Source organism: Cetorhinus maximus, chromosome 20, assembly GCF_964194155.1.
Source record: "Cetorhinus maximus chromosome 20, sCetMax3.hap1.1, whole genome shotgun sequence".
NCBI classification, from domain to species: Eukaryota; Metazoa; Chordata; class Chondrichthyes; order Lamniformes; family Cetorhinidae; genus Cetorhinus; species Cetorhinus maximus.
Genome location: NC_135898.1, coordinates 44,826,192 through 44,898,280, shown reverse-complemented (window position 1 = coordinate 44,898,280; position 72,089 = coordinate 44,826,192). Strand labels below are relative to the sequence as shown.

Here is a 72,089-nt window from a genome sequence, read left to right as displayed (position 1 = left end):
CCTGAGGTTAAAAGCTCAAGCATTAGATGCCCCTTGTATCATTCATTGTCCTTCCAAGCTTGACTTCAAGGGAAGCTCAATGATCAGACTCCATGAGGAGATGCTAGGCAGCAGGTGAATCTCACACATGAGTGCTGGGTGTAAGGCATTCATCTGCACTGCAGTGTTATACGTTGGCTTAGGCGTAGGCATCACAGCTCGAGAGGCCATGTATCGTGCAGGTGATATTGGCTGTTTGTTGTGCCCACTGCTTTGGCTGCATTTGCATTTCAGGTGTCACAGGATGCGCTTTGTGCTGCAAGCAGAGATATATAGAACCTGGAATGTTGTATGTGGTGCCCACTTCAGAAACTGGACCATTGGCTGGAATGGATAGTGCCATGTTCTGTTGTTGGATGTCTGTGATCTCATCTTGCACGAGTTGCTTTATCTGCATGTATGCTGCAACATGCAATCCTATCAGCTTGTGTAGGGTTTTAAGTCTTAAGTTGTGTCACTCTCAGCATTGTGGGTGTGGTTTGATTTTGGACAATGCTGTGGGCCCCTCGTTTACGGTCATTGGTGTTCATGTGAGGGGCCAGGTTGTGAATGACTTTCAGCCATGTTTGTTTGCAGTATGATGAGACCATGGTTATGATGAGAGTTTCAGCAATATGAATGTGACTGAGTCCAACTTTTTGATGTTTAATGTCTCCCTTGTGGGAGATGGGCAGTCCCTTGAGTAATTGTGAAGTTAATGTACAAGGTACTTTAGGTGGAAGTATGTCACCAGGGCCTGGCTATGGCAGTTGTGACATTGGAGGACCTTATGCGAATCTATTTTGCACAAGGACCCATCTGGTAACCTGCACCGAGTCAACTCTGGCTACGTACCATGCCTCCCAGCTGGTCTGCCATTGGCGGTCTCCTCATCCTTATCTGTTTTGGAATTCTTGGAATGGACAGGGGCATTCTTTTCCCCCTCATTTTCCTCCGCCTCAGAGGTTTGCCCATGGCCTCGTTGCCATTGATTTCTAGGCTCCTGCATTGCACAATGTTGTGTTATTCTTGATACTCTTGCTGGGACATATTTCAGAGCTCCACCTGAGCAATTGACGTACATTGAAGTGCATCATAAAATGCCAACTGCCCACTCGATGGTACTCCTGGTGACAATGTGGCTGCTGGTGTGGTTATGCTCTCCTTCTGTTTGTGGATTTCTAAAGGGAGTTATTAACCAAGTTCTGAAGGGGCAGCCCTTATCTCCTAGAAGCCAGTTACAGATCTGCATTGGTGACTGAAATAGCTGAAAAAGTTGGGAACTCCTTAGTATGAAGGAGCTGTGGCAGCTGCCAGAGAACCTTGCACACACATGAAGGAAGACCTTGTTGTGGTCACAAACCACCTGTACATTGATCAAGTGGAAGGACTTCCAGTTGACAAAGTGCCCACATGTTGAGCTGGGGCCTTTATGGCAACATGGGTGCAATCAATAAGACCCTGCACCTGAGGGCAACCTGTTAATTGGGCAAATGTCATGGCTCTCTGTGTCTGAGACACCAAACCTACAGGCAAATTAATGTGATCCCCACATGAGCAAACACGGCATTAGTTACAGCCTTAATGCAGCTGTGTTCTGCTGACTGGGATGTATCGGACAGGTCTCCTGATCCTTGGAAAGATCCTGAGGCATAGAAGTTGAGAGCGACAGTTACCTTCACAGCCACTGGCAGGGCATCGGGGTCGATGGATTGTGGCTCGAGTTACTGCTGGACCATGTGATGTGTCTGTCAGTATCTCACGGCTTAACCTCAGTCGCCTTTGGCACTGGTCCTCTGTCGTGTTGAGGTAGGATGTCCTAGGTCTGAACACCCCTCCCACAGGGTAGTGCCTGGTTATCCTGCCTCTCCTCCTCCTCTTCCTCCCTGGTGCGCGGGCAGCAGCCTCTTCCTCCTGACTTTCTGTACCCCCTCTGGCCTCTGGTTGCTCACAGTGACTGGCTTCTACGGCCTCTATGTGTAAGGCTGCCATGCTCATCTTCCATATTCCTTCACACAAAGTGCTATGTGCCCTTCTCCAGCACAAAGCTCCTCCTGGTACATGGGTGCATGAGTCAGTAGGGGCAAAAATAATTGCCCTGTGCCACCAGGAGCCCCACACTCCTAATGCCTTGGGTGAAGGGCAGACAGTTGGAATTGATTTTGTGCCAATTATGGGGTAGCGAAGACGTGTTTAAAGCTAATTCCACAGGGTGTCCTACCTTTCCAAAGGGGTCCCCTAGCTATTCAAATAAATGCACCGAGATCAGACCTGCTCTTCAGTAGAGGCAGCTGATGATTTATATGGACAGCCGCCCCCGCGAGCTGTGCATGTGCGAATTGCAAACAGCCCCCATTCCCGCCCCGCCGAAATAGAACATGTTCGGGTGGTGGGACTTATGATTTTTGGGCACTTCCACCATTTTTGCCATGACGGGGAGGCCCTTTCCATTCTCATCCCGCCGCTTTTTAACTCTTAGCCACTCTGTTACTAAAATAAAAGCCAGAGGAATTTCATGCCCTTTTTCAGGAAACATTTGAAACACAGATCCTCTGTTTTCCACCACAAGGTTGCTGACAATCAGAGACAAGGTTAGCACTGCAGGTACACTAGCCTGAAGTTAGCAAGGCTTCTTATTATATAAGCGTCCTTAGTGAAGTCTCTGGAAAAATGAATTTCGGAACAAATATGAGATACTGTAATTTCAATGTACAGCTAACAAGTCCAATTATAGCTTACATTTATTTAAGCAATCAATTTCATACACCTTTCTGTATTCGATCTTTTTTAGAAGTCTTTTCTTTGACATTCCGTCAGCTGTGGCTCAGTTCATCAGAGTCAGAAGTCATGGATTTTAAACCCCACTCCAGAGACTTGAGTCCATAATCCAGACTGACACTTCAGTCTAGTGCTGACAGAGTGTTACGCTGTTGGAGGTGTTGTTTATCGGAAGAGTCGCTAACTGGATGCCCTGTTCTCGGGTGGATGGAAAGGATCCCATGGCACTATTTTGAAGAAACGCATGGGAACTCTTTGGTGTCCTGTCTGAGCGTTATCCCTAAGTCAACATCAATTAAATAGATTGCACGATCATTTAACTCATTGCTGTTTGTGAGACCTTGCTGCCTGAAAATTAGCTGCATTACAACAGTGGCTACACAAGCATTTCAGTAAAGTACTTTGAGAACATTGTAAATGTGCTATAAAATGCAAGTTTTTTTCTGCTTTGTTGGTTCGTCAAGCTTGGTAGCACAGATTGAAAATCAGTATCTTGTTAATGAGCTGGTCTTTAGCCAATTTATAGTCTCCATAAGGTCCCATTTACTCTGTCTGGATGGCTTCCTGTTTTTCTGTCATTCAGTATCACTGCAGTATGTTCCTTATTATAGAGCTGGGCCAAATTCAGTGCAATTGTAACAAGGAGCATATTGTCCATCTAGCTTTCAAATTGCCCTGGTCAAAAATCTGACCATGGCCTTGACACACTGTGCTAATGAGCTGTTGGCTAGACAGTCTGCAGTAGCTTGAGAAATATTTTGTCCCACTACACATTGACTGAGGTAGGCTAAGTAGCACTTTGAATAGGATGACTCTCCATTATAAATTCTGTGAACAAATATTAACAAGCAAGACACGTGCCAGCTCTATAGCAAGACTGGCCTATGTCCTTCTTATCTCCTATTTGTTCAAAGTTGCTTGCTCAAAGTCAAAAACAATCATCTCTTTACCATAGCAGCCGTCAATTCACCACACTGAATTGTTTACAACTCTTAATATGGAGTTTTGCTTTCCTAAATTGCACTGCGAAATGTTCAGGCATGCACTGTACATAAGGTTGCCAACTCTTGTTGGACTTATTCCTGGAGGTTTCATCAGCCGCCAACTGCCTCTATCTCGTCAAACAGCCTTTTTTCTCCATCCGCAATATTTTTACAACTAATAATAAGGAAAAGTGTCATAAAAATGAAAGAAAAAGCACAATTTATTTTCTCCCTGAGTTGCTTGCAGAGATGTCTAGGAGATTAATCTTAAATTTCTGGACACTCCCTGTCAACCCTGGAGGGTTAGTCACATTATGTGATTTTCTTATTGTTAAAGTTGGAAAATCACGCACAGGATGTACACTCCGCTTCCCAATATGCATTCATAACAGGCAAAGCTCCTCATCAGCCACTTCCAGTTAGAACAGTTCCACTATTTAAATACATGGAAAACAACCAAACTCATTCTACATTACTGTATTAATCTATTCTTTAAAGGTACATATTTAACATATAATTTAAAATAAAAAGAACCTCAGCTATGGCTCAGTGGCTAACACTCTCGTCTTTGATTTGAAGATTATGGGCCCAAATCTCCGTCCAAAGATGAGCCCATAATCCAGCCTGGCACCCTAGGGGAGGACTGAGGGAGTGCTGCACTGTCAGAGGTGCTGCATTGTGGATGAGACACTAAACAGAGGTCCCATTTGCCCTCTCAGATGGACATAATAAATCTTGTAGTTCTATTTGAAGAAGAGCAGGGGAATTCTCCCTGGTGCCCTAGCTAATATTGATCCCTCATCCTGCAGCAGTAAAAACAGATGATGTGATCATTGGCTCTGTGCTGTTGTGGGATCTTACTGTGTGAAAATTGGCTGCTGCATTTAAAAACACTTCATCATTAGTCATGAAATGCTTTAGAATATCCAGGATTTGTGATAAAAGCAAGTTCTTTGTTTAAAATGCAAGCTCCCTAGATTAATTTGAGCTGTATGGGGAGCTTTGCCTACTGTGAGTGCATATTGGGAAGTGGAGTGTACATTCTGTACGTGATTTTCCAACCTTAACAATAAGAAAATCACATACCATTAATGTGACCAACCCTCCAGGATTTATAAACGGATAGGCAAAGTTTACTCATAGCAGCAAGTCCTCTTCGATTCCCAAGCAAAGTTAAATGTAACAATGCTTTCAGGGATTAAGGTAACATTACAAACTGACTTCCAAGGGATGCTGTAAACTTATCTTTTTCCTCACCTTTTATTGTTGTTTTGAAAGAAGTAGACAACTTAGTGTTGTTGGCCCTGTCATATACCTATATCCCTTTTGTGTTTGACAAAGCTAGGTTGAAGAAAGCAATATGTTTGTGTGTCCACGGGGTGCAAAGCCTATTAAAGAAGTGGTGCTGAAATATTTCTGAGGAGATTTTAATCGATGATCAAGAGAGAGAGGGTGAGGGGAGAACACTCTGGGACACATCTGATTGTTGGTAAATCTGTTAGAGTTGTGCCTTCTCTTGCCCCCTCCACCCCCCCCACCCCCTCCACCCCTACCTGCGCAAATTAGTTTCTGGTGTGTAAATTTCCAGGAGTGACAAACGTGTAGATTTGGGAGTGGATTGAGTAGCCAAGTGCTGGCTCTGTAGCCAGCTATTGCAATTCAAGTATGTTCAGGCACACGTTGAGAAGGAGATTCGGTTCTTTGCTTGAGTTCTGTAGACATCTCATGGTGTACTGCTGAGGCAGAGCCACTACTTGGAGCTGCCACTGAAAGCAGTATAATGAAAAGAGTGCTGCTTTTTTGTTTTGGAAAGCACTGGGCTTGGAATGGGCAATGCTATCTGTGCCATCCAGAACATCAAAGAGCTACACTGGTTGGAAAATTGCAGGTGACAGTATACCCGTGGGGAACCCTCCATGCATGCTGCTGAAATAGTTTCAGCAGATAGAAATCTCACCCTCTTCCACTGATTTTAAACCAGGCAGCTTGACCTCTCCTGCCCAGTCAACTCCTCCTGCTCTGGTTCTGCTGCCAGGCTGCAGGCCTTGACCAATCAGGGTCAAGCTGCCTGGTTTAAACTTTAAACAATGCTTGGCAGTTAACTGTCAGTCACCACCACTGGTGCATTCTCCATGGCAATGCCTCTACCAATCAAAGCCTACTTGCCAACCAATCAGCGCTCTCTTCACAGACAGTATGAATTGTTGTTTTCCCCTTATATTCTTGTGAAGTTTCCTGATGAGTGCAAGACGAAAAGCTTCAACATGTCTCTTTTTTCAGCAATACTCATTGTTAAAATTGTGTGTGTAGGTATGTGTCTGTGAGTGTGTGCCTCACAAAATGTAAATGCATTAAGCTACAGGGAGAAACATGGATGTGATGTTTGCAGTTAGGCAGTAAATTTCAACACGATTATAAGATGTGGTGAAGAAGTAAGGGTGTGATGGTGCGTGAGAGGTTGTGCAATTTGTCCCCACTAGACTTAACTTATTTAATCTAATAACATTCTTTATTAAGATAAAGGGGAGAGAATTGAACTCATGGCCACTGTTGTAAAATCAATGATAGACCTCTCACTTTCACAGAGATTTGCTGCTTTTGAACTGGTGTTGCAAGTGTTTTGAAGACTACATTGAGTTAAGCGACTTTCAGTCATCCATGCGCTTACTTGAAAAAGGTGTTGGGTTACTTAAATATGCAGCTCGGTGGGCTTGGAGGACCCCAAAGGTGAATCTCAGGTGAATGGTGGGAGCTTTGCATTGCACAGGCTCAATCGAGTTGTTTAGACCAGCCTAACTGGCATTCCTTAAAGGCCCAACACTGTTGATTTAAAATGCTGCCTGTTTCGTCTTGAATCCAGGGTCTAGAATGGGTTTCTTTAGGGTTTGCCTGTTTCCTTAAGAATGTCACTATAGCCTGTTATTTGTAAAAACCATTCTTGTTTATTCACAGATCCATATACATCTCAGTAACTCTACGCGAGGTTATACTTCTGCTTCCCTTCAGATCTCAGTTACTTCATCATGGTGACATTGCATCATACTTACATCAGCAATTACTTCAATATCAGGTGCTCCTGATAACCCTTTCCTCCTACATCTCCCCCAAAGTCTTTATCCCGACTATGTACATCCTTTTACATGAACTGCACTCTCACTGTGCAATAAGATTGTCTTCCACCTGGATGGTTGTAGAGTTTCTACTTGTTTTTGGTTCCTTGTCACCATTTAGGTCTGAATAATAAGTCCAAGGTTCCATTAGTTTCCTTCCCAATGTTATCAAAGCTTTTTGATTCCTTCTTATATTTTCTTGGTCCCTTTCCATCCAAAGGATCTTAGCAATGGGGCTCTTTCTATTACTATGCCCTCTTTCCGTTAATCTCATATCCACACTTTCTTCCCAGGCTGTAGCACTTTCAAGTCTTGTGCTCTGTGTCTGAAGTTGAAACTATGAACTTGACTGTCTCTTTGTTGCTCCCTATGCTTCCTTACTCTCTTATGATCATCTGAGGTAATATTAATTGGAGTGTTTGTTGTAGAGCTGGAAGTTGTGTCCGCAGACATCTTCCCATCAATAATTTTGATGGTGAGAGCCCATTTCGTAGCAGTGGGGTTCTGCAGTTAAGAAGGGTTAAGTTCAAATCTTCATTCTTTTTCAACAATTCCTTGATTGTTTGAGCTCCTCTTTCTGCTTCTTCGTTTGACTGAGGATATCTAGGTGAACTAGTCACATGCATGAAACCATACTCCTTCGGCCCGCTTGCCAACGCGCAAAATGACATGGGATGACGTCAGGCAGAACTCCCGATGTCACCCCGCGTCATTTCAATTTTCAGGTTGGCGGGGGCACAGCCAAGTCAGCTGTGCGCCTGCTGAACTGTCAACGGCCAATTGAGGCCAATTAAAAAGTAATTGACTTAATTAATGGACCTGCCCATCCAACCTTAAGGTTGGCGGGCAGGCTGGGAGCCCTGGTGGGCTTCAGGAAAAGCCTGAAACCTCATCCACAGGCGGGATGAGGTTTCATGAGGGTTTTAAAAAATTTAATAAATGTTTGCTTTTAAGTGATGGACATGTCCCAACTCATGTGACAGTGTCACATGAGGGGACATGTCAGGGAAATTTTGTTTGTGCACCTTTACCATTTTTAAATTTGGTGCCGATCTCCCCGAGGCAGCACTTAGCCTCAGGGAGATGAGTGCCCTCTTTTGTGCACATGCGCGAAAGAGAGCACTCTTGGCTGAGGGAATCCCCCCACCGCCCGCACAGAGAGCGCATAGCGCTTCCTGGTGGACATCACACTGGGTGGGCCTTAATTGGCCTGCCCACATAAAATGGCGGCGCACCCCCAATCGGGAGCGCCGATCGGAGGCACGCCTTCCCGCACCTGCTCCTGCACTTCCCCCCCCCCCCGCACCGACGGGGGGATAATTCTTCCCCATGTGTTGCGAAGAGTCTTTTTTCAAGGTGTGATGACTGCCTCTGGCGTGATGCTGTGCAGTCTACTCACTTCAAGCCACTTGGAGTTGTAATCAATGACGATGATGAAAACCTTACCCTTTGCACACGGAGAGCGGATCTGTGTGAGAAGGGCATCAGCGGCGGGAAATAAAACTGGAGGCAGAGAGGAAAGCCCAGCATGTGGAGAGCGGACCTGTGTGAGAAGGGCAGCGGTGACGGGAGATAAAAAGTGGCGGCAGAGAGCCCCTTCAACCTGTCACAGCCGAAGTGTGACGTCAAAGTGTCATGACGATATTAATGTATATAATGTTATAGGAAATTATTTTAAATTGGACTTGTAGTAGGGTCTGTGTCTGTGGGTGTGTGTCTTAATTGGATTAAAGCCAGCTAGTCTGGGTGCTTTGATGTATAGTAGTTTTGAAATGTTAAACAGTAAGGTAGAGGGTACATTTGCATTTTGTTGAATAAACCATGCAAAGACTGGGGGTGAAATCTTCTACCTAGCTAGGAGACAACAAGCAATATGTTATATTACTAATAAAATTGGTACTATGAAAGGGGTTTTATTGTTAGAAGAGGTTGAGTTCAAAGGGCCTGGTGATACGATGAGAATTTGCATTCAAAGGGAAGGCTAGGTATATACGGAAAAGAGTTTTGTGTGTGTAGGTCAGAGGCATGTAAGATCAAAGCCGCCTGTAAGCCTACAATGGTGCAAAGGAACTAAATCGAAAGGAAATTAAATTTGTAAGATAAAATGTGCTTTGCCTGGTGTCTGTTCATGCCTATGGGTTATTGTTGCCCTAGGGAAGATTTACCTGGGAGAGATTAATTTGGAGATTTGTTTAATAGTTATTATGATAGTAATTTGTAGACATGTGTATGTGTTTATTTCCTTGTTCAATTAATAAATGTTTAATCTAATTTATATAAAAAGCTTCTTGAGGCTTGGTGGGTTTCATTTCTGAATTCCAGAGTTGCATCTCAAACATACCAATTGAAAATATAGGTTATGACAGTTGTTTAAAGATTCCCTCTGGGATTTTAAATAGCTCAGCCTTTAACAACTCCTGCGTCATAACAATAGGAAAACAGGTGGGTGATGGTGGGTATCTCTTCCGTGTCTCTTTTGATTGGCCAAGTGATTTAAACCAGGAGACGTTATTACAGCTGAAGAGTACAGTTAAGAAATTCACTTTTAAAATATTTAACATCCAAATTAATTAAATAAATAGGGATGGCTGGGCAGGCGATGTTTTGCAGCTGTAGTACGTGGGAGCTGCTGGATGCCAGTGCAATCCATGGTGACTACATCTGCAGTAGGTGTTGGCTGCTCGAGGAACTTCAGCTCAGAGTTGATGAGCTGGAGTCCGAGCTGCGGACACTGTGACACATCAGGGAGGGGGAGAGTTACCTGGACACTGTATTTCAGGAGACATTCACACCCGTTAGATTAATTACATCAAATTTGGACTGTGGTCAGGAACAGGAGGGTGTAACTGCGAGTGAAGCAGGATGAGGATCCAGAATTTGGCCTTGGAGGAGCGTCAGCCAGTGCCCTTGCCCAATAGGTATGAGGTTCTTGCTCCTGGTGTGGAGGAGGGCACAGACTGCAGGGAGGATGAGCGAATTGACTACAGCACCATGGTACAGAGCGCCATTCTAGTGTGGGGAGAAAGAGAAATGTAATAGTAATGGGGGATAGCACAGTTAGGGGAATAGATATTGTTCTCTGCAGCAAAAACAAGTGTAGTAGTAATGGGGGATAGCACAGTTAGGGGAATAGATATTGTTCTCTGCAGCAAAAACAGAGTCCCAAAGGCTGTGTTGCCTACCTGGTGCCAAGGTTAAGGACATCTCTTCTGGGTTGGAGAGGAACTTGGAGTGGGAGGGGAAGGATCCAGCTCCCATGGTCCACGTAGGTACCAACAACATAGGTAGAATGAGGAAAGAAGTTCTGCTGAGGGACCACGAGCAGCTCGGGGCTAAATTAAAAAGCAGAACCACAAAGGTAATAATCTCCGGATTACTTCCTGAGCCACGTGCAAATTGGCTTAGGGTAAATAAGATTAGAGAGGTAAATGCTTGGCTCCAAAGATTGATGTGGGAGAAATGAGTTGCGATTCATGGGGCACTGGCACCAGTACTGGGCAAGAAGAGTGCTGTTCCATTGGGACGGACTTCATTTGAACCATGCTGGGACCAGTGTCCTGATGAATCGTATAACTAGGGTTGTAGATGGGACTTTAAACTAATTAGTGGGGGAGAGGGTTCAATCAAAGGGAAGTTTAAAAAATCAAAAAGAAATGAGAGAGCAGAGGTGCAGTGTAGTGAAGAGGCGAGCGATAATCAAAGTGTGACAGGAAGGGGCAGAAAATATAAGCAGAAGAGTGCAGCAGAAATCAGAACCAGAATGAATAATAATGGTAAAAAGTCAAAGCTTAAGGCTCTTTATCTCAATGCACACAGCATTTGTAACAATATAGATGAGCTGATGGCACAAATATAAATAAATGAATATGACCTGATAGCTGTTACAGAGACTGGGTATTCAATAGAGCATTCGACATTCCGTAAAAAATAGGCAAAAAGGAAAAGGAGATGGGGTAGCTTTGTTAATAAAGGAAGGTATCAGTGCAGTGGTGAGTAGTGATATAGGTACAATAGGTCATGATGTGGAATCAGTTTGGGTGGAAATAAGGAATAGCAAGGGGACGAAGTCACGGGTGGGAGTCGTCTAGAGGCCTCCGAAGAGTTGCCTCACTGTAGGACAAAGTATAAATCCGGAAATAATGGAAGTGTGTAAGAAGGGCGCTACAATTGTTATGAGTGATTTTAATCTGCATGTTGACTGGACAAATCAGATTGGCAGGGGTAACATGGAAGATGAATTTGTAGAGATTTTTTATTCATTTAAGGGATGTGGGCTTCGCTGGCTGGGCCAGCATTTATTGCCCATCCCTAGTTGCCCTTGAGAAGGTGGTGGTGAGCTGCCTCCTTGAACTGCTGCAGTCCATGTGGTGTAAGTTCATCCACAGTGCTGTAGGGAAGGGAGTTCCAGGATTTTGATCCAGGTGGTGGTGTTCCCATCTATCTGCTGCCCTTGTCCTTCTAGGGGGGAGTGGTCGTGGGTTTGGAAGGTGCTGTCTAAGTAGCCTTGTTGAAGTCCTGCAATGCATCTTGTAGATGGTACACACTGCACTCATCCAGGCAAGTGGGGAGTATTCCTGACTTGTGCTTTGTAGATGGTGGACAGGCTTTAGGAAGTCAGGAGGTAGGTTACTCGTCGTACGATTCCTAGCCTCTGACCTGCTCTTGTAGCTACAGTATTTATATGCTAGCCCCGCTCAGTTTCTGGTCAATGGTAACCCCCAGCATGTTGATAGTGTGGGGATTCAGTAATGGTAATGCCATTGAACACCGAGGGGTGATGGTTGGATTCTCTCTTGTTAGAGATGGTCATTGCTTGACATTTGTGTGGCGCGAATGTTACTTGTCACTTGTCAGCCCAAGCCTGGATATTGTTCAGGTCTTGCTGCATTTCAACATGGACTGCTTCGGTATCTGAGGAATTGCGAATGGTGCTGAACATTGTGCAATCATCAGCGAACATCCCCATTTCTGACCTTATGATGGAAGGAAGGTCATTGATGAAGTAGCTGAAGATGGCTGGGTCTAGGACACTACCCTGAGGAACTCCTGCAGTGATGTCCTGGAGCTGAGATGCCTGACCTCCAACAACCACAACCATTTCCCTTTGTGCTAGGTATGACTCCCACCAGTGGAGACATTTCCCCTGAATTACCATTGACTCCAGATTTGCTAGGGCTCCTTGATGCCACACTTGGTCAAATGCTGCCTTGATGTCAAGGGCAGTCACTCTCACCTCACCTTGAGAGTTCAGCTCTTTTGTTCATGTTTGAACCAAGGCTGTAATGAGGTCAGGAGCTCTGTGGCCCTGGCGGAACCCAAACTGGCCATCAGTGAGCAGGTTATTGCTAAGCAAGTGCCGCTCGATAGCACTGTTGAAGACCCTTTCCATTACTTCATTGATGATGGAGAGTAGACTGATGGAGTGGTAATTGGCTGGGTTGGATTTGTCCTGCTTTTTATGTACGGGACATAACTGATCAATTTTCCACATGGCCAGGTAGATGCCACTGTTGTCGCTGTACCGAAACAGCTTGGCTAGGGTCCTGGTAAGTTCTGGAGCATAAGTCTTCAGTACTATTGCCGGAATATTGTCAGGGCCCATCGCCTTTGCAATATCCAGTGCCTTCAGTCATTTCTTGATATCATGTGGAGTGAATCGAATTGGCTGAAGACTGGCATCTGTGATGCTGGAGACCTCCAGAAGAGGCTGAGATGGATCATCCATTCGGCACTTCTGGCTGAAGATTGTTGCGAATGCTTCAGCCTTATCTTTTGCACTGCTGTGCTGGGCTCCTCCATCATTGAGGATGGGGATAGTTGTGGAGCCTCCTCCTCCAGTGAGTTGTTTAATTGTCCACCACCATTCATGACTGGCTGTAGCAGGACTGCAGAGCTTAGATCTGATCCGTTGGTTTGTGGGATTGCTTAGCTCTGTCTATCACTTGCTGCTTATGCTGTTTGGCACACAAGTAGTCCTGTGTTATAGCTTCACCAGGTTGATACTTCTTATTTAGGTATGCCTGGTGCTGCTTCTGGCATGCCCTCCTGCACTCTTCTTTGAACTAGGGTTGATCCCCTGGCTTGATGGTAATGGTAGAAGGGGGGATATGCCGGGCTATGAGGTTACAGATTGTGTTTGAGTACAATTCTGCTGCTGATGGCCCACAATTCCTCATGGATACCCAGTCTTGAGCTGCTAGATCTGTTGGAAATCTATCCCATTTAGCACGGTGGTAGTGCCACATAACATGATGGAGGGCATCCTCAATGTGAAGGCGGGACTTCGGCTCCACAATGACTGTTTGGTGGCCACTCCTGCCCACACTGCCATTGTGGCAGGCAGGTTGGTGAGGATGAGGTCAAGTATGTTTTTCATTCTTGTTGGTTCCCTCACCACTGCCGCAGATCCAGTTTAGCAGCTATGTCATTTAGGACTCGGAACTCGGTCAGTGGTGGTGCTACCGAGCCACTCTTGGTGGTGGACATTGAAGTCCCCCACCCAGAGCACATTCTGTATCATTGCCACCCTCAGTGCTTCCTCCAAGTGATGTTCAACATGGAGGAGCACTGATTCATCATCTGAGGGAGGGCGGTACATGGTAATCAGCAGGAGGTTTCCTTGCCCATGTTTGACCTGATGCCATGAGACATCATGGGGTCCGGATATTGAGGACTCCCAGGGCAACTCCCTTCCGACTGTATACCACTGTGCCGCCACCTCTGCTCGGTCTGTCCTGCCGGTGGGACAGGACATACCCAGGGATGGTGATGGTGGAGTCTGGGACATTATCTGTAAGGTATGATTCTGTGGGGATGATTATGTCAGGCTGTTGCTTGACTAGTCTGTGAGACAGCTCTCCCAATTTTGGTACTAGTCCCATATGTTAGTAAGGAGGACTTTGCAGGGTCGACAGGGCTGCAATTGCCGTGGTCAATGCCGGGTGGTCTGCCCGGTTTCATTCCTTTTTTGTGACTTTGTAGTGATTTGTTATAACTGAGTCGCTCGCTAGGTCATTTCAGAGGGCATTTAAGAGGCAACCACATCGCTGTGGGCCTGGAGTCACGTGTAGGCCAGACCAGGTAAGGATGACAGATTTCCTTCCCTAAAGGACATTAGTGAATCAGATGGGTTTTTACAACAATCGACAATAGTTTCATGGTCATCATCAGACTTTTAATTCCAGATTTTTTTATTGAATTCAAATTCCACCATCTGCCGTGGTGGGATTCGAACCTGGGTCCCCAGAGCTCTGAAGAAGAGCCATACAGACGCGAAACGTTAAATCTTTTTTTTTCTCCACATATGCTGTTAGACCTGCTGAATTTTTCCAGCATTTTCTGTTTTTTCCCCCCAGAGCATTACTCTGGGTCTCTGGATTACTAGTCCAGCGCCAATACCACTACGCCATCACCTCCCCCCATGGATTACCTCCCCTCAGGCATCAGGGATTTTTTCTTAGAGCAATACGTTGCAGAACCTACCTGGGAACAGGCTATTTTAGATCTAGTAATGTGTAATGAAGTAGGATTAATAAGAGATCTCGTAGTTAAGCGTCCTCTAGGTGGTAGCGATCACAACATGGTAGAATTTCAAATTCAGTTTGAGGGCGAGCAAGTTGGGTCTCAAACCAGTGTCCTCAACTTAAATAAGGGCAATTACAAAGGAATAAAGAAAGAGTTGTCTAAAGCAGGCTGGGAAAATAGACTAAGGGGAAGGTCAGTGGATGAGCAGTGGCAGACATTTAAGCAGATATTTCATAACGCTCAGCAAAAATTTATCCTGGTCAAAAAGAAGGACTCGATGAGAAGGATGAACCACCTGTGGTTAACAAAGGTGGTCAAGGAGAGTATCTAATCGAAAGTTAAGGCACACAAAGTGGTGAAAACTAGTGATAGGCCAGAGATTGGGAATTTTTTAGGAACCTGCAGCAGATGAGTAAAAAGCTAATAAAGAGGGAGAAAATTTATTATGAAAGTAAACTGGCAAGAAATATAAGAACAAACAGCAAGAGTTTCTATGGGTATATAAAAAGAGTGGTTAAAGTGAGCGTGGGACCCTTGGAGGATGTGACTGGAGAATTGATAATGGGGGATAGGGAAATATAATTTAAACCAATATTTTGCATCGGTCTTCACGGTGGAGGACACTATAAACACCTCAAAGATATCAGATAAACAAGGAGTTAATGGGAGGAAAGATTTTGTATCACAAGGTCTCTATCACAAGGTGTGAAGTATTTGACAAATTAATGGGACTAAAGGCAGACAAGTCACCGGACTTGATGGCCTGCATCCAAGGGTTTTAAAGGAAGTGGCTGCAGAGATAGTGGAGGCATTGGTCGAAATATTCCAGAACTCACTGAATTCCGGGAGGGTCCCCGTGGACTGGAAAACCGCTAATATGACGCCCCTGTTCAAGAAGTGAGGGAGACAAAAACAGGAAACTATAGGCCAGTCAGCCCAATGCCTGTCGTTGGAAAAATGCTAGAGTCCATTATTAAGGAAGAAATATCAGGACGTTTAGAAAAGCTTAACACAATCAAACAAAGTCAACGTGGTTTGTGAAAGGGAAATCATGTTTGACAAATTTGCTAGAGTTCTTTGAGGATATAACAAGCAGAGTTGGTAAAGGGGAACCGGTAGATGTAGTGTATTTGGATTTCCAGAAGGCATTCGATAAAGTGCCGCATAAAAGATTATTGCACAAGAATGGAGCTCACGGTATTGGGGGTAATGTATTAGCATGGGTTGAGGATTGGTTAACACACAGAAGATGGAGAGTCAGGATTTTTCAGGCTGGAAAGATGTAACAAATGGAGTGCCACAAGGATCAGTCCTAGGGCCTCAGTTACTTACTGTCTATATTAATGACCTGGAGGAGGAGACAGAGTGTAATGCATCCAAATTTGCTGACAATACAAAATAGATGGGAGGGCATGTTTTGATGAGGACATAAGGAATCTGCAAGGGGATATCGATAGGTTGAGTGAGTGGACAAAAAACTTGGCAGATGGAGTTTAAATGTAGGAAAGTGTGAGGTCATGCACTTTAGTAGGAATAATCAAAAAGCAGACTATTATTTAAATATAGAGACTCCAAAAAAGTGCAGCATAGAGAAATTTGGGTGTTCTTGTGCATGAAACACAAAAAGTTAGCATGCCGGTGCACTAAGTAATTAAGAAGGCAAATGGAATTTTGGCCTGTATTGCCAGTAGGCTGGAGTTTAAAAATAGAGAAGTCTTGTTACAACTATACAGGGTGTTGGTGAGGCTGCACCTAGAGTACTGTGTACAGTTTTGGTCCCTGTATTTAAGAAAGGATATACTGGCATTGGAGGTAGTTCAAAAGAGATTCACCAGGCTGATTCCTGGGATGAAGGGGTTGACTTATCGAGAACGGCTAAACAGGTTAGTCCTTTATTCATTAGAGTTTAGAAGAATGAGGTGTGATCTTACTGAAACATACAAGATTCTGAGGGGGCTTGACAAGGTAGATGTTGAGAAGATGTTTCTACTAGTAGGAGAATCTCGAACTAGGGGACATAGTTACAGAATAAGGGGACACTCATTTAAAACTGAGATGCATCGGAATTTCTTCTCTCAGAGGGTAGTGAATGTCTAGAATTCTCTACCCCAGAGAGTTGTGGAGGCTAGATCACTGAAAGTATTTAAAGAGGAGGTAGATAGATTTTTGAAATATCAGGGAGTTGAGGGTTCTGAGGAGCTGGAACGAAAGAGGAGTTGAGGCCTCGGGCAGATCAGCCATTATCTCATTGAATGGTGGGGCAGGCTTGAAGGGCCAAATGGCCTACTCCTGCTCCTATTTCTTATGTTCTTAGGTTCTTATGTTTGAACTGAAACAAATCCATTCCCAGGCTCTCCCATGGCTGTGAAGGAAAAGTGGAGGGTGCCAGTAGTCCAATGTTGACTATCCATTGTATATGTATGGCAAATTAATTCAAAATTAACTCTTCAGTGGAACAACTAATGTTTGGCCACCAGACTTATTGCTGGGCTCTTGCTCGGCATTTTGCTATCCCCAAGTGACCTTGATGGGTTTTCTGGAGAATTTCAAGTCGAAGTGTTTTAAGGATAACTAGTCTGTCAATGATTGTGAGATGTTTTCTGTGTTCGAAGTATAGGGTTGTTAGGGGTATAATCTGGCCATTTGTTCTAGTGATGCTCTTTTACTTAAATGCACTTGTCATCCTGCTGTTGTGGTTCTTTATCTCTTGTGGTCTCTTTTCCATGGCTGGTAAGTGTTTAGTAATGAGCAAAGTATATGATTCCACTTCCTCAATAAAATTTAAATCTTCCAGTTTGACTCCTTCCACTGGTATGCTTGATAATGCATCTGTTGTTGTAAGGTATTTCCCTTGAATGTACTTGGTAACTGAATCGTATCTCATGAATCTCAGGTTAAGAAGAGTAAGTAAAGGCTTGTGATTGATTTCAATTTTAAACCTTAATCCCATGACATCATGAGAGAACTTATCAGAGGCCCGTCTGGCTGCTAATGTTTCTTTCTCAGTGGTTGCATATCTTTTCTCTGTGTCCATAAGAGATCTTGAGGAGTAATCAAGTGCTCTTTTTTGTCCATCTTTTTGTACTTGAAACAACACTGCGCCCTAGCCTGTAGATGATGTGTTCACTGTTATAATTGTTGACAATTCTGGATTTCTGCTAGAATTTCTCGTGAAATTAGAAGAGTTTTGATTTTGTGACACGCATTTTGCAGGTTCACGTTCCAGCGCCACTGTTGACCTTACCTTAAAAGCTGTTGTAACGGTTCATTGACTTCCGCCAAGCTTGACAGGAACTTGCTTACTTGGCTCACTATGCTAAGGAACCTTTGTAATTCTGTGGAAACTCTCTAATGACCCTGGTTTTCTGCAGGTCGGCAGTAATTCCAAAAGCTTGCACAATGTGGCTAAAGAATTTTATCATAGGCTTTGCAAATTCACTTTTGTTCTTCAATGTCAAACCTGCTTCATGTAGAACTTTGAGGTCTGCTCTCACTCGATGGTCATGTTCTTCCCTTGATGAACTGTGTATGAGAATATCATCCATATGCCATATTACTCCTTACGTGCCCTCCAGGGTCTGAGATTTCGTTCTTTGGAATATCTCAGATGCAGAAGCAATTCTGAATGGCAACCTGTTAAAATAATAATGACCAAATGGGGTTATAAAAGTGGTCAGCAACCTGGATCCTTTGTCCAGAGGCAACTGCCAAAAGCCGCTATTAGTATCTAATTTTGTGAAGAGGGTACTTTTTTTCTAATTTGACGAGACTTTCATCCACTGAGGCCATCTGGTGGATCTTGCGCTCTACTGACTTGTTTAATTGAGTTAAATCCACACAGATTCTAACTGAAGCATTAGGCTTTGGTACTATGACCATTCCAGAACACCACTTTGTTAGTATAGTTACTGCAGAGATGACTCCTTGCAACCATGTGTTCAATCTCTCTCTTGACTTTGACTAAGAGTGGTTGAGGGACCTTCCTCGCTATGGAGAGACATATAGGTTTACGTCTGCCTTTAGGATTACATGATATTCTGTCTTCAGCTTTCCTAAGCCTGAAAATAGGGATGGAAATTCCTTTCTGAATGCACTACTGGACTGCCTGACAACAATTTCATCAACCTTGCCTCAACTCAACCTTAACTGCAAGCACGCTTTTCTGCTCAATAATGATGACACCTGGTTCTGTATAATATACAGGGGTCCAATAATTTTTTCATCTTTGTATCATAATCTCACCAAGTTTTGGCCTATTACTTTCAGTGTAATCCTGTCTGGACCTAGCAACTGAATGGAGGATGGCTGTAACATGATACTTTTAAGCCATTTTACTTCATCAGATAATACTGGAACACCTGTGCCAGTATCTAGCTTGAATTCAGTGGTGTGACCATTAACTTCTAATTTAATATCCCAGTAATCATTTTCTGATTCATTAACTTCTCCTAGGGAGGTTATTTGTTTTTCTGTGGCTCTTCATCTTCTTGGATTTGTTTTGGCCTTGTTATTTTCTCTTTCTTTCTGTGAGCTACTTGTATTTTAGATTGGTAGACATTTTTTAAGTGTCCTAACTTTCCACAGTTGTGGCACTCTGTTCCCCCTGCTGGGTATTGTTCCTGTTTGTGCACAGTTTTCCCGCCACACTCAGCATCTCAACTTGACGATTGGTGTGCTTTTTTCCGATTTTTCGTGGGCTTTATCTTCACTGCACTTTCTCTTTTTTGTCTGACATATTAAATAGCTTCGCTCATTTTTTTTCCAAGGGAGATCACTTTCCCCATGAACAACCGTTCTGTTTAGCTTCCTAACCTTGGTCTGCTGCACTATTTGTACTGCCTTTGTGAGAGTTTCATCTAAGACCTCAACCACTATACAATCGCATATTAATTCATCCCTGAGGATCCCACAGTCACAATTCTCCACGAGCTGGTACAGGTAATTTATGAATGAATCCATGCATTCACCCGATTTTAGTCTTCTCTTGTCAGATTTTGCTCGCTCAATGATCAAATTTTTCTGAGTACTGAAGTACGCATCAAGCACCTAGAGGACTTCATCGTATGAGCTTGAAGCCTCTTCGACTCCCTGTCTCGCTGTTATGTCTTTTGCAATAGCGTCTACTGATTAAAGTATAAAGTACTGCCTTGATCCTTTTGTTCCTTCTTAAGCAAACCCGAAGCTGTTCTGTAACGGGAGAATCTCTTCCTCCAACTGTCCCTGAGTTGAGCCTGTTGCAAGACTTCAGCTCTTTGGAAATGTTCTGGGAGCGGCAATGTAGACTCCATGCTTGTCCTAAGTTCTGGATCTGTTGCTGTTTCAGTAGTTTGCTTCTAGATTGTGATCTGTATTCAATACTGCCTGGATTATGGGTCTATGTGCCAGCTTGCATCTGCAGCGCTCACAATGCTCTGTTCTCAGGTGAGTCTTCAATCTTTTTTTCTTCTTTTCCAATTTCCAAAGATTTGTAAGTCTTTCAGTCTGCAGTCTTCACTTGAAGTTTTGCTGGGTCTTTTACGCCCTGTCTGCTGCCACCGCATTTCATCTCGAGTCCAAGGTCCAGGTGGGATTTCTTTAGAGTTTTCCTGTTTCCCTAAGAGTGCTACCATAGACTGTTATTCATAAAAACCGTTCTTGTTTATCTACAGATCTATGCACATCTCAGTAACTCTACATGAGGTTGTACTTCTGCTTCCCTCCAGATCTCCGTTACTTACTCATGTGACATTACATCATAGTTACATCAGTGGTTACATCAGTATCAGATGCCCCTGATGTTAACTCATTACTCTACACCTCCCACCATGTCTTTATTCCAACTATATACATCCTTCTGCACTGCCTGAAGCTGGATTTGGCTCCAGATCTCAGGTTGGCACACTTCTCAGCAAATACCATAATCGAAGTAGTAATAGAGTAAGAGAGAATGACATGTCAGCCGTAAGCTTTTGAGAGCTGTGATAGGAATACAATTTTAAGAAGTTGCATAGAAAAATGTTATAATGACCAAAGTACGGCAGCATAGCTTTAAGAAATTGTTGACGTTATTTGCCTTTGATTATTAATGACCCACAGCTTGAAGGATAAAATGTAGGGAAATAGTTGGGGAGAGGAAGTTGTGAGCAAGGAGGAGTTGGCTGGAAAGCAATCCCTGTTATTGTCTTGTTCATTGCTGCTTTTAAACACACAACTGGCACCGGTGAATAAACCTTATTTGTTTTAAGCTCTGGTCTCTGTGTCTAACTGTCTACTGGATCATTGGCCTGTTTTAGCTTGTTACAAATAATAATGTATTGTCAGACATTGAGAGATTGTACACCATACTAGCTTGGTCATTTGCAAATTTGAGGTCTTGCTTGAGTTGGATTTGTATAAAAGTTAAATGAGAAAATATGGAGATTAAGCAATCTATTTTTAAATTTCTACTTTATTACTGTTCTTACATCGGCCTTTTGATCTGGTCTTTTGTAAAGTAACGTTTTTTAAACTTATGCAGCGATACAGGCATATTAGAATTGCAATAAATTTGCCTTATTTTTAATCATGCTTATATGACTTTTGACCTAACCCATCCCGTGTTTCTTATTTTTTTCAGATGGTTAATGAAAATCATTTACAAGAGCACATTCCAGGCCTTCATGAGCAGTAGTTCTGAACTGACCTCTGCTGGACTGAAGAACGAACTTGTCACTCTATTCGAACCAGGGAGCAGTGCAAATCTCAGTAGGCAGCGGAGCTACGGTGATGCCTCGCCACTCAAAAGGTCGATTAGTGGAAGCCCCAGATGGAGGATGGGGCTGGATGGTTGTGCTCAGCTGCTTCTTAGTGACCGTTTGCACGAGGGCCGTTTCCAGGTTTGTCAGTAAAACCTTTCATGCTCCTTATACTTTGCTCAGATTCATCATAAGCTTTGCCTTGAACTTGGAAATCTTCAGATTGATCTGACACCTATATTTCTGTTCACTATTGCATTTGTGACATTTGTTTGAACGTTTAGATGTGTGTTTTAAACATTCTTCCTCTTATCTCATGTGCATGTTGTTCCCGATCCTAGAATAGTACAGCAGGTGCTGTGCTCTGAGGCAATGGTCATTGTTGCTCCTGAATGTGTTGACTCAACATCTGCCTTTTTCTCCCTCACTGAAACAGATAGATCCGTATAGTCTGGTTCATTGTGAGTTCATGGTACGGGGAACTGTTATCCAGTCCTGAGGAATAGTGTGCCCGAGTGGCAGAACACAGGGAGAATGTCTTTGAGCTCTGGAATATAATAACTTGGAGTAGGGCTCCAGAATACTGAAAGTATTGGTTATACATTTCATGGTATCGTTGATGCTTAACCTGTATAACTCTCTAGGGTTATTCATTTACTTTAAAATTACTTGATGTTTTGAAACCGCAGTATAATATTTGAGGATATCATTGTAATGCTGTAATTTATTGAAGTATGGATGGCAAAATTTAGTTTTAAATCCTATTTTGGCTGATTGAAGAAACAGGAGACGTCATCATTGGATTGAAATCATAATGAGATTTTTTATCTTTGTTCTTCTTTGTTTTGCTTCCCCTTCTGAAGTTGGTGACTGTTGGACGTGGCTCCATGATCACTGGATACTCTCTAGTAATTCAGCCAAATGGCCATGATGTCAGAGCCTTAAATATAGTTGCGAAGAGAAAATTTGACCAGAGAAGGCATCACAGCCAAGGCGGTCTTGTCAAAAAGACTGATTAACAAGTATATTGTGAATGTTTTCTAATTAGGAGCTGAGCCTATGGGCAGAATCATCCCAGATTTGCACTAAGTGCGGTAGCGGGCGGGTAAAATATCATTTTACCTGCCGGCCACGATGGCGGGTTTTCACGCCGTATCATCCCAAAGCCGCCACATTATTTATGCACTCCCGGGAAACATGCTGTTTCCATGGCAGGTGGGCTCTCATTCACCTGCTCGCCATCACCTCGCTGCTTCATCATGCTGGGCGCCATATTTAAAGTTCAGACGCATGCACACACCTCAGTGTTTCCAGCCCAAGACTGCTGCAGGAAAGATGTCCACGAGAGGCAAAATGACTGCAGTCCCAGGTTTAATGATGCATCACTGGAATGTCATTTGGACGCCATACAGGTCCGCCGTGATGTCCTCTACCCCCACTCTGGCCGCAGGACGGGCAGCGGCATCACCAATCCAGCTTGGTAGGCGATGGCAGTGGTGGTCAGTGCCAATGATGCACAGAAGAGGTTGGCCATCCAATGCAGATAGAGAATGAATGATCTCATCCATGCAACCGGGGTATGGCAACCATCTCATCACCCTAAACTCTCACACTCAAGCCCATCACACATTCACTGGCATCTCACTCGCTGCCAGTTCAAAGGATATCATCACCCATTCTCTCACACATACCCTCACATATCCATCTGCCCTCATCTCTGGAGACTGCCTCCTCAGCCCTCACCATCTTGAGGCCATTTGCACGGATCAACATGTGCCCCCAGACACACCCTGGGATATCCTGCTTCCCGAGAACAGCTCTCGTCCTGCAGCCTCTTCTCATGCCTGTGCCCACTTCTGCCCCTTCCCCAAGCAAGACCTAGCCCTGCAGCCATTGAAAAGCTACCCACATATGGCTGATCTGTTAGGTAGAGACCTGCCTGTGAGCTCCCCTAAAAGTGATGATGTGCTGCCTGTGAAGCCTGGCGCTGATGACTGCGAGTGCTGACTGAAGCAAGGTAGGCAAACAAACCATGAAGTCCCGAGCGAAGTGCAGCTTGCCAGGTGCACATCGCTTATGTGCTGTTGTGAAACATGTTGGCGTGTTTTCCCACCAAAGTGGGCGGGCGATCCAGCTGTAGGGGTGTGCTGAGTCCGGCGGGCTGGCCTTATAATAATACGCTGATGTATCACAGTGAGGGAAACTAGGCCCAATATCGATGGGCGGAGTAGACGATTGCAAACTGGTTTTATGCCGTCGTAATACCGATTGCACCATGCTGTCCGCTCATGCAACCGAATATGTCTGTCGCCGGCAGGCAAAGAAAATCCTGGCCTATGTGTGAGGAGTCTGAAAGAAGACATTCACTCCACATCTTCTAAGGGCACTTCTCTTTTGTAGGATGTTAAGAGTCCTTAATGTGTGACCAGACAATGGCCACAAAATGGGTCTTCATAACGACCATAGCTGAAATGTTACGGGTGTGATTTTGCCACCAAAATGCGTATGCACAAAATGTGCACATTCTGGCACAGCCTACAGTGAACGCCATCTTGGCAAGCATGTTCAGGTGGGGATTAGGAGTGAGTGCCGGACATAAACAGAGTAGATAGATTGTGAAATCAGTCAGTGCGTAATGCTAAGTTGACACCAGTGCTGCTATTTCCAACCTTGCCAGTCCAACTCACCCTCTTCACCACACACAGTTGAACATACAATCAGCAGCAGGAAGGACCCTCGCCTGTGCTATTTAAAGGGGGTCATCAACTGCTTACAGCTGAGTTGCTGATTAAGTTCTGGTTCTGTCTGAGATTGTACGAGCACTTGGTGATTTGCAGAGTTGGCTAAAGTCGGTGAAGTCAACAGGATGTGGTGCTAATTGTTGCAAAGATCCTGGTACTGAAGCCAGATGGCTGTGGTCAGACCACTTGGGCTGCACCATGACAGGGAGATGGGACAGAGGCAGCAAAAAAGAGGACAAGCTGCTCATAGGGGAAGAGGAGGAGGGGGAGAAGGGCCCTCAATAGGCTGTCATGTTGACCTAGGATCTTCTGGGAGCATTTCCCTATTTCAGCCTAAGCAAGGAGCAGTCTGTGCATTGGCTCCATGGGCTGGATTTTATAGGGGGTGCTATTGCTCGCAGCTGCTGTTGCAAGAGTTGTCCAGAAGCCAACGCAATGAAAAGAAGCCCGCCCTGCAGACTTGACATGCAGTTGGCAGGTTAAACAGGCTTAGAGCGGGACTGCTGCCTCTCAGTGAGAGGAAGTCCTGCCTTTGAGAGCTACCAGCCAATCTGATTGGTCAGCAGCTCTAGCAGTCCCAGCAGTACTGGAATTGAGTAGTAGGTGCTGCTGGGACTGCTAGCAACTCCACAAAGAAGGCAGCCATGCGTCTGGACCCACTAAGCCGAGAGTCTTGGACGAGGAGGGATCGGGCAGCCTAAGGAGGGGGTGAGGGGGGTGGGTGGCGTGTTTTGGAGGTCAGGCAGGAAGGAACAAAGTGGGGGGGAGCAACATCTTGGGGGCTCACCTCTGATATGCAAACGGCACCCCAAAATGCTGTGCCTATCCTTCTGCCTTACAAACATTTTTTAAACTAGGCCTGCCCATCTGCTCATGCCAACCATTTTAGGGCAGTGATTTATCCAGGTCAATTGCTTGTTAACAAGCTCAATTGACCCTTAAGTATTTATTTAAAAATGGTGGGCGGGCTGCCAATTTTGGCACCCACCCACCTACCATATTATGGGGAACTGATGCAGGTACAGCAAGTGATTAGGAAGGCAAATGGAAGGTTGGTATTTATTACAAGGAGAATGGAATATAAAAGTAGGGAAGTTTTATTGCGGTTATACAAAGTCTTGGTGAGACCACAACTGAAATACAGTTTTGATCTCCTTATTTGAAAAAATATATAATCGCATTAGAAACAGTTCAGAGAAGGTTCACTTGATTCATTCCTGGGATGAGGTGCTTATCTTGTGAAGATAGGTTGAAGAGTTTGGTCCTATACCCAATATGAAAGGTGATCCTATTGAAACATATAAGACCCTGAGGAGATTTGACAGGGTAGATACCGTGAGGATGTTTCCACTTATGGGAAAGACTAGAACCAGGGGACACAGTTTAAGAATAGGAAGCCTACTGTTTAAGACGGAGATGAGGGGAAATTTTTTCTCTCAAAGGGTCATTAGTATTTAGAATTCTCTTCCCCAGAAAGCCATGGAGGCTAGGTCATTGAATTTATTCAAGGCAAAGTTAGACAGATTTTTTTGACAGCCAAGGTAGTCAAGGGTTATGGGGGGCAGACGTCAAAATGGAGCTGAAACCACAACCAGAATCAGCCATGATCTTATTGAAGAGCAGAGCAGGCTCGAAGGGCTGAATGGTCTACTCCTGCCCCTAAATCCTAATTTCCTGTGCCAAGAAGGTGGTGGGCTTGCCACCCTCCTATTTTGCGTGCCTCGCCCTCCCCACCAGCCGAAACCACACCCAGCAGGGGCACTATAAACTCCAGTCCCATATTACAAAGGAGGCACTCACAGAAATCTCCCGCCTCTTGCAAACAGGCCCGCAGCCTCGGATCAGGGCCAGGATGGTGCTGCTAGTGGCTGTGAGAGTGACTGTGGCCCTGAATTTTTTTGCATGGGACTCTTCCAGGCTGAAGCAGGTGACATGTGTAAACATCTCCCTTCTTGCTGTTCACTGCTGATTCCAGGAGGTGATGGATGCTGGTTATGCCAGCTGAGGGGAATTCATTGTGTTCTCTCTAATGCAGAGAGAAGCAGGCAGAGCATTCACTTGGCTTTGTTAGAATATCAGGCTTCCCCATGGTGCAGGGTGCCATTGATTGCACACATGTGGCTTTGGAAGCACCGCATCTCAATGCTGAGCTGTACAGCAACTATAAAGCTTACCACTCTCTGAACAAGCAGTTGATGTGTGACCACGCTTAGCACATCATGTTGATGAATGTCCTGTATCCTGACAACAGTCATAACGTTTTAATTTTGCAATCGTCCCTCAGTATTTGAGCCACCCTGTCAAACCAGAGGGTGGCTGCTGGGTAACAAGGGCTGTCTGCTTAACACCTGACTCGGGATTCTGCTTTGCAGCCCATTCAACTCGTGGACAGCACAGCATATAATGAGAGTCCTGCTGCCATTTGAAACACCTCCGAACGGACCATTATAGTGTTGAAGCGGCAGTTCTGCTGCCTGGGTCCTGGAGGAGCCATTCAGTACTTGCCAGAGCATGTATCCCAGCTCGTGGTGGTCTGCTGTCATGAGGACGCAGCCCTTGCCATTGGAGACAGGTTGAGCAACTGGGGAGGAGGAGGAACAACAGGAAGGTAGGAGGCAGCTGGCACACCTACATTTCAACTGGGTTGTCTGTGATCGCCTCATCCACCTACTGTCCCATTGAGTACAGCCACAAGCATACAACAGTGACACACCAACCCATTCATTTTGTCCTAGCCAATATTTTTCCCTCAATTAACATACAAAAACAGATCATCTGGTCATTATCACATTGCAGTTTGTGGGAGCTTGCTGTGTGCAAATTGGTTGCTGCATTTTCCATATTTCCCATAAGCGGTTACACTTCGAAAAATATTTCATGGGAAGTAAAGTGTTTTGAGATGTTCGGTGGTTGTGAAAAATGCTCTGTAAATGCATGTCTTTATTTCCAAGTCTTTCTAGTTACAAACTCCATTATCTCCCCTTGGTTCTTTTGCCAAATACCTTCAATCTGCATCCTCTGGTTACCGACCCTGATGCCACTGGAAATGATTTCTCCATATTTACTCAATCACAACCCCGCACAATTTTGAACACTTTAAATAAATCTCCCCTTAACCTTTTCTGCTTTAAGGAGACCAGCTTCAGATTCTCCAGTCTCTCCACATGATTGAGGTCCCTCATCCCTGGTACCATTCTAGTAAGTCTCCTCTGCACCATCTCCAAGGCCTTGGCAGCCTACCTGAAGTGTGGTGCCAGGCGTAGACATAATACTCCAGCTGAGGCCTAACCAAAGTTTTCTGAAGTTTCAGCATAACCTCCATGCTTTTGCACTTTGTGCCTCTATTTTTTGAAAGCTAAGGAATTGCTGCATGCCTTCTGAACAGGCTCAACCAATGTAATTGTGATGTAAGGGCATTCAGTGCATGCAGATATAGGAATTGAGAAATCTGCCACTGGACCCCCAAAGTGTTGATTCATCTATCCATTCTCCAGATGCTGAGGTATCTGCTGCACATTTCGAACCTTTTTCTACTTTTTACTTCGTCTAACGACTTACACGTATTGTTTTGGATTTCTAGGTGCTTCTCCATATTTTTTGTGGAGTTCCAGAATTATTTTGCTCAGGATTACGCCATGACAGCATGGATACACTCCACTGTCGACTGCACTACAATGCTTTTCGGTGAGTGTATGAATTTATAAATTATATACTCCAAAGTACAACTAGAGAAGCATTCTTCCCATGGAATTATGTATTCCTTAACAGTTCAGTCATGTGTTCTGAGCTACAGTGCATTAATTGTTGCACTGAGGTCATGAAAGGCGGGCATAACTATTGGCAACATGATTAATATTAGAATTGTGTATAGACCTTAAGATTCTGTGACAAGAAAATGTTAGAAATAAAAACAAACAATTTAACTTATCCGTTCTTAAGCCTCCTGCTTGAGCTCATCAGTTGCCAGTATCAATGAATTACATTCCAAGTCTGCTCCCTGACAACACTCTGCACGTACTGAAGATTCTTTGTGTGTATAACAGCAATGATAGATTTTGTTGAACACCCTGCTTACATTTAACTTGAGAAGTACTGTGGGCAGCCAAGAATTTGGGGAATGGCAGCACCAAGAATTGCTTGGAGGAAAGGTGATAAAAAGCCCCTTTTGTTGGGAGCTGGCCAATTGGTTATTTTGAGCTTTCAACTCTTTATCCATAAGCTCGAAAAGAGCTTCTGCTAAAACCATTGAAAAACCTTTATTACAATGAGCGCTTTGTAATGGTGACCTACTGTAACAATTTTGCACTGTCGCAGAGGATGGAATAAGGGGCTAATAAGGCCTAGGACAATGCTGCACCAGCCTTCACAGCACAACAAAGCCAACCGAATTCTACTTGCCCACTAAGTTGGTGGGAAACTCTTTCGAGTTACCAACAGTCACAGATTGCAACTCTTTTCGAGTACAATCACAGTTCTTGGTTTCCAGGAGTGGGACATGAACCCACAACCCTCTGATTCAAAGGCGAGGGTGCTATGAACTGAGCCACAAAGTCCCAGGTTCTATGTTCGGTTGCCATGGCAACATCGGCATCAGATCAAAGGCTTGTAATTAAGTAGCTGACTTACTTGGCATTCAACCATTCACAAATGGAGGACTAAAATGCCAGTCACACTTCAACACTTGACTGTTCTGCACTGAACTTTGAGAGTGTAGAACAGCCCTGTATTTATTTTTTGCACTTTGAAGAAACTTTTGCCCTGCAGATTTTACTTTGCTGGAGGAAGTTCTCCTTTTTGACTGTATGTGAATGATTCTGTAGTTTGTAGTGTAGAGTGTTGCTTCACAGTGTTAAATTGGTTTCTGGAATTTGTAGTAAAACATTACACTCTAGTGATCTGAAGGCACAATGAGCGTCTGTTATTAATTATTGTTTGCCAGAGCCACTCAGTAACAGGATTGCAGTAAGTGATTGTACTTTAAATAAAACCTGGATACAAATAGAATGTTAATTTTGAACTATCTGGCACATCTGCTTGGCAGTTTATAATGCCTTTCTCAGTATCTAAGGAGCAGTTTCAAAGTGTTGAGAAATCACAGTTTTGATTCTGAGTTAATTAAACTTGCAAATCCTTCCCTAAATCCAAGAAACCTCCTAATGTCAGCCTCCTGACCACCCATTTCATTGCTATAATCATCAGAAGCATTTCCGGATATTTCCGATTTTGTTTCTTGAGAGAAAAATGGATGATAAACTCACAGCCAGGGCAGGAGGTGTAGGACTCAGTGCAGTACTGCAAACAAAGGAAATCTACAGACCTCCTCCTATTTGAACTGTTGGAATGATGGGGTTGAGGCGGGGGTTGGTGGTTGGAGGTGAATGAAGGTGGACGATGAAATGAGGCACCACGAGTACTATGGCAGTAGGGAGAGTTGGCTGGTTTAACAACTGTTTGCCAACCTCCTGAACAAAGTAACCAGCAGGCTGGTGAGAAGCAGTCGCCCACTATTAAAACTGGTGGCAGCAGGCCATTGTCAGGGAGCCAGGATATGGCCCCTGACTCCTTTTAAGTAGATCAGTGGGGCAAAGCAGGGGAAATCCAAGGCCTGGGAAGCAAGGAGAAAGCCCAGCACAAGGGAGGCCCAAAACAGTCTTCTAGGACCCAGAGGAGTAGTCCTATTCCTAGCCTATGAGGAAGTAATTAAAATTGTTAAAGCTTATCTTGTTGGGCCTTATTATAGACCTGGCTGTTGTTCTTGACAAGTTTGACCTGGTTGGAGAAGGGGTTGGGTGGGATCCATCATTGCTCCTCTGCTCGGACATCAGGTTAAATTAACAGATCCAGCTTTGATTATGCCATTGGAACCCAATGTACACAAGAGCTGTGTCAAGTCTTAATGTGTTGGCTTGTGTCAAGTCTTAACCTTTAAAATTACAGCAGGCTGGATCAGGGCAGAAAAGGGACGATCTCTATTTTAACAGCCCCTCCTTGCCTGGTCTCTGTAGGTGCTGTGGGGTGGGGTGAGGGTGGGTGAGTGGATGGGGTAGGGGGGATTAGAATCAAGGCACTGAGATATGAAAAACTAAAGGACAGATACTGTTGGTAAAAATCTGGAAGGGGTTTTGAGCTGTATTTCAGCACCAAGCTTCATTGCTGTTGGAGCAGGCGAGGCAGCAAATCTAAAGCCATTTTGACCCTGTCATTTTATGATTTTCCACAATCTTTTAATAAAAATGATAACCCAGATTGGTGATGAATCAGCAATGCCCTTGTACTTCTAATCAGCAATGAGGTTGCCACATGGACACTGAACTTATTACCATGCAAGAATGAGGTGAAGGGAAATATAAAATTGCAGGTAGCTGTCAAAGGAGTATTTTTCTCAAGATGTGAAATTATCAGTAGAAATGTAAATACAGTGAAGAAAAATCAAATTGCATGATGTGGGGCGGAATCGTCCCAGATTTGCACTAAGTGCAGTAATACTTAGGGTAAAACAACATTTTACCCACCGGCCGCAATGGCGGCTTTTCACGCCGTATCGTCCCAAACCAACGTGTTAATTATGCATTCCGGAGAATCATGCTGTTTCCATGGCGGGGAGGCTCTCATTCGCCCGCCACACCATCACCGCGCTGCTTCATTACGCCGGGCGCCACATTTAAAATGCAGCCGCACGCACACACCTCTCAGTGTTTCCAGCCCACGACTGCAAAGAAGACATAGCTCCGAAAGGCAAAATGACTGCAGACCCCAGGTTCAATGACGTGTCCTTTGAGCACCTTTTGGACACCGTGGAGGCTCACCCTAATGTCCTCTATCCCTGCACTGGCCGCAGGATGGGCAGCAACATCATTGATCTGACTTGGGAGGTGGTGGTCAGTGCCAATGCCCTGCAAAATAGGACAGCCACCCAGTGCAGGAAGAGGATGAATGTTCTCCTTCGTTCTGCCAGGGTAAGTCACTCTTCTCATCACTCTCAACTCACCCACACAAACCCATTACACACCCACAGGGCCCTCACTCACTGCCAGCTCAAGGGACATCACCATTCTCACACACACCTTCATTGTCCTCATCCCATCCATGGCACCACTCATCACGCACACATGCCAGGCATACTGATCATCTGGCCTTGGCAGGCATCCTGTTTATACTCCCTCCACCTCTATCCATGCAGGACAAGCTGGCACAGAACAGGAAAGAGAGGTCATAGACCTGTGGAGGGATGCCTGAAATCAAGGTCCTCACGGACTTTGAAAACAGAGCCATCCAACTGGCCGGCGAGGATCTGTGCTGCTCACCCACACCCTCCAGGGACACAAACCTCAGTGGACCTAGCTTTACAGTAGCCTTGGGATTACAATCTGGTGAGCACATCACACTTTCTGGTCTGCAGCAGGCGGTGGCAGGGACTTCCCAAGTGTCCGGCACTTGGAGGACTGCTGGAGGCCAGAACATTGCTGAGTCCGAGTCAGATGATGAGGCCCTGGACTCGGTCATGTCTCAGCTGCTGGAGCTGCAAAGCTCAGGAACATCAGGAAGGGATGTTCACTGCATTCCTCATATTGCAAGGCACAATGGAGGAATCGTTCACCTTCAGTCTGAGGCGATAGCGCTGGCATGCCAATGCGCTGTGGTCAACACTAGTAGGATGGCGGCCACCATGGAGACCTTGGTCTGGGATGTTGCTGCTGCGCGGGCTGAACTCCATCGCTGACGCCATAGTTGGCCTCCAACAGAGGCGAGAGGGTGCGGGGCAGCTTGATCTCATTCCGGCTACCCATTCTCCTCAAGGAGTCAGCCAGGGGCCCTTGGGCACCTATAGGGAGGAGGATCAACAGGTGCACGCCCCAGGGCCACCCACCCAGGTGGCTCCGCAAGTGTCCGGCCAATCCGAACCCCCTCTTCCTGTGACTTCAGCAGCTCCAGCTCCACAGGCTGAGGAGGCTGCCGCTGCCACACAGCCCGCCAGAGGACGCCCGCCAAAGTCATCAGTCAGCAGGCTGCCTCCACCTCCGCTGTGGATGTCCATGGTGCACCAAGATGTAACAGCAGCGTTAGCAAGGTTAAGAAGGTGTAGTTTCACAGCCTGGGCTCGGGTGTTAACCACGTGTACGTAATGTTCATTATTGTCAATAAACTCCCAAGAATGTCCCCCTGCCTGTGGCTCCTTGTTCTGATGAGCAGTGTTCTTGTCACTCAGATGTGAAACCTTTCTGCACAAGATAAAGGCAGGTGTCTCAGCCCAGGGTCTCTTCCCTGTGCTCTGCGCAGCCTTCAGACCACAGTGATGGCCCAGCCCCTCACTCCCCGGAAGCATTACTGATGCCTGCACCTCCGATGGTGCTGGTCATTGCTGCCAGAATTTTGTGGGCAGGTGTCACAGAGTTCCCTCATTCTCTCTGGGGCTCTCAGCATCTTTTGAGGAGGGGCTGGCCCCCATCATACCAGAACTGTGACCAGTGATGCTGTGCTCCTGAAGGGCTTGGGTGCTGAAGGCTACAAAGAATCAGATGCATTTAAAGTTTCACGGCTGCGTCTCCATGCTATGACCCTGATCATGGAGCACAAGCGATCTGTTCTCGACCAGGCAGGAGTCAGACATTCACAGAGACAATGTGAAGATCCATGGAGTGTCTTCAGTGCATGTCATCATCATCCTCCTGCAATCGAGTGGCTATTAGGGCCTCCACTGCATCTCCATGACAGGAGTAGTATCATAGAGAGCATGTGCGCTGCCATAAGCCAGACTGGAGTCAAACATTCACAGGTGCAATGTGAGGATCCATGGTGTCTCCTCACTGCATTTCGTCATCATCCTCCACAAAGCTGGCAGCTGTGAGGGCCTCCTGAGCATGCCTGCCTCATCTGGCCAGTGCAAGGGCCTCATCGCTGTCACCATTGTCTTTGAGAACCTCCTCACCCTCATCCCAGTCGACATGCTCCTCATCAGAGGAGACCTCCATCCTCCCCTCAGCCAGATCGTCTCCCCTTGGCAGTGCCAGGTTGTTCAGGGCGCAGGAAATGTGGCCCGCCATTGACGGGCTGAGCGGGCAATTGTGAACTGGTTGTGAAACTGACTTTGGCCTTCTCGCTTTATTGTCCGTTCACACCATTGAGCACGCCCGATGCCAGTGGGCACTGGCGATTCCACCTGTGATATGGAGAGTAACCACGTCCTGGCAGACTTTGCAACGGGGAATGACACTATGAAAGTTAAAGCAAGACATCCTGATAATGCAAAATAAAAGAAAAATGCTGTGGAGGCTGGAAATCTGAAACAAAAACAGAAAATGCTGGAAAACTCAGCAGATCTGACAGCATCTGAGAAGAGAGAAACAGAGTTAACGTTTCGAGTCCGTATGACCCTTCTTCAGAGCTGAAGAGAAATGCAAATGTGATGAAATTTATACTGTCAAATGGAAATCCTGTCAGGGAGCAGAGCAGCACTTTTTCAAGCTAGGCATTTCTGGAAGAGAAGTGGCAGGAGATCATCCTAATTCCGGTGTGCCTATGAAATCCGAGCTTGCTGCCATGCAGGCTCATACTGCTGCCATCATGGCTACGGATACCAGTGCTCAAAGGAGTTTTCAGGGTCTCACAGCAGTCCAACACCCTGATCTCCAGCAGATTACTAGGATTGCTGAGGCACCACCCCAGAGGCTGTGGCAGTGGCTCTGTGGAGCATGAATCCACAGTCCACTGTCAGGATGACACAATTGGTGCTCCCACTGCCACAGAGCCCCTACTGTTGCCTGTCAGCCAGCCCAGATTGCTGCTACCCGTGCCGAGGTGGTGCAGTGTGAAGCTGGGCCTTCTAGGCCTTGAGCAGCTTGGGGGTGCCTTGTATGTCCATCTGCAGTCTTCTCACTGAAAGTCAGCAGCCATTCTTCAGCCACTAGGGGTTGTACTGCATAGGAACAGTGGACCAGGCAAAGGCTGGCATTAAGGGAATGAACAAGGACAATTCATTGGTTTGTACATGAAATGTTGGAAGTTTTGATGAATAAAGTTGGTGTTATGGGATGGTTATTTTCTGGTGGCCTTTATTTCAGTATTGTGGCTAAGAGGATGTTGTGATGATCCTTACCAGAGGGATGGTAAGGTACGGGATTGTGGTATGGGGTCAGGTCCTGTAATTCTTTTGAGGTATTGGCAGAACTGCAGAGAGAGAACCCGGGTCAGGATTTTACAGCCCCGCCGTGTTCTCCCCCGCTGGCAGATGTGGCGAGCCATTTAAATCTCCGTTCAGTTTGGTGGGGCTGGTAATATCCTGCCCGGCAGGAGGGACTGTAAAATCCTGGCCCTGGTGTTTGTTAGCACCAGGAGAGCAGAATGTGTTCTTTGTTTTACTCAGGTTTGGCAATAATGAGAGTAGGGGTTGCAGAATTTTAAACAATGGAGGGTGTCCCTGGATAAAGCAGTCTTGCTGAGGGTAAACATGGAGTCTGGGAGCATTGGAGGGAGGGTTACTGGTATCTGTCAGCAGTAGGAGAAGAGCGCATCATGAGGTCTGGTAGAATGACTGAGGCTGTAGAATGTGTCCTAGCTAAAAGAGCGAGGGCGGGGAGATTAGATTGCACATGGATGAAGATTTAATAACACTGGAGTGTAGATCTTAAGATGAGATAGCACTTGTCACAATAAAGTGCCTTTCCAGTTGTTCCTTGAGGCTTAGAGATTTATGTTGTGTTTTATTAATTTTTTTGCATTTGTACAGAGGCCAAAAGTAGGATAGGGCTACAGTACCATTAAATAATTTTCATTATGTTTGTCCTGTTATTCTCTTTAGCACCTGTTGGGAGTATTATTAGCAATCGGTATTCCACTAGGGTGGCAGTGATTCTTGGAGGAGTGTTAGCTTCTGCTGGCCTCATTCTCAGCTCATTTGCTACTTGCCTGGAGTACCTCTATCTCTCGCTGGGAGTCCTGACAGGTAAGAATTATAACTACTGTATAAATTTGGTTGACTGCTATAAAGCCTCTATAAGGTACTCTTAGATTGGGAAAGGTTAGAAAATCAGTCCAACAATGAGAACAGCACTTATAAAGTTGATGAGCTAAAAGGTAACTTCCCACATTGCACCAAGAGGTGAAATGATGAGTGGGATTAGAAGACTATCATTGAGCCTTTTTGGCTCTGGAAGATAAAAATGTGGTGGACACTTTAAGAGATGGAAAAACCTTTCTGTGTGGGCTGCAGCAGTAACAGTGTCTAAATTAGAATTATGGTTAAAAACTGTAAAATAATGTCTCTATGGATCCCTACCACTCTTAGTGATTGCCAAAACCTACATGCCAGCTGATATTATTTGGTGCTAGTGGTCAATGATTTGAGGTTCCAGCCACTCGGAAAAATGTTGACAAATCCTTTTTGATTGAGCTAGTAAAAATTAAACGAAGTTTACTCCATAGAACATAAAAATATTCATTAATTACTGCTGTAAAAGGCTGTCAAATTAAATAGATTTGCTAATTCTCCACTGTTAAATTGATGCGATACTTGGAATTGAAGACCAGCTTTAAAAGTTCTTGTGCTGTGATTTCACTCCACTCTCGATCCTGTTTTTTCCTGGAGATTCCTGCTGAACTCTTTCTCTGGCAGGGAAATCTTCAGAAAGGATCTTGGAAAAGTAATTATGATTCTCTTAAGTCGATTACTTGCTGCTTGGCTTTGCACTTTAAATCCTTGATTCTGGAACAACATGTTGGGATACCATATATGAGGGATTTGAGACCTGACAGCTTGTATTTATTGAATACTTTTTGTGTCACAAAGCATCCCAAAGGACAGGAGCATTAGAAAGCAAAATTAGACACTGAACTACACAAGGAGATATAAGGGCATCTGACCAAAAGCTTGGTCAAAGATGTAGCTTTAAGGAACCGCTTCTCGGAGGAAAGAGAGGTGGAGAGGCGGAAAGGTTTGGAGGGGGAATTTAAAACTAAAGGGGAGGGAATTTTATAGAGCTGACAGGAGTGTGTGGGGTGACTTGATAAGATTCTTGATAGGCAAGGAGGTGAAAGGTTAATGGAGGGTAGGCGGGAAAGCGGATTTGAGGTTACAGTCAGATCAGCCGTGATCTCATTGAATGGCGGGGCAGGCCTGAAGGGCCAAGTGGCCTACTCCTGCTCCTAATTTGTATGTTTGTGTGACTTAATTAGGTGGGATGTGAAATTTCAATTTCCTGGACATGCAGTGCTGAGATGCAGCGCTAAAGTCAATGGCGTGTTTGTGGTGTGTTGAGCCTCACACTGGCCCGTGGGAAGTTTGTATTTGTCATACGTGTGCAGGCCGTGAATACTCATTAATGTGAAACAGTTTGCAACAAAGTCTTACCCTCAGGATAAAATCAGCAATGCATGAGAATCTCGAGGTACCCGGCTCACAATCGTGCAAAGGTGATGTGTACCTGTTGGGTTTGTGTCGTTGTGGCCAAGGTAAGCAGGTTTCCACATTGAACTCTATGGCACAAGGTGGTGGGTGCTGAAATGTTGGTGCTTGGGTGCAGGGAGGTGCGATGGAGGGAAGGGACTAGCATCCTGGGTATGGCAGTCCTGTAAGAGGGTGAGTCGGGGTAGGTGGGTCAAGCAGGGATTGAAAGATGGATGAAGGGCCTAAAGGGCGGGATTTTGAGGGTTGAATTGAGGGTTCTGGGTGGCAGAGGGAACAGTCACAGTCAAGGGGGAAGTTGTACTCAGTATGGGGGCAGTCCAGAGTCAGGGTCAGGTATTGGAAGTTCTCATGGGATGGGGTATGGGAGTGAACAAAAGCATGAAGGAGGATAACAGGAGATTTGAGGGTCAGAGTGGCCGCTGGGATGGTCACGGGTGTAGGCAAGTGAGGAGAGAGATGGAATGTGCAGGGACATAGTAATAAGGTCTAGAGTAATGAGGGGAGGTTCAAGGGTAACAGAGGAGAGAGGAAAGGTTATGTTGGATAGGTCAAGGATGATGGGGCAAGTGTGGGTGTGACAGGGGGAGGGTAGAAGGTAGAGGATTAGGTTTTGAATGTAACATGCGCCATTGTCAGTGGCTCACTGAAAATGCATGTTCAATTGCAAGGATCGCAAATCAAATTAGGAAGAGGTTCATTTTGGATGGGTGGAGTTCATGATGTGTACAATTAGTTGATTAAAAGGACTCTAATAAATAGTTAAGCGGATGAGAACTATGGATGAGCATGCTCTCACATGTATGTCTACCCTCTTCACACAGTGCAGTTACTGCCAGATCTGTGGGTCTCATTCACCTGATTTTCCTGCAACCTGGGGAGCAAGAGGAGAGAATGTGAGGAAGGAGAGCTCTTGGTGTCCACCAACAGAGGCCACAAAGGCCAACAGCAGGCAGCACCAGAGGGCGAGGCTAGTCCGGACACAGGCGTCCATGGAAGGCATCATGAAGACAGGCATTGGCGTGTCAGCATACCCAGAGGATAAGAAGAAACTACCTCCAGATGTCAAAGAGGCGATGCCAGAGAGAGTTGAGGATGTCCCAGGAAATGGCCACCAAGATATATTGAATTGTTCGTCGAGATGGGAATTTGCTGGGAACCCTATGCCAGCGGCACTTAAGGTTACAGTGGCACTCAATTTCCATGCCAGTGGTGGCTTCCAGATCATGACAGGTGGCATCTCACAGGTTCCCACTCATAGGTGCATAAAGAGGGTGACCGATGCCCTATTTAATCATTCCAATGATTTTCTCCACGTCACCACTGAAGAAGACAGCCAGGTGGCAAGGTCAGCAGGGATTGGCGTCATCGCTGGTTTTCTTCGATTGTAAGGTGCTGTCAGCTGCACTCCTTTGACCATAAAAGCTCTGTGGGAAGAGTCAGCTGCATTTGTAAATTGTAAAGTGTTTCATTCTGTGAATGTACAATTGGTGTGTGACCACAGGAGAAGAATAATGCAGGTCTGTGCCCATTTCCCAGGGAACTGTTAGGATGCATACATCTTGCCAACTCACAGTTCCCAGAGCTTTTTGAAACCCCAGCCCAGGTTGATGGATGGGTCTTCGGTGACCCGGCTATCCCCTGCATACATGATGGCTGATGTCAGTGAGGCATTTACAGAGTACAACAGAGGAGCGCTACAATCAAGCTCATGTGCCCACCAGAGCCAACATTGGGCTTCTTAAAATGCGCTTCCTCTACCTTGACCGGTCTGGAGGGGCTCTGCAATATGCATCTAGAGGGTGTCAGAAATAACCGTGGTCTGCTGTGCACTGCACAACCTGCCACTGCAAAGCAGACAGATGTTGCAAGGGGAAGAACGTGCCCTACCATCTTCCTTTGCTGTGTTAACTCTAAACGTGTGTCCTTTACCACCTAGAATAGAACATGGAGCGTAGCTTTGTCACATGCACGCGCTAGTGAGTGCAGATACCAAGGACATCTTACGGGTACGTGGGCATCCATGTAACAGCCTGCCTTACCCAATTATACATATCAAGCACCATCTTTAAAATGCTTTGAATGCAACTGCAGCTGTTTCATTTATACTCTTTTGAGAATACCAATATTATAAACTAATTATCTAATAAACAAATGAACTAATGAACTGCCCTTTAAAGAGGCACTGTAACAAAAAAATAAAACTTTAAAGGAAACTTAACAAGTTAAATTAAAAGAAGAAGCACTCTAGCCGCGGCTGTGCTCACCGGTTTCGAAAGGCCTCAAGCGTATCGGCGGACATTGCGTGCTCCCTCTCCAAGGGCACCTGGGCACGGGTGTAGCTACGGAGGAAAGCAGGCAGTCAGGTCAAATGACCCCCTCAACCGCCCAGTGTCTGGACCTGTTAATGACCGCCTTGGCCAGGCCCAGGAGCAGGCTAACGAGGAGGTCCTCCACCTCGCCTGCCGCCCTCTCCTGGTGGCCAAAGATCAGGAATGTAAGGGCTGAAGTGCAAACAAAACTTGAGGCCACCTCAAATAACGAAGTAGGTGCTGCAACCTCGGACAGCCTACAAATACACAGAGCATGGACTCCTTGAGACCACAGAAAATACAGGCAGCCTGGAAATCTGTGATCCAACTTAATCTTCTATTGCACGGTACTGCTGTATGCAACATCCCCAATGGTAAAGGGGGGATACCCATGTAGAGAGCCTCCCAATGGGGGCCACAGCCACCTCCAGACAGTAGAACGGAATGCCATGACAGGTCTGGATGGCCGACGAAGGCGAGAAATTATAGGGTGCATTGGGTGGGAAGGTACAAAAGGGATTACCTGTCTCATTATTAGCCACTGAGGGTTAAGTGGGCCAATATCCTCGAGAGTGCATAGATCGGGGAAAAGAGTTTGCCTGCATTTAAAGCCAGAATGATCATCACAGAAGTAACAATCCACATGAACATGGAATAAAGAATGCATGAAAATGCAACATACCTCATTCAGGAATAATGTCTGTGCCCCTATCTCCTCTCTAGCCATCACATTGTGAGAAACAGGGCGTGTGCCATGACCGTTACATCTGATACCATGACATGCCCGAACAATTCTCAACAATTATGAACAGTACCAGAAAACAAATTATTTTGTACATTTTTAATCAATTCAGATCGAAATTGAAAAACAACCTGTGTCACCTTAGTGTTCATATTTTGTTCAATTTTTGTTTTCTTCCACTACGTCCAGGTGCAACCCCAACATCAGCAGCTGAGGTTAAAACACTGCTCAGTATCATGCCCCATTGCCTTAGATGACAGTGGTGGCTGTCCTCTGGTGGCGTGAGGCCTTGAGGGCTTAAGCCTAGTGAGGGTCCCCTGCGCTCATGTAGGGGAGTCCCGCTCGGCCTTATGGAATCATTGATGGAAGGGATGAGAAACCATCGCTAACCCTGGGGTTGTCCTGAGATGCAGGCCCCAGGGCAGCTGGCATATGCTCTACCTCCATCTGGGTGCAGGATGGCATGTTCCTGTCTCCCTTAGAAGAAGGGGCTCTTGGAGAGAGGTCCAGAGACCTCATCCCCCTCTTGCTTAGCCACTGAGCCCATGGCTAGAGCAATGGAATGCAGGGCAGAGATCATGGAGATTGAATGCCTGACCTGGCTCTCTTCTGGCAATGTTGCTCATTTGCACATATACATCATTGATCGCCACACAGGGAGACTCCTGCTGAAGATGTACAACTGGCACTTAGCCTTTCGGATTTCAGCAGGCCATTGATCCATTTCCTGCACTGGACCCAGGAATTGCTTCTCCAAAGCAGTGTCTTCTTTGTGTCTCAAAAAGCAGCTGTCCCTTTTCAATAAGATACTGTGAAAAGGTGTTAATACTGTCATCCCATTTCATTGGGTTTCTGTTCGAGATTTTCTCTCCATGGCAACCAGATCAGATGGGCATGTGTCTGAGTTTCTGATTTGCATTAAGTTAAAGGAGACATTTTAAAACATAACCGTCATGTAAAAGACAAGCATTCATAACAATGACAAAACTGACTCTGTATTTTTGGATGATGTCACTGAGGGACAGCATGTAGCTAAGAAATAGGAGGGGTCCAAGGATAGAAGCTTGGGGGACACCAGCATTAGCAGAGCAGGAGTGGAAAGAGAAACCATTGGAGTTGATTCTCTGGCTACAATTAGATAGATAAGAATGGAACCAGACAAATGCAGTCTCACTCAGCTGGATGACAGTGGAGAGGCATTGGATAAGGATGGTGTGATCCACTATGTCAAAGGCTACAGACAGGGCAAGAAGGACGAGGAGGGAGAATTTAACTTTGTTACAGTCACACAAGATATCACATGTGACTTTGGTAAGAGCTGCTTTGGTACTGTGGCTGGGGCAGAAATCTGATTGGAAGGATTCAAGCAGCCTGGATTTGGGAACAAGTTGAAGAATTTTGGAGAGGAAAGCGAGGTTGGAGATGGGACAATAATTTAACTGACCTTGGCCTCCTCAACCAGTGAAAATAGTTTCTCCCTGTATATCCTTCCTGTTTCCTTATATTGTGATAACTTTGATCAAAACTTAACTTCCTAAATTCCAGGAAATGCAACTGTAGTTTGTGTAATCCTTCATAATATAACCCTTGGAGTTCAGGCGTCACTCTGGTAAATCTAGGCTGCACTCCTTCCACAGTCAATAAACATTCCCTTCCTAAGGATTAGTGCTCAGAATTGCTCACAGTCTTCCAGGCGTGGCCTAAACAGCATTTTGTGTAGATGTAGCATGACTTCTATCCCTTTGTATTCTAGTCTCTAGATATGGAGGCCAGCATTCTATTAGCCTCTCTGATTATTTTCTCTACCTGTTCATGATATTTTAATGATTTATCAACCTGGACTCCCCCACCCCCCGCCACCACTACAGATCTTTTAAGAAAGGGAGTAGCTTAAAGTGAGCGTGAAACCCTTGAAGGATGCGTCTGGAGAATTGATAACGGGGATCAGGGAAATGGCAGATAATTTTAAACCAATATTTTGCATCAGTTTTCACGGTGGAGGACACTATAAACATCCCAAAGATATCAGATAAACAAGGAGTTAATGGTAGGAAAGATCTTGTAACAGTCTCTATCACAAGAGACAAAGTATTTGACAAACTAATGGGACTAAAGATAGACAAGTCGCCACGACCTGATGGCCTGCATCCAAGGGTTTTAAAGGAAGTGGCTGCAGAGATAGTGGTTGAAATATTCCAGAACTCACTGAATACCAGGAAGAGCCCCAGCGGATTGGAAAACCGCTAATGTGATGCCCCTGTTCAAGAAGGGAGGAAGACAAAAAGCAGGAAACTATAGGTCAATAAGCATAACACCTGTCATTGGGAACATGCTAGAGTCCATTATTAAGGAAGAAATAGCAGGCTATTTAGAAAAGCTTAACACAATCAAACAGAGTCAACATGGTTTTGTGAAAGGGAATTCATGTTTGACAAATTTGCTAGCGTTCTTTGAGGATATAACAAGCGGAATTGATAAAGGGGAACCGGTAGATGTAGTGTATTTGGATTTCCAGATGGCATTCGATAAGGTGCCACATAAAAGGTTATTGAACAAGATAGGAGCTCATGGTATTGGAGGTAATGTATTAGCATGGATTGAGGATTGATTTACGCAGAAGACAGAGAGTCAGGATTAATGGGTCTTTTTCAGGTTGGAAAGATGTAGCTAGTGTAGTGCCACAAGGATCAGTCCTAGGACCTCAATTATTTACTATCTATATTAATGACTTGGAGGAGGGCGTAGAGTATAATGTATCCAAATGTGCTGACGATACAAAAATAGGTGGGAGAGTATGTTGTGATGAGGACATAAGGAATCTGCAAGGGGATGTAGGTAGGTTGAATGAGTAGGCAAAAACTTGGCAGATGGAGTTTAATGTAGTAAAGTGTGAGATCATGTACTTTGGTAGGAAGAATCAAAAGGCAGACTATTATTTAAATAGAGAGAGGCTCCAAAAAAGTGCAGCATAAAGGGATCTGGGTGTTCTTGTGCATGAAACACAAAAAGTTAGCATGCAGGTGCAGCAAGTAATTAAGAAGGCAAATGGAATTTTGGCCTGTATTGTTAGGGGGTTGGAGTTTAAAAATAGAGAAGTCTTGTTACAACATACAGGATGTTGGTGAGGCCGTACCTGGAGTACTGTGTACAGTTTTGGTCCCCGTATTTAAGAAAGTATATACTGGCATTGGAGGCAGTTCAAAAGAGATTCACTAGGCTGATTCCTGGGATGAAAGGATTGACTTACCAAGAACGGCTAAACAGGTTAGGCCTTTATTCATTAGAGTTTAGAAGAATGATGGGTGATCTTATTGAAACGTACAAGGTTCTGAGGGGGCTTGACAAGTTAGATGTTGAGAAGATGTTTCCACTAGTGGGCGAATCTCAAACTAGGGAACATAGCTACAGAATAAGGGGACACTCATTTAAAACTGAGATGCAAAGGAATTTCTTCTCTCAGAGGGTAGTGAACGTCTGGAATTCTGTTCCCTAGAGAGTTGTGGACCTAGATCACTGAAAGTATTTAAAGAGGAGGTAGATAGATTTTTGAAATATTGGAGAGTTGACGGCTATGAAGAGCTGGCACAAAAGAGGAGTTGAGGCCTGAGACACACCAGCCATTATCTTATTGAATGGTGGGGCAGGCTTGAGGGGCCAACTAGCCTACTCCTGCTGCAATTTTTTATGTTCTTATGTCCCACTGTTTCTAGCTTTTCACCACTTTTGGTGCAAAGTGGATGACGTCTCATTTGCCTGCATTGAAATCTTGAACTAGGGGACGTAGTTACAGAATAAGGGGACACTCATTTAAAACTGAGATGCAAAGGAATTTTTGCTCTCAGAGGGTAGTGAATGTCTGGAATTCTGTTCCCCAGAGTTGTGGAGGCTAGATCACTGAAAGTATTTAAAGAGGAGATGGGTTTTGAAATATTGGTGAGTTGAGGGCTATTCATCTAGCCCTCAGGTACAATCCTGAAATCCTTTGTAAAAGAGCTATCCAATTAGTAATGTTTGCTTTATCTAAGCCCCACTATGTTGCTCATGTTTACATTTCAAAGCCGACATGGGATGGCTCCACACATGGGTAAAGAAAAGAATTGAAAGGAGGGCTCGTGCTACCATGGTGGCCTCAATGCTGCCAGACCCCTGGTTTCCCCATCCCCAACACAGGTTTTAATCCCTGGAAGAGAATTTATAACTCCCACTATTTTATTCAGTAAGTAAAAGCAGTGAGTGCTTTGTGAGTTTACACAGAATAGGGCTGGGTGAAAAAAAAGCAATTATTGAGATAAATGCTGCTGTAAAAATCATTGACATGCCAAGGAACTTGTCTACCATGTGCCACTGGTGTGCAGCAGTAAGATCCTGAATTGACATGGACTGCAGCAGTTCAAGTAAGCAGCTCACCACCACCTTCTCCAGAGTAATTAGGGATGGGCAATAAGTGCTAGCCTAGCCAGCAATGCCCATATCCCATGAATGGAAAAAAAAATGACTACGCATGCGCAGTCTTTGTTTTGTTGGACTATTTCACTCATCTCATAATATTGATGGACAAACCAACTAGCAGACCCCCTGAAGTTTCTTGTGGACCTCTATGTGATCGGGGACCTCTATATGAGAACCCTCCTTTGGACTACTGGTGGTAGAAAGCGGAAAGCGGAAACAACTGGATACAGTGTATGTATTTGTAAATTATAAAGTAATTGAGTGTTTAATTGTGTTCAGGTGGTGGGCATTAACTGGGGATTCACTTGTGCTTCTCTATATAGAAGCAAACTGAAACTGTGGTTGTTGAGTTAGAAGGTACAGGTTTCTGATGTGTATCTCTGTAAATAAAACCTATAAAGTGTGTCCAGATTAGGCTGTAACTTTATGTTGTATCTCCTAGCTTTCTGGAGTAAAACATACCTCATAATAAAAAAATAATTGTTTTCTATTGCAGGTTGCGGATATGCTTTAGCTTATTCTCCAGCCATATCAATTGTGGGAAAGTACTTCTGTAAGAGGAAAGCTGTGGCATATGGGTTGGCCATGTCAGGAAGTGGAATTGGAACTTTTGTTTTAGCCCCAGTGGTTCAGCTGCTGATTGAACAGTACTCTTGGCGTGGGGCATTACTGATCCTCGGAGGCCTTGTAGCTAATATTTGTGTCTGTGGTGCTTTGCTGCGGCCCCTCCCTCTTATAGAGGATCTGTCCAGTTCCACCATTAGTAATAATGCAAGCAGAAAAAATTCTGAGGAATGCAGCTATAAACCACAATGTGATGACTTTCAACTGCCCAGCCCTTCTGCAGATTCAAGTTTCATCAGCAAAGAGAGTGCCAACAAGCAACCCTGTAGCTGCTGTCCATCGTATAAAGAATATGCCTTCCTCCTGACGCCAGACTTCCTTGTATTTGCTGCATCACTGCTGTTCTTAGCCTATGGCTGCAACACTCCTTTTGTACACCTTGTACCGTATGCGGTAAGCGCTGGGGTCAGCCAACAACAAGCAGCCTTCTTAATGTCAATACTAGGCATCATAGACATTATTGGCAACATTTCATTTGGCTGGCTAACAGACAGAAGGTAAGGATAAAAAAGTTTTGGATGTTATTCTGCACTAAAATTAAAGGAACTCGTAGGCTAGAGGATAAATTGCAGCATTGGTGGCACCAAGATTGTTGTCAGTGGTATGAAGAGTCAGGTGTCTCAGCCCCAGAACCCAATGATGCCGGCAGCATTTTCTGCTCAATTTATACTGACTTTGTGGTGTAATTTCTCTGGATTAGTTTCGGAAATCTCTTCTGTCATTTCCCCACCACTTCCAGAATTTATCGCTATGGACATAATGTACACCAGCTCCGTGGGTGAGCACATTATAATACCATACAAGGGCAGAAATCAGCCATCTGATTCCCACTACTTCTGCCGTTCTGAAGAATTTCTGCCTCCGTAGGAAGGATTGCGTTGAATTTTTAATTTACATCTTGAACCCATTAACTCTAAGCCACTAATGTACTAAAAATATTATTAATGGTGTACTTTATATACTTTAATAATTCATCTCATACCATTGGCCCATTTAGCCCTATTTGTCTCTTTTTGTAACCATTCTCTCAATTATTATTTTCTATTTGGCCTATCTTTTTGATACCATGTTTTACTAATTAACACCTTTGACTAGTATATGTCCTTCATTCTTTGCAGTTTCCACTGTTTATCATCAAGATGTAAACTTTATAAAGACTGGATCTTAGTGGACTTAAATATACCCCTGAGGGCCATTTCTCCAAGCTCATCAAAAATGTATTGATATGAATACATTAATAGGTATCGGCAATGTCAACAGCATCAGACGAGAGAGTATGTGCACAACGCTAGAAGAATAGAGAGAGAGAGAGTAGAATGAGCTTTATTGTGCGCCTGGGAATGCTAAATGATGTCATTGGACGCTAGGAATAAAAGACTTCCGTTCCTTAGTATAGATGCCAGTTAATCCTAGATAAACCAAAGAGTTTCAAAACATTTTGTGAATCTCCCATATAAATGGCTGGAGAAGGATAATGATTCTCTGTGAAAATGGATTAATCTTCCTCTGCACACTTCCTTTGGGCAATTGTCTGTGCTGGGAACCATCTGAAAATGTGATTTAAATCTGTGTTACACAAATAGTTACGCAGAAAAAGCTAGAAGAATTGAAACCTCTTCTAACCTCTGGGTAACTATTGTGAAGACCCAGACTGACCTCCCCCCACCCCCCCCACCCCACCCAGGGGACTCCCCCCACACCCCTGAACCCCCAAGGGACTCCCCCAACCCGACCCCCTTCCCACCGCTGCAAGCCCGACCCAAACCAGCCCAAACCCCCTCGGACCGACCCGACCTGACCCTCTCCCCAACCTCTGACCCATCCCCATCCGAGGTCCGCCATCCCCCCACCGTGGTCCAAATCCCTCCCTCCCCACCCCCCAATTACGGCACAAACAGGCCATTTGGCCCAACCAGTCTATACAGGCATTAATGCTCCACTCAAGGCTCCTCCATTTTTCATCATCTAAATCTATCATCATTATCAATGTTTCCCTACTCCCTCATAGGATTGTGTAGCTTCTCCTTAAATGCATCCATACTATCGCTTCAACCACTCCCTGTGATAGCGAGTTCCACATTCTCACCACTCTTTGGGTAAAGACATTTCTCCTGAATTCCCTATTGGATTTCTTGGTGACTATTTTATACTGATGGTGTCTAGTCTTCCCCACAAGGGGAAACATTCTTCTCTGATCAGCTCTAAGAAAACCTTTCATCATTTTGAAAACCTCTATTAGGCCGCCCCTCAATCTTCTTTTCAAGGTTTCATCAGAACTGATTTTTATACTTGCTCAATAACTGTTGTCTAAAACAGTTCCACTAAAGTTGAAGTGTTTGTTGCTTCTAAACTGATAAGGTGTGTAATAGTAGCCCTGGATATAAAGTGGCATGGCAATACCTGACACCACAATAACTTTATATAAAGATCACAATCACAAGCAATGGGAGCAGGAGTAGGCCATTTGGCCCATTAAGCCTGCTCCACCATCCAATAAGATCATGGCAGAACTCATTGTGGCCTCAACTCCATTTTCCTGCCTGCCCTCCACAACTCTTGACTCGTTTGTGGATCAAAGACCTATCTAACTCAGCCTTGAATATATTCAATGACCAAGCCTCCACTGATGTCTGGGAACAAAACGCCATAGGCTAACGACCCTTTGAGAGAGAAAAAGCCTCCTTATCTCCATCTTAAATGGGAGACCTCTTATTTTTAAACTGTGCCCCCTAGTTCTAGACTCCCCATGAAGGTAAACATTCTCACAGCATTTACCCTGTCAAGTCCTCTCAGAATCTTATGTGTTTCAGTAAGGTCGCCTCTCATTCTCCTGAACTCCAATCACATAGGATCAACGTTTCCTCACAAGACAGCCCCTTCAAGCAATCAGCCAAGTGAACCTTCTCTGAACTGCTTCCAACGCAGATATATCCCTCCGTAAGTGAGGAGACCAAAACTGTTCAAGATACTCTAGGTGTGGTCTCACCAATGCCCTGTACAGTTGCAGCAATACTCCCCTACTTTTATACCCCACCCCCTTACAAAAAAAGCCCAACATTCAATTTTCTTAATCACTCAGTTACAAACCCATTTTTAAGTATTTTATAGCAGAATTTTTCTTTTATTCTAGTGCAATGTACATGTTTATTTTAAAATTAGAATTTATTTTAAAATTAAAACTTTCAGTAAAATTTTATGGCTTTCTAGTTCCGTATTTTTTTTGGAATAATTTGGTATTTTAAGGTACATGAAATTAAAATATTTAAAATGAAAGCATTACACCTTACTGCAGAAGTCTTAACTCATGGATTAATGCAACCTTCTTCAGTTCTGTGCCCAAAGGCAGGCCTAACTCACAGCACCACAACCTCCACTTTGGATAGGGCAAAGAGGCAGGTCCCGAATCCACCCTAGACAGAACGGAGATCAAACCCTGTGGCATTGGCACCAATCTGATCCACACCAGCCGTCCAGCCAACTGAGCCAACCAACCCCCAAAGAGTCCAAATCACTGTGGCAACATCACGTTTACATGTGTGCTGTAGTCCAGAGCTATAAATAGTAATGGCAGAAGCTCTAATTTTCTTTCTACCACATGGCTGACCAGGAATCTCTCCCACCCTTACTGCCTGTCATTGGTGTAGTCAGAAGGATTTATAAGTTGACACTCAACCTGTTTGGCCACATTATGTGTGTGCATTTCATCGCCATCAAGTCCTGGGATAGGACTTGAAACTGGAGCTTCTGCCTTACTGGTAGGGACATCACCACCATGCCACAAGACCTCCTGCAAGCGAATGATATCATCCTAAAATACTGACTAAATACTAAAAAAAAAATCATTTACTAATACTTTTCATGCTGCCCCAAAAGGCTACAAAATTAATTATTTTTGATTCACAGTTACTAATGTAGACAAACACGGGCAACCATTTTGTGAACCTTAAGAGCCCATAAAACAGCAATGACTAGTTTAGCCTTTTTGGAGCTGTTGGATAAAGGGTAAATGTTGAATAGGACACAGGAACAACTACTTTGCTTTTCAAAAGAGTGTCATGGGATCTTTCGCATTCACTTGACAAGGCAGTTGTGACCTCTATAGCATCTCATCTGAGATAGCACTTTGGACAATGCAACAGTCCCTCATTGCTGCACTGAGATGTCAGCCCATATTATGTGCTCAAGTCCCCCAATTCATACAGTCAACTTCCACCTCCTCCTGAAGATTCACAAACATGAACACACCAGTATACACCACACCCTCAATGTGTCTCTTCCCCCCCCCCCCCCCCACCCACCTTAAACCAATTTATATTTCTCCCTTGTTGAAACTATGCTGCAGTTCTGCCGAAGGGCCATGAAGGCTCGAAACGTTAACTGATTTCTTCTCCGCCGATGCTGCCAGACTTGCTGAGTTTTTCCAGGTAATTCTGTTTTTGTTTTGGATTTCCAGCATCCGCAGTAGCTTTTAGCTTTTTGTTTTTACACCAGTATACCCATTGTTTCAGCTTGCCCTTGCCCACAGAACTTATTTTGTTCTATCTTGACTCTATATTTTTTCCACTTGTGCACTCTCTTCCCACTTACATTTGTGACTCTTCCACTATCCTTAATCACTTTAACAGAGTCCAATTTTTGACCCTAACCATCTCTATTTCATTCTGGATGTCTGATCCCTTTAAATCTCCATGAATCTATACAAACTTCTGGACTTAATATTGATTTCAAGAAATTCTAACCTCTGCCTCCATTTTTTTGAAAAGCAGGTCCCGGTAATGATTCTGCCTTTGCCATTATCAGCTCTTCCAGATCCATCTTTTTCTTTGCCCCATCATCTCTAATGCCATTGAATCTCTTCCTGCCTTCCACCTCATCAGAGACCTTTGTTCCTCCTTCCTCGTGCCTTACCCTGCCTCCATTTTCCCCAACTACCACCCTCCTCCCCTACCCCAAAAGGGTCAGCTGTCACTTGTTCTATGTTCTTTCACAGAGTGCTGACCCTTATTCTGTTATTAACACATTCTGCTTTCTTACCTTTATGCCATTATCAGCTCCTTTTTTAGTCTTCGCCTTCACCATTAACACTCCCTTTGTCTTGTGTCCATGATATCTTTGCCCATCTCTCCTTAGCCCCCACCTTTCATGGACCTACTACCCTGCTTTACCCTGCTCCACCACTGCACACACACCGCCGCACCCCCACCCACCCTGGCCTTAAACAGTATAAAATCAATCACATTTCTACTTCTCTTTAGCTTTGAAGAAGTCATGTGGACTTGAAACGTTAACTCTGTTTCTCTCTCCACAGATGCTGTCAGACCTGCTGAGTTTTTCAAATATTTTCTGTTTTTATTTCATATTTCCAGCATCCGTAGTATTTTGCTTTTACCCTGCCTCTGTACTTGTTTAAAACCTGCTACATCTCTGTTTCCTGTTCTGATAAAAAGACATTGACCTGGAACGTTACCTTTGTTTCTGCCTCCACAACTGCTGCCTGACTCACTGAGTGTTTCTAGCATTCTCTGTTTTTATTTCAAATTAACTGATAAGCTTTAAGTCTGTGGAGAAGAATGTGAGTGTAGTTCAATCTGATTTTTATATGGCTATCATGGTTCAAAGTCTTATTTCCACATGCATGGTGTTTTATTTCATTTGAAGGGAAATTTTTTCTGTTGTTTGGAGACTTGCATCAGTCTGATTTATTGTATCTAGATTCTACCTTAATGGTCTTAATCAGTTTTAAGTAGGAAAGAATGGCCATTAATTGTGCTGCAGTTGTCCATACCGAGTGTAATGAAACATACCAGGACATTAGGAATTTACTTGTTGGCCACTTTATTTAAACTGGACATTAATATTTTTATTCTAGCAACCCTCTCTCTTTAATTCTGCAGGTGGTTGAAGAAGTACCGCAAATACTGTTACATTTTGACAATTGGGCTGGATGGTCTCTGCTCTCTGTTCATTCCCATTCTGAGATCTTTTCCACTCCTTGTTCCCTATGCAGTTCTTTATGGATACTTTGATGGGGCTTATGTTGCTCTTATCCCAGTAGTAACATCAGATATAGCAGGAAATGCTTTCCTCTCCTCTGCTCTGGGAATAGTTTACTTTATTCATGGGATACCTTATCTGATCGGACCACCAATAGCAGGTCAGTACATAATCTATTCTTCTCCGTCTTCTTGAGTTCTCTGCCCAGGGGCAAGTCCTTGGCAATTATTCATCCAACCATGGCAAAATACTGTGCCTTTTAACTACAGGTAGGGTGAGGGGGCAAGTCTACCTGAGCCAGGATGGAGATTGAACCCCATGCTGTTGCCATTAATCATCCCCACACCAGTTCCCCCCCATCCCCCCTCCACCCCCCACCACCCCACCACTGAACATAACCTAATAAGGTTTTCTTTTATTGTAAGTGTATTTTGAATTTTTCACTGGTTTGTTTTATTTAATATTTTAACATGTTTCAGCTAGTGTCAGTTAAACTGTACTCTTGCAATTGGGCAATTGGCAGCCATTGGTGGCCCCAGAGCTCTCACTTAAAGGTGCAACCGCCCAGACAAGGCTTTGTGCTGAATGCTCACCCCTTAGCAGGATGGCAGTAAATATGCTGCTGAGCTTTCAGGCCAGTCAAATGTAGGCAATGAGTAACATAGACAAAGTAGGCCAAATGGGCACCTGCCAAACCTCCATGGTTTGAGTAGTCATATAAAAAATAATAATATTACTATTAGCTTATTTGCTATTCTCTGCCCAAATATTTGACATGTGTTCCATTCAGCCCCTGTGCCTCTAACATGCAGCCCATGTTCCAGGAGAACCAAATTAATACATTCACCCGAGTCTTAACCAAACCTACCTTCATCACTTCCACGAGTAGTGTAGGATTGGCTGCAGAATTATCTTGTCAACAGTGATGGTTGTTCTGAAAGGACTAAGGGAGATTGAGTACACCTCCCAGTGTTTTTCACTCACAGTCTTTCAAAAGCCATGGCTGGCTGGGAATTTAACAGCTGACTCACTTGTGAGTGATATTCCTTATTGGTTTTAATAGTAGGGGGATTGTATTATATATCAATAAGTTATTGCTGCCAGAACTACTATCCAAATTGACTTGCACGTCCGAATTAGCTTCCACCTAAGCTTGCACCAATTATGTTGGTTAGTGTTATTGTTGGTGCCCCCACATGTTACATGTGCCATGCCCATAAGGTGTGACAGTTCTTTTGGTTGTGGGAGTGGTGTATGTTTGCAATAGGGAAGCTGCAACTAAGTACTGATTTTATTCAAAAACCCTTTTTCCCTTTGCAGGTTGGTTGGTGGATACAACAGCAAGCTATACAGCAGCTTTCCTCGTCAGTGGGTTGTCCATGATAATCAGCTCCATGTTGGTCATTTCTGCTGATTGGATAAGCAAATGCAGAAATTCAGTTGACCTTCAAACTGCCGTCATAGAGTCAGAACCTAGCACTACAACTTTTCAGACTGCATCAAATGATCCAATATAAAAACAAGAGTTCGTAGAACACTGTTACATTAAGAAAATACAGGCAAAAAAATTACTGGCACATAGAAAATTCCTCAAAACATGGAAACATTTTAAAGTAGGCAATCTTTGTACTTGAATAGCTAGTAACGATTTTGTCAAATTCTTTCAATGCCAAAGTATTTTCATATCTGTATATATAATAGTTTTAAAAAAAAACATTTTGATCTCCTTCATACATGTCACAAGTTCCTATGGACTTGCTAACTGCATCTCCACAGATCTATAACAGTACCTATTTTTCCAATAAAAAGGGCCCATGTGTGGACATGTGACTCCCATAAATTTATCAGATTTTTAAGTGATTGTATATCTGCCCAGTGTCAGTTTTAATTCTCATACCTCATGTTGACGCTGGGTCAGTTGAAATTTTTAAGACTGTGATCAACAGATTTTTGTTCGTTAAGGTTATAAAGGGATGGGTAAATAGATTTGAGGCACAGATCAGCCAAGATTTAATTAAATGGAGGAACAAGCTCGACGGCTGAATACCTACTCCTGTTTCTATGCTGAAGTTTTCTGTGGTTTGGCTTGCTATTAATCTATATGTATTTGGCTATTAAATTGCTTGTTGTGATTTACTTTTGGCAAGCACTGTAACTTCTTACATATAATGTAAGAAAAATGTAATATATACGGACTCCTGAGGCTAAGGGAGGAATCATACAAGCATGAAAAGAAAGAGATTGATCCATTTGTGTTAAGAAGGTTGGAAGTTGTTCTTGTTACAATACAAAAGGATTTATTAGAACAGATCCAAGTGCTGTCTTTTGGAATTTCTAGGAGTGGCTTTGAATTTTGAAGAGAGTTTCACTTCCAGTGTGGTCTTTTGTAATGACAGAAAAAATAAGACATCAGAATCCTAGAATGATACAGCTCAGAAGGAGGCCATTTGGCCCATCATACGTGAAGCCTGTAGAGCTATCCAATTAATCTGCAAACATTCACTCCCTCCACCACCGATGCACAGTAGCAGCAGTATGTACCACCTACAAGGTGCACTGCAGGAACTCACCAAGGCTCCTTAGGTAGCATCTTCCAAGCCCACAACCGCTACTGCCTAGAAGGACAAGGGCACCAGATTGATGGGAATACCACCACCTGGAAGTTCCTCTCCAAGCCACTCACCATCCCGACTTGGAAATATATTGCCATTCCTTCACTGTCGCTGGGTCAAAATCCTGGAACTCCCTTCCTAACAGCACTGTGGGTGTACCTACACCTCATGGACAGCAGTGGTTCAAGAAGGCAGCTCACCACCACCTTCTCAAGGGCAATTAGGGATGGGCAATAAATGCTGGCCCAGCCAGCGACGCCCGCACTTCATGAATGAATAAAAAACACATTTTTAAAATATTCCATTCCCCTTCTCCTTCTCCATTGTCCTTTATGTTTTTCTCCTTTCAGGTGTTTACCCACTTATCTTTTAAATGTTCCTATTGAATCTCTTTTCAGGCATTGCAGATCCTAACTGCCCACTGGGTAAAACAAAAATTTACTCCTGTCACCTCTGATTCTTCTGCCAACCAACTTAAATCTGTGTCCTGTGGTTTCCAATCATTCTGCTGCTGGAGGTAGTTTCTCATTCACTCTATTAAAACCAATCATGATTTTGAACATCTCTTTCAAATCTCCCGTTAACCTTCTCTACCCTAAGGAGAACAATCCCAGCTCTAGTCTTCCCAAAGAACTGAAGTTGCTGGCACCATTCTCGTAAATCTCTTCTACACCGTCTCCAAGGCCTTTACATCCTTCCTAAAGTATGGCGCACAGAGTTGGACACAATATAACAAGCAGAGTTGTTAAAGGGGAACTGGTAGTTGTAGTGTATTTGGATTTCCAGAAGGTATTCGGATTTTGTGCCACATAAAAGATTATTGTACAAGATAAGAGCTCACGGTATTGGGGGGGTAATGTAATAACACGGATTGAAGATTGGTTAACACACACAAGACAGACAGTCAGGATTAATGAGCCTTTTTCAGGTTGGAAAGATGTAACTAATGGAGTGCCACAAGGATCAGACCTAGGGCCTCATTTATTTACGATCTATATTAATGATTTGGAGGAGGAGGCAGAGTGTAATGTATCCAAATTTGCTGACAATACAAAAATAGGTGGGAGGGCATTTTGTGATGAGGACACAAGGAATCTGCAAAGGGACATAGGTTGAGTGAGTGGGCAAAAACTTGGCAGATGGAGTTTAATGTAGGAAAGTGTGAGGTCATGGTAGAAAGAATCAAAAAGCAGACTAACATTTAAATGGAGAGAGACTCTAAAAAAGTGCAGCACAGAGGGATCTGGGTGTTCTTGTGCGTGAAACACAAAAAGTTAGCATCAGGTGCAGCAAGTAATTAAGAAGACAAATGGAATTTTGGTCTGTATTACTAGGGGATTGGAGTTTAAAAATAGGATAGTTTTGTAGGGTGTGGGTGAGGCTGAGCCTAGAGTACTGTGTACAGTTTTGGTCCCCATATTTAAGAAAGGATATACTGGCATTGGAGGCAGTTCAAAAGAGATTCACTAGGCTGATTCCTGGGATGAAGGGGTTGACTTATCAAGAACAGCTAAACAGGTTAGGTTTTATTCATTAGAGTTTAGAAGAAAGATCTTATTTAAACGTACATGATTCTGAGAAGGCTTGCCGGGGTAGATATTGAGAAGATGTTTCCACTAGTGGGGGAATCTCGAACTAAGGGACATAGTTACAGATTAAGGGGACACCGATTTAAAACTGAGATGCGTAGGAATTTCTTCCCTCAGAGGGCAGTGAATGTCTAGAATTCTCTACCCTAGAGAGTTGTGGAGGCTAGATCACAAAGTATTTAAAGAGGAGGTAGGTAGGTTTTTGAAATATTGGGGAGTTGAGGTCTATAAGTAGCTGGCACGAAAGAGGAGCTGAGGCCTGGGGCAGATCAGCCATGATCTTATTGAATGGCGGGGCAGGCTTGAGGGGCCGAATGGCCTACTCTTGCTCCTATTTCTTATGTTCTTATGTTCTTATACTCTAGCTTAGGCTTAACCACTGTTTTATAAAGGTTCAACGTGATTTTCTTGCTTTTGTACTCTGTTCCTCTATTGATGAAGCCAACAATCCCAAACGCTTTATTAACAGCCTTCACAACCTGTCCCACCACCTTCAAAAATTTGCGTTCCCTTTAAAATTGTTCCATTTTAGTTTATATTGCTTCTCCTTATTTTTTCTATCAAACTTCACACTCCTCTGCATTAAATTACATCGGCCATGTTTTTGCCCATTTTATCAGTCTGACTCTGTCCTTCTGAAGTGTGTCCCTATCCTCCCCACTGTTTACTACATTTCCACATTGTGCAAGATCTGCAAACTTTGAAATTATGTCCATGATATCCTAGTCCAGATCATTAATATATATGAAAGAGCAATGGTCCTAATACTGATCCCACTACTCTCTGCTTTCTGCCCATTAGACGATTTTGTATCCATGCTATCAGTGTTCCTTTAATCCCATAGGTTTAATTTTGTTGACATGTCTATTACATGTCACTTCGTCAAACACCTTTTAAGAATCCATATGTAACATCAACTGCATTACCCTCTTCAACTTTCGTCACTACTTTAATCAAGTTAGTCAAACATGATTTAACTTCAGCAAATCAATGCTGACTTTCATTTATTCGCCCCTTTCCAAAAGTCAGTTAATTTTGTCTTGAAGTATTGGTCTGGGTTTTCAATTGCTGACACATTGGGGGCAGTGGGGATTTGGAAGTAAGTGCAACGTGCCTGTCAGTGATGGTTTAACCTCACCTCTGTATTGACATGTTCTTTTTGGGTTTTGCAACCAATTGGATTGAACGGAAATGAAGAACATGTGCACCAACTCCAGTATTGAAAGGGATGTTGCAAAGATGACATTTGATGGATTCTGGAGTTGGGAACAGAATGCAAGACAATGACACAATGGACTGCACGTGCTCAAAGACTGTGCCTTGTTTTAGTGATGCCTTCCTGGATGTGATGTCAGGAGCTGTAAGGGCCTCAGGGAGACATTATTCCCTAAAGACAGGTAAACCAGTCAGTGAAGGCAAGTTTGGTTGACGGTAGCGGAGAAAGTGAGCAGCAGGATTGTGGTGCTACCCTCGTGGATTCAGTGCTGAAAGTGGTTCAATGACCTAATGAGGGCAGGAAAAGTGCGTACAGTGACACATTCAACTATATCCTAACATATGTATCACCATAACGCCCTCACTCTGACTTCTCAAGCCTCCTCCAACATATCATTTCTCATACCCACTTAACCACGTGGGTGTGCTGATCACTCTCTGACTGTGCTTTCTCATATCCCCATCAGTCCATCCACCATTGATACTCACCCTCATCTTCATGCAATGTCATGCCCTCTACCTCGTGGTCACCCTGAACAATTGCACTCCATCCATTCAGTACATTCCATTCCTCTCACTCATGAGGTTGTTGCTTTCCTCCTTGCAGAAGAGTGCACAGAACACTAGAGGAGTGCAAAGAACTGCAGGTGGCCCTCCAGCCATCTCCATACTGACAGCTGCAGAGTAGGAAGTCCACAGCAGTGGAGTTTCAGAATGCTTGGCTTTTGGAGATGGGGCATTTGGAGCCTCCTACTTACTCAATGACAGAACCAAATATCAGGTAGCAGCATGGCAGACAACAACACTCACTCACGCTAACGTGATGTTAGCAGGCAGTGAAATATGGCCATGTGGATAATAATCACTCAAAACAGTCTTATCTTGACAGTCTTAATACATGTCTTTTATCTGCTTTACGGATACCCACAGGATGTGGTCCAGGAAGACAATGATGATCGCTCAGAGGAGATCACCATCGCAGGATTCATGTAGACCATGCATCAGCTCAACAGTCACTTTGAAGTGTGAGTATTTAAGGAAAATAATTGGGTTTTCACCTGGAAACTCACAACCTAAGTGAACAAGAGCTGATGGCAGAGATAGAGTGGAGAGCCCCTGTCCCTGTCACAGCTGGATGCAGATGCTGAATTTTGGGTTACGTTGGCCAAGAGGAAAATTCTGAAGCAGCAACAAAGTATGTGTGAGGTGTGCCAGCCGCAATGTGCATGCCTACAGAGTGGCCGGAGGAGTCTGCCTCAAGCAGAAGAGGCATGATGTAGGCCTCTGCTCTTATGTCTTCATCCATGGAAAGCGTGGCCACCTGCATGGAGCATCAAATAGGTGCTTGCGGGTCCACACCAATGGCCTGCAGACTATGACTGCCACCTTGAACAGAATTCATGAAACCTTGGTGTTCATCAACCCGCTGATCTGCAGAAAAGTGTTCTTCAGCTCATTGTTAGCAGGGAAGTGAGAATAAACCATGAGAGAGATGATGGTGAAAGAGGACATGGAAGTGGGGACTTGGCTCATAGTGCTTCCACCTCTCTTGTTGCTCTCCACTGAGGTCCCGTTCCCTGCCCCAGTTAGTATCCCACATGCTGGCTGGAATTTTCAAGCGGCAGGGCTGTTGAACCATTGAAATCTCCATTCACATCGGCAGGACTGGAAGATCACCTGGTGTGAGGGGCTGGAAAAGTCCGGCCGCTGTCTCATGTCCCCTGATGACTGAGTCTGCAGCTGCATGGGTCCAGGTGGAGCAGTCTTTGGCAGGGCAATCACAGGCTCCAAAACCCAGAGGATGTCGGCAAAGATGATATCAGCAGTCAGAGCCAGGATCTGAGCAGCCTGACTCAAAATGAGCTAAAGCCGCAAGTGTTGCAGCATGTAGAAGGGCTAGCAAGAGTGAAGATTTGTAGTTGGTCAAGGGTATGTATGTGGTTGTGTTAAACAATATTAAAATGTTAAATTTCTGTTTATTTTTTGAGCCACGTAACTAATATTTTCTTTGCCACTTTCCTCTGTTGCCTATTTTTACCTCCTACCTGCCAAGTGGCCTTTTCGCTTATGATGAACGTGAAGACCTGGATTGATACTGAGCAATGAAAGGGTGGGGGTGTGAAAGGGAAGTTTGAGTGACTGCTTTGTGTTGGAGGAAGTGGGAGGGTCAAGGAGTGGATTTTGCATGTGACTGTCAGGTGGGTGGATTGGCAGAACCTACCTAAATGAACCTTGCAATAATGACGGGAATCTGGGCAGCAAGGTACGACACTTCTGGCTTTTTGTCTGCATCGTATTCCTGCTCCGCCTTCGAATCATCTGAAGAATCTCTGTGCTCTGCGCTCTGTCCCACCTGCAGGCCCAACCCTGGCTGTTGTGTAATGCTGTGCTCTACAGCATGCCATGATCATTCTGGAGAGCCTGGCTGCTGCATAGAGAAGGGCACCTCCATGTCTGTCCAGGCATCTGAAACACAACTTCAGCATGCTGATGACTTGTTCAGTTATGGGTCTGGATGTCATATGGCATTCATTGAGTCCTGGGCCCCATTGGCTGGTTTCCTCATGGGTGTCATCAGCCATGTTTTAGATGGGCTTCCCTTGTCTCTAAACAGGCGGACAGTAAACCTGCTTCCAGACTGCGTAAGCAGATTGGGGAGGGCGAACTGCTGCAGGTGGAAAGCATCATGGCAGCTTACCAGGAATCTTGCTTACGCTGGTATAAAGATCTGATTGTAATTGCACACCAGCTGTACATTGATGGAGTGGAAGCCCATGGTGTTGATGGACCAATCCCGGGTAATCTGGGGTGTCTTAAGTGACGTGTACAGCTGATGAAGACTTATACCTGTGGAAAATTCACCAGAGCCACAATCTCTGAAATTGGTATCAGCAGTGGTAAAGCTGACATCGTTTGGCCTGGCAAACAAGCCATCACTCATTGTCTTATAAATTTGTAGGCTACCCTCTGTGGGATCCTGAAAATATCTCCCGTAGAGCCCTGGAAGAATTCCTGGAAGAGGAAAAGTAATTGAGGGCTGGTGGTTACTTTGACAGCCATTGGTAACCCGTGGCCACCAGGTCCACTTGGTATCAAATCTACTTCCAACAGGCAGCAAATGTCTGACAGCAGCTCATGCAATACCCTGAGCCTCCTGAGACTAGTGCTGTTGAGGCGGATTGAAGCGGATCGACATCACGATCTTCCTATTGTGCACTTTTTGACTGGGCACTCACTGTGAGCACACTAACACCCTCAGCAGAAATGGGTATGTGTGCCGTGAGCACCATTTTGGATGCCTAAGGCATAGTGTCGAAGGAAATGGGTGCTGTGCAGCCAAATTTTGGGGCAGTATTGTAGACAATGATCAGTTAATGGCCTGAATCTTCTGGTCAGTGTGTGGGGGCAGGCCCCACTCCCCGACGCATAAAGTGACGCGCAGTGATGTCAGCCTTGGCGTCCCAACGTCACCACACGCCATTCAGATCTTCAGTTTGGTAGGCGCACACCGGAGTCGGCTGCGCACCCGCCAAACTATCAAAGGCCTATTAAGGCCATTTAAATACCAATTAAAATAATTAACAGGGCTGCCCGTCCAACCTTAAGGTTGGCGGGCAGGCGGAGAGCCCAGGCAGCCTTTGCATTTTTCCTGGAACGTCATCCACAGGCGGGGTGAGGTTTCATGAAGGGATTTAAAATGTCATAAAAATTTATATTAAAATTCATTGACATGTCCCAGCTCATGTGACAATGTCACATGAGGGGACGTGTCTAAATCATTTTTTTTTAATTTCAATTTTTCATTACCAACTTAATCTCCCAGAGACATGGAGCTGCCCAAAAGAGCGCAGGTCCCGACTCTCCCTCCCATCCCCAACCCCACAGGGGGCGCTCAGCGCTTCCGGGTGCACATCACGCTGGGTGGGCCTTAAATGGCCCGCCCACGTAAAATGGCAGCGCACAGCTGATCACGGCCCATGCCCGCTCCTGCCACACCCCCCCCCAGCGGGGAGAAAATTCTCCCCAATATCCCAATATGTTTTGATGGAATAAAAACTGAAGATGCTTGAAATACACCAGGGGCAGAATTTTTTGCTCAGAGGGCAGGCATGTGCCCAACACGCTCGAGTGTGAAATAGCGTGTGATGACATTGGGTGAGTACCCTGACATCATTGCGCTCATGATTCGATCTGCTTCAATCAACCTCAATAAATTGTGCTTGCGCGATATTCTGGTCGGCGGGTGCGCGCGAGAGTTGGCAGTACGCCTGCCGACAATTAAGAGGCCTATTTAGACCATTAACGTATTAATCAACCATGATTTTTCGCTGCCTGTCTAATGTTATGGTTTGTGGGCGGGCGAATCGGCCAGGCAGCCTTTGCCTTTTTGAGGAAACCTCATCCAAAGCTGGGATGAGGTTTCTGATATTAATTTTCAAAAATGTTTGCACGGAACTTTCATCTTGTTTATGTCCAGGTGCCTATTTCTGACATGCCGGCATTCTTACTGGATTTTAAAATCTGTTTTTATTGGATATGATTTCTTCAGCTCCTTGAGGCAGCTCTCTGCCTTCAGGGAGCTTTCTGTGAGTGCTCCGCTGTGCCTGCACTGACTTCAGCGCTCGCCCTCCTCCTGCACCCCCACCCCGGCAGTGCTGAGCCTTTCCGTTAATTGGCAGCCAGCGTGAAATCTCGATCACAGGCAGCGGCCTGTTTCCCAGCCACTCCAGGGCCTGCTGACCCCAACTGCACGCCAAACTCAAAATCCTGCCCCAGAGTTGTTATCATCTGTAAAAGAGGAAGAACATATTTCAGCTGTGTACTCTCCAGGAAACTGACTAAAGGATACACACTCTGAATGCCATCCCCCATCTGTACCTTCTGCAGTGCTGATTTATCAGTGTATATCTAGCATTCCTTGTTTTGCTTTCAGATTTACAACCTTTCATTGATTTGCTTTGATGGTTTTGGCTGTGGGAGGCATTTCCTGCTCTAGATGTTCTCTTGCTGGTTAAGCTTACGATCATTCTGTATCTACAGTAACAACAAATAGTATTGTCACTCAAAACATTAACCTGCTTGTATTGTGCATGGATGGTGGCAGACGTGCTAAGCATTTGCTGTTTTAATTTAATGTTTTGCGTTTCAGTGTAACCTTGGTGGACAGATCTTTGCAAGCCAATCGTGGAGCCAGTGTCACATCTACTGATTTACTAATAACCGTCTGAATGTTGCTACCATAGGATCCTTTTATCTACTCCCCTGTGAGTTTTTTCATTCTTCTTCAGGAATCTCTGGGGAAATATGGTTAACAAGCACTCAAGGAGAGAATCACTCTCAAGGAGAGGTGTATAGCTGACTGGTAAATAAGGATGGAAATGGTGTCTCACTGGGTGGAATTTTATGGCCCCATTGAGGTGGGGGCAGGGCCGGAAACGCAATGAGCTGTTCAGAAGTCCATTGACTTCGACTGGACCGTAAAATCCCACTGGTGTAAAATTCCGTCCATTCTTTTAGCCTTTTAGAATTCTCTATCTCAGAGGCTTGTGGATGCTGAGATTTATTACTGAGATAGAGAGATTTTCAGTCTCTCAGGAAATTAAAGGATATGGGCAGTGGGCAGAAAGAGGAGTTGAGGATGATGAACAAATATGATCATATTGGATTATGGAGCAGGCTGGAGGGGCCTTGTGGTCTACTCCTGCTCCTATTTCTTATGTTCCTTAAAATCAGTGACAGAAATACACTTTGTATTCGGCATTCCCATCCAATTTACCATCAGGAAGGACACTCTTCACATTCAGGATTAACCGAGGGTAGAGACAATGCTGTATAAAAGCTTTGAAAATGAAGGTAAGATTTATGAGACTCTGATGGTGGGGCCTCATGTAGCCAGTAGGGATCTCAAAATCACGGGTAACACGCCTGTGACTCTGCAACCCTGCTAGCTGAGACCATGGCCACTGCCTGCAGCACTGAGTTTGGTAAAATGTATCTCATGGTGTGAGTCACATGTCAGTAACAGGGCCAGATTCTTGTCAACAGGAAATGTCTTAAAGACAAGAGTGCACATGTAGCTTGTTACAGTGCAAACTGCAAGTCTGAAGGTAAACTGTCAGTATGTAGAGGAGATTTTGAAGAAAACAGTATGCAATGGTGAGCTACTTGCTGACATGAGTGCATCTTCACTATTGGTGTGTTTTATTTACTGTTTGATACTGTATTCCAAAGAACTATTTCCTGTAAAATGCCTTATGTTTCAGAACTGGTGCAGCATCATTGAACTATGATGATTTTGTTTTGTTCCAATCATTTATACAATACGATCCTGTATGTATGAGAAGGTTACAGTTTCTTTGTTACCAGATCTTGTGACACTAAACTTACCAAACAGTAAGGTTTATTCTCTTGGTGTGTAAAGTTGAAGAAAAATTCACTCACTGTTGTATTGAAAATGTGAATTGGTTTATAACAAGAAACATTCTTTATCCTGTGCAATGAGGAATATATTCTGCCTGGTGGGCACTATAATAGTGTAACCAGCCTGCATTGGTTTATTGATCTCAATGTAATGGATTTCAGTTGGAAGAAAGGCTTGAAATTCTGATTGAAATTAATTGTTTGTGGAAGTATGAGGAATGCTTCTTTAGGATCAAAGTGCACAGTGTTCAGTAATGCAGCTTTATGGGACATTCCTTCATATTGATTGGGGAATTTTGTTGAGCTGCATGCTGTCACTCACTGCAATGCTGGCAGAAGCTTGCTAATTTGTATGTGGAAAGCTAGGAGTTGACCAGTATTTAGTGCAGTACTTTAACGAACCAATGTTCTATAACTGGGCTGTGCAAATGCAAAATGGTTCTTCTAATGGATTTCCCAATATGTTGAAATTGGGCAAAGTGACCTTTTAGAGGTTAGAAGCCAAGGCTGCTATAGCAACAATGGGAGAATTCATAAGCAATATTTTGAGTGGCCTTAGAACTCAGTCACTTATGGTCTGCTGTATGTAGTACTGACGTCTCCTTATTCTGCCTGCTGGAATGCAGATCTGTTGGAGGGTCGTACATGACCTGATGTGAAAAGCGGACTTGGTCTGCAGTTAGCATCCTATTCTCCCAGAGTGCTTGACTTACCCTCTAATAACTGGAGAAAATGTTAGTGTTTAGGTACCACGTCGATTTTCAATGCCAGCCCCATGAGGCCCCCTGCAGCTGAAGAAAGGCTGGAGCTGATAGTGTCCAGCAGGTTCTTGCTTCTCTCTCGTACCCTTGCCTGTGATTAACCCAATGTACCTATCTCAAACTGATAAATCCCCCAGATTGAAAGAACTTGTGCTGGTATTTGTTATGGATGGAACGTGTGCTGTGGAATGGTAGGATTGTGGTCCCCACTGGCGCCTGCAGTTTCATCTTTGGGGGCAAGCAGGTATTATGGAATTATGGCTGATTAGAAGCCCCTCGAACAACTTACAAAGCTTACAGATGCAAAAGTATTTGTAACATTATGTGCATGTGAGTGATTGATGGGAGGAAGAACACAGGGAAAGGACAGTTCTGGCCCTGTGCTTTGAGGAGATCACAGAATCACAGAATCACACAGTGCAGAAGAGGCCCTTCGGCCCATCGAGTCTGCACCGACACGTGAGAAACACCTGACCTACCTACCTAATCCCATTTACCAGCACTTAGCCCATAGCCTTGAATGTTTTGACGTGTCAAGTGCTCATCCAGATACTTTTTAAAGAATGTGAGGCAACTCGCCTCCACCACCCTCCCAGGCAGTGCATTCCAGACTGTCACCACCCTCTGGGTAAAAATGCTTTTCCTCACATTCCCTCTAAACCTCCTGCCCCTCACCTTGAACGTATGCCCCCTTGTGACTGACCCTTCAACTAAGGGGAACAGCTGCCTCCTATCCACCCTGTCCATGCCCCTCATAATCTTGTACACCTCGATCAGGTCGCCTCTCAGTCTCCTCTGCTCCAACGAAAACAACCTATGTCTATCCAACCCCTTTTCATAACTTAAATGTTTCATCCCAGGCAACATCCTGGTGAATCTCCTCTGCACCCTCTCCAGTGCAATCACATCCTTCCTATAATGTGGTGACCAGAACTGCACACAGTATTCCAGCTGTGGCCTCACCAAGGTTCTATACAACTCCAACATGACCTCCTTACTTTTGTAATCTATGCCTCGATTGATAAAGGCAAGTGTCCCATATGCCTTTTTCCCCACCCCACTAAAATGCCCCTCCGCCTTCGGAGATCTATGGACACACACGCCAAGGTCCCTTTGTTCCTCAGAACTTCCTGGTGTCATGCCGTTCATTGAATCCTCCTTGTCAAATTACTCCTTCCAAAGTGTATCACCTCGCACTTTTCAGAGTTAAATTCCATCTGCCACTTATCTGCTCATTTGACCATCCAGTCTATATCTTCTTGTAGCCCAAGACATTCAACCTCACTGTTTACCACCCATCCAACCTTTGTGTCATCCGCAAACTTTCTAATTCTACCCCCCACGTAGTCATCTATGTCGTTTATATAAATGGCAAATAATAGGGACCCAGCACAGATCCCTGTGGTATGCCACTGGACACGGGCTTCCAGTCACTAAAGCAGCCTTCTGTCATCACCCTCTGTCCCCTACAATGAAGCCAATTTTGAATCCACCTTATCAAATTACCCTGTATCCCATGTGCATTTGCCTTCTTTATCAGTCTCCCATGTGGGACCTTGTCAAAGGCTTTGCTGAAACCCATATAAACTACATCAACTGCACTAACCTCATCTACACATCTGATCACCTCCTCAAAAAATTCAATAAAATTTATTCGGCATGACCTCCCTCTGACAAAGCCATGCTGACTATCCCTGGTCAAAACTTGCCTCCCCAAGTGGAGATAGATTCTCTCCTTCAGAATTTTCTCCAATAGTTTCCTTACCACTGACGTGAGACTCACTGGTCTGTAGTTCCCTGGCTTATCTGTATAACCCTTCTTAAATAGCGGAACCACATTAGCTGTTCTCCAATCCTCTGGCACCTCCCCCGTGGCCAGAGAGGAATTAAAGATTTGGGTCAGAGCCCCTGCGATCTCCTCCCTTACCTCCCTCAGCAGTCTGGGACACAAATCATCTGGACCTGGAGATTTGTCCACTGTTACGCCTGCCAACACTTCCAATACCTTGGCACTCTGTATATCAATTTGCTCAAGAACCTCACAGTCTCTCTCCTGAGCTCCATACTTTCATCCTGATTCTCTTGGGTGAAGTATTCGTTCAACACTATAACCATGTCCTCTGGCTCCACCCATAGATTGGCCCCTTGGTCCCTAATGGGCCCCACTCTTTCCCTGGTTATCTTCTTCCCATTGATATACTTATAGAATATCTTGGGATTTCCCCTACTTTTACCAGCCAGAGCTTTCTCATATTCGATCTTTGCTCTCCTAATTGCTTTCTTAAGCTCCACCCTGCACTTTCTGTACTCCACTAATGCCTCTGCTGATTTGCTCCCCTTGTACCTGCTAAAAGCTTCTCTTTTCCTTCTCACCATATCCTGAATATCTCTGGTCATCCATGGTTCTCTGGGTTAGTTACTCCTTCCTATCACCCTAGAGGGAACATGTTGAGCCTGTACCCTCCCCATTTCCTTTTTGAACAACTCCCACTGCTCTTGTGTAGATTTCCCCACAAGTAGCTGTTCCCAGTCTACCTTGGCCAAATCCTGCCTTATTTTACTAAAATCTGCTCTCCCCCAATCCAAAACATTTTTTTGCATCTTGTCTATTTCTTTGTCCATAACAAGCTTAAATTGTACCATGTTGTGGTTGCTATCACTAAAATGCTCCCCCACTACCACCTCAGCCACCTGTCCGGCTTCATTCCCCAGAATTAGGTCCAGCACTGCGCCGTCCCTTGTTGGACCCTCTACATATTGACCTAAAAAGTTCTCCTGTACACATTTCAAGAAATCCACTCCATCCAAGTCCTTAACACTATGTCTATCCCAATTAATGCTGGGAAAGTTGAAATCGCCTAACATAATTACCCTATTATTGTTTTTACACATCTCCTCAAATTGTGCACATATTTGCTCCTCAATTTCCTGCTGATTATCTGAAGATCTATAATAAACACTTAACAATGTGGCTGCCCCTTTTTTATTCCTAAGCTCTATCCACAAAGCTTCATTCGATGCCCCCTCCAAGATATCTCTCCTTACTGCAGTAACTGACTCCTTAACTAATAATGCAATGCCACCTCCTCTTTTACCCCCTCCCCTTTCTCGCCTGAAGATTCCATATCCTGGAATGTTGAACTGCCAATCCTGCCCTTCCCTCAACCACGTCTCAGTGATGGCTTCTGTATCACAATTCCACAAGTCAATCCTCACCCTTAACTCATCCATTTTACCTGTAATACTCCTGGCATTAAAGTAGAGGCCATCCAGTCTTGCCTTATTCCCTTGAAACTTAATGCAGCTGTACTCCCTCTAACTTGATTGTTTTACTGATCGCTTACATCAGGTCCGATCCCTGTATGTTCGCAAGCTCCATCCTGGCACTTCATATAGTCTCAGGGGTCTAAGATGAGGAGAATTCTTCAGAACAAAAACAGAATTACATGGAAAAACTCAACAGGTCTGGAAGCATTGGTGGAGAAGAAATCAGTTAACGTTTCGAGTCCTCATGACCCTTTGGCAGAACTGAGTATAGTTAGGAGAATGGTGAAATATAAGCCGGTCTAATGTGGTGGGGGTGGGGTGTGGAGAGAGAAGTTGAGGGTGGGATGATTGTGGGGATAAGCAAGCAGTGATAGGAGCAGATCATCAAAAGATGTCACAGACAAAAGGATCAAAGAGGTGTTGGAAAGCAGGATACTCAAGGTACAGCTCTAGTGGGGGTGGGGTGGAAAGACTAACAAAGTTTTAGTTTTAGATTTAAAAATAATGGAAATAGGTGGGAAAAGAAGAATTTATATAAATTATTGAAAAAAAGGGAGGGGGGAGAAACGGGGTGGGGATGGGGGGATGGGGAGTTTAAGATCTAAAGTTGTTGAATTCAATATTCAGCCCGGAAGGCTGTAAAGTGCCTAGTCGGAAGATGAGGTGCTGTTCCTCCAGTTTGCGTTGGGCTTCACTGGAACAATGCAGCAAGCCAAGGACAGACATGTGGGCAAGAGAACAGGGTGGAGTGTTAAAATGGCAAGCGACAGGGAGGTTTGGGTCTTTCTTGCGGACAGACCGCAGGTGTTCTGCAAAGCGGTCGCCCAGTTTGCGTTTGGTCTCTCCAATGTTGAGGAGACCGCATTGGGAGCATCGAATGCAGTAGACTAAGTTAGGGGAAATGCAAGTGAAATGCTGCTTCACTTGAAAGGAGTGTTTGGGCCCTTGGACGGTGAGGAGAAAGGAAGTGAAGGGGCAGGTGTTGCATCTTCTGCGTGGGCATGGGGAGGTGCCATAGGTGGGGGTTGAGGAGTAGGGGATGATGGAGGAGTGGACCAGTGTGTCCCGGAGGGAACGATCCCTACGGAATGCCGCCAGGGGGGGTGAAGGGAAGATGTGTTTGGTGGTGGCATCATGCTGGCGTTGGCGGAAATTGCGGAGGATGATCCTTTGAATGCGGAGGCTGGTGGGGTGATAAGTGAGGACAAGGGGGACCCTATCATGTTTCTGGGAAGGAGGAGAAGGCGTGAGGGCGGATGCGCGGGATATGGGCCGGACACGGTTGAGGGCCCTGTCAACGACCGTGGGTGGAAAACCTCGGTTAAGGAAGATGGAGGACATGTCAGAGGAGCTGTTTTTGAAGGTAGCGTCATCAGAACAGATGCGACGGAGGCGAAGGAACTGAGAGAATGGGATGGAGTCCTTACAGGAAGCGGGGTGTGAGGAGCTGTAGTCGAGGTAGCTGTGGGAGTCGGTAGGCTTGTAATGGATATTGGTGGACAGTCTATCATCAGAAATTGAGACAGAGAGGTCAAGGAAGGGAAGAGAAGTGTTAGAGATGGGCCATGTGAAAATGATGGAGGGGTGGAGATTGGAAGCAAAATTAATAAATTTTTCCAGGCCCTGACGAGAGCATGAAGCAGCACCGAAGTAATCATCGATGTACCGGAGAAAGCGTTGTGGGAGGGGGCCGGAGTAGGACTGGAACAAGGAATGTTCCACATACCCCATAAAGAGACAGGCATAGCTGGGGCTCATGCGGGTACCCATAGCCAGACCTTTTATTTGGAGGAAGTGAGAGGAGTTAAAGGAGAAATTGTTCAGTGTGAGAACAAGTTCAGCCAGACGGAGGAGAGTAGTGGTGGATGGGGATTGTTCGGGCCTCTGTTCAAGGAAGAAGCTAAGGGCCCTCAGACCATCCTGGTGGGGGATGGAGGTGTAGAGGGATTGGACGTCCATGGTGAAGAGGAAGCGGTTGGGGCCAGGGAACTGGATATTGATGATGTGACGTAAGGTGTCAGAGGAATCACGGATGTAGGTGGGAAGGGACTGGACAAGGGGAGAGAGAAGGGAGTCAAGATAAGGAGAAATGAGTTCCGTGGGGCAGGATCAGGCTGACACGATCGGTCTGCCAGGATAGTTCTGTTGGTGGATTTTGGGTAGGAGGTAGAAGCGGGCCGTCCGTGGTTGGGCGACTATCAAGTTGGAAGCTGTGGGAGGAAGATCTCCAGAGGAGATGAGGTCAGTGACCGTCCTGGAAACAATGGCTTGATGTTCTGTGGTGGGGTCATGGTCCATGGAGAGGTAGGAGGAAGTGTCTGTGAGTTGACGCTCAGCCTCCGCGAGGTAGAGGTCAATGCGCCAGACAACAACAGTACCACCCTTGTCAGCGGGTTTGATGACAATGTTGGGGTTGGACCTGAGAGAACGGAGTGCAGTAAGTTCAGAGAGAGACAGATTAGAATGGGTGAGAGGAGCAGAGAAATTGAGATGGCTTCAGATTCTTCAGATCCTGGTTTGCTTCTTTTGTGCAATGCTTTTCCCTGCAAGTCCAGAAGCAATATTGAAAATTAAAGGATCACAAGACTACCTGTTTGTCATTCATTGAGTTGACAAATATGCTTCATGCTAATTAGTGATGTCGTAAGCTTTCTTTCATGGGTTAGCAGTTTGAAATAGTACCAATGAAATTTTCTCCAGTTACAATGAGTGTACCTGTGGGAAACGTTGAGAGAACAATTTAGGATGCACTCTCGATCAGGCTGTAATGGAGTGAGAGGAGATCGTTAGTTATTTGCCTCCGGGACATAGCACAGTGCTAGTTTGCTTTGGTGAACATCCTGCACCCCTCTTAACCTCAGCTGTTCCATGCTCCCTGGGTACTGGAGGGTGCATTGCCTCTGACAGCTACTTCCTGCACGGACTGGATTTTCTTTCACTGATGAAGGTGCCCTGGGATGCCAATGAGGAGAATCCTCCTTTTGCAGTGTGGTTACACATGCATCTCCAAGAAACCTGAGTAACTGGTGGGCGAACTGCACTTTTTGTCTGGTCACTTTTCCTTTGGTGTGTGGAAGCTGAAAGGCCGCAGACCCTTTAAATAGCAACTGCATCTGTTAGGAGCTGCAGCCATATCTCATCCTCTGCCCTACTGTCTGGAATATTTACATTGAAGCTTTTGTGGAATGGAGTTAACCTTTCGAGTTTGAAACAGTTTAAAATGCTTTTTTGTTGGGGTGTGAATATGCGTTGATGATTCGAATGATGTAGTTATATTTCAATTAATGATCAGTTATATCGCACATGATGTCATTCATATCACACGTAACACATGTCATGTGTGATATCGTTCATATTAAACTTATCCAAATGCTGTCATGGGGAATTGCCCAACACTTCAATCGTAACTGTAAGGTGAAATATTACTGAAGAGACTTTAATGTTAAGTTATACAGTATTTACACAAAGGGTACACACTACAGATTCTTTTAAAATCTATGAAATAATTTTAACCTAAAAATTATCTATTCATTACATACATTTCTAAGGAATTTCTAAAAATTATCAAATGTTTTCCGTTTAGAGAGTAATTGCATTGGAACCTTGTTTTGACCGTTTTTGTACATATATGCCATTTTATGAAGGAATAAAGTCTCTTTTAAAAGATAGATTGATATCCTAAATTTGCTTTTTATTAGCTGAAATCTGTGCTCTTTCACAACTTTGTTTCAAATAGTTTTCCAGATTCATGGATCACTCCCCTTAGTCTCGGAAAGGAATTTGCTGGGCTAGATCTTCCATTAAAGTCCCACCGTCTGCGGCTTCCTCTTTTGCCAATTCGCCGATCCGCGCAAAAGCCCTTTTACACCAGCACGCTCAAATTCACTGATCCACGGTTTTCAAAATGTTTTAAAAAGTAGAGGCCATCTTTAGAAAATGCCGAAAGAAAGAAGCACCTAAATCAAGTTTTTAAAATGACTTATTTCCTGCAGCCAGGCTCTCCCCCACCCCCATGGCCTCGACAACGAGAATACCCCGTGGCCCCGATCGCAGTACTGGAGAGACAACATTTTTACATATTTCTTGTTTTATTAAACAATTTCTCCGGTAAATCTCTCTTTAAATTTGTTAAAAATATAGTTTTTACTGTCTTTGAGCCTTCATACATGTAAAATATTAGGATGCCTAGAACCTATCTAATTGACTCCCATTGTAAAGTAGATTTCGCCGTTTGCGAGGTTCCGCAGGAACGGAACCCCCGTGAATGGCGCGACTTTGATTTATTGTCTGGGAATAGGAAGCAATCCGGTCTCAATCCAGTGTGGTGTTGCTGAAGGAGGCGCTAAAAACCACAGAAGCAGCAACTACTGATTCCCTCTTGTGCCTATTCCAGACAGCAGAACAACTTGAGCAGAGTTTTGGGGGACCCAGTTCCATGGGGATATGCTCATCCATTGTTCCCAGTGTTTTCCTGAGATTTCCATGGCTCTTCCGCCAAGGTGAAGGAAGTTCATTCCCTGTGTAAATGGATGGTAAACCATAGATCTCTGAATGAGGCAAATATGGCCAAACTGTCTGCATTGAGAATATTCAAAAACCCCCTCATCTCCTTCTGCCGCTATTTTACTTGCCGCACGAATTGACCAGAAAAAGAGCAGGGGAAAGAGCAGGGGTAATAGAACGCCCACTTTACCCCACCCATAAATCACGATCCTTTGAGCTATTACATTTTAAAATAAACTTGTATTTGTTTCCAGATTTTTTTTGGAAAATTCAGCCCATGTGTTTCTCCACTAGGGGTCTCTCTGGTAGCGTAAATCATTTGGAATTTTCTTTCCAGTTTGAGAAGATAGGGTGTACAAAAGATGGAACAGAAAAAGGATTTTTTCATTCATTCATGGGAAGTGGGCATCCCTGGCTAGGCCAGCATTTACTGCCCATCCCAAATTGCCCTTGAGAGGGTGGTGGTGAGGTGCCTTCTTGAACAGCTGCAGCCCATGTGGTGTAGGTACACCCACAATGTTGTTAGGGAGGGAGTTCCAGGATTTTAAATCAGCAAGAGTGAAGGAATGGCGATATATTTCCAAGTCAGGATGATGAGTGGCTTGGATGGAAATGCCCAGGTGGTGGTGTTCCCATGCATCTGTTTCCTTGTCCTTCTAGATGGTAGCAGTCTGGATTTGGAAGGTGCTGTCTAAGCAGCTTAGTTCATGTAGTGCATCTTGTAGATGGTACACACAGCTTCCACTGTGCATCGGTGGTGGAGGGAGTGGATGTTGAAGGTGGTGGATGAGGTGCCAATCAAATGGGCTGCTTTGACCTGGATGGCGTCAAGCTCCTTGACTGTCTGACTTCTCCCTCCAGCAGTGAAACTACCACAAGGGAATCACACTGCGCAGTGAACCGTAGATAACCTACTAAGGAACTGTATCATGTTCTGGCTGTCACTCCATCTGTTTCTGTGTATTTTTATGCAAATGCACAAATTTGTATGTTTTCCGGATGTTATGAACCCGTAAAGACCGATAACTTTTAGAAATAAATTTAAGTGCGACTGAAAGGATCACACAAGACTTCAAGTTTTAAGGCTTTTACTGTAACAAACAAATTAAAAGCAAGATTGACTAAACATCATTTTTGTAGGCAACTTATACTTTAAACTGCAGAAATGAACTTCCCCCATTTAACTATTCACATGTCTGTCAATCCCCTGCCACAGTTATACTTCACACTGCCTCTTAAGTGGACACTTCATTCTCTGGCAACCACCAAGGTGGGTTGATGTAAAATCACTTTCATCACTTTCATCAACCCAAGCACAAGCTCCCACCCACATCCTG

General features: G+C 44.6%; 1 protein-coding gene across 1 annotated transcript; it reads left to right on the top strand.

Annotated features, from left to right (window-relative positions):
- Positions 1–21,008: 21,008 nt before the first annotated feature.
- Positions 21,009–52,688, top strand: slc16a12b (solute carrier family 16 member 12b). The gene is made up of 6 exons (XM_078565253.1): positions 21,009–21,267; positions 27,448–27,551; positions 34,663–34,806; positions 44,264–44,888; positions 50,286–50,545; positions 51,706–52,688. Exons 1-6 carry the CDS (start codon positions 21,158–21,160, stop codon positions 51,900–51,902), a joined length of 1,440 nt encoding a protein of 479 aa, XP_078421379.1. The 5' UTR covers positions 21,009–21,157; the 3' UTR covers positions 51,903–52,688.
- The last annotated feature ends 19,401 nt before the right edge of the window (positions 52,689–72,089 follow it).

Bases quoted from the DNA above. Each gene is read 5' to 3' on its own strand.
- slc16a12b (XM_078565253.1), top strand. From the start codon at position 21,158: ATGCCTCGCCACTCAAAAGGTCGATTAGTGGAAGCCCCAGATGGAGGA. The intron at 21,268-27,447 runs GTTTGTCAGTAA...TTGGATTTCTAG, and splicing joins TGCACGAGGGCCGTTTCCAG to GTGCTTCTCCATATTTTTTG. The intron at 44,889-50,285 runs GTAAGGATAAAA...TTAATTCTGCAG, and splicing joins GGCTGGCTAACAGACAGAAG to GTGGTTGAAGAAGTACCGCA.